Source organism: Vicugna pacos, chromosome 11, assembly GCF_048564905.1.
Source record: "Vicugna pacos chromosome 11, VicPac4, whole genome shotgun sequence".
Lineage (NCBI taxonomy): Eukaryota > Metazoa > Chordata > Mammalia > Artiodactyla > Camelidae > Vicugna > Vicugna pacos.
In genome coordinates this window covers 5,795,104-5,867,192 of record NC_132997.1, presented here as the reverse complement: position 1 = coordinate 5,867,192, position 72,089 = coordinate 5,795,104, and the positions used below count along the sequence as shown (strand labels likewise).

General features: G+C 42.1%; 1 protein-coding gene and 1 long non-coding RNA gene across 5 annotated transcripts in view; both read right to left on the bottom strand.

Moving 5' to 3' along the window:
* Positions 1-20,916: 20,916 nt before the first annotated feature.
* LOC140699566 (uncharacterized) lies at positions 20,917-61,115 on the bottom strand. 4 transcript variants are annotated; one of them, XM_072972220.1, is made up of 7 exons: positions 60,846-61,115; positions 58,174-58,454; positions 57,260-57,328; positions 22,557-22,616; positions 22,301-22,394; positions 21,901-22,021; positions 20,917-21,189 (listed from the first exon to the last, which is right to left on the bottom strand). In XM_072972220.1, the coding sequence occupies exons 1-6, from the start codon at positions 60,916-60,918 to the stop codon at positions 21,927-21,929; spliced, it is 672 nt and encodes a 223-aa protein (XP_072828321.1). In that variant the 5' UTR covers positions 60,919-61,115; the 3' UTR covers positions 20,917-21,189; positions 21,901-21,926. The 4 variants fall into 4 exon arrangements, 1 of the variants encoding a protein (XP_072828321.1); XR_012077754.1 differs by lacking the exons at positions 22,557-22,616; positions 57,260-57,328; positions 58,174-58,454; positions 60,846-61,115 and adding an exon at positions 57,569-57,630; XR_012077752.1 differs by lacking the exons at positions 22,557-22,616; positions 57,260-57,328; positions 58,174-58,454; positions 60,846-61,115 and adding an exon at positions 46,539-46,811.
* An 8,237-nt stretch (positions 61,116-69,352) lies between these two features.
* LOC140699614 (uncharacterized) overlaps positions 69,353-72,089 on the bottom strand; it is a 3,508-nt gene continuing 771 nt past the window's right edge. The window contains exons 2-3 of the long non-coding RNA XR_012077825.1: positions 70,901-71,009; positions 69,353-69,505 (exon numbers count right to left, since the gene is read on the bottom strand). This is a non-coding gene — a long non-coding RNA (uncharacterized lncRNA). The remainder of the gene's footprint in view (positions 69,506-70,900; positions 71,010-72,089) is intronic.

The following is a 72,089-nucleotide window of genomic DNA, read 5'->3' as shown; positions in this document are numbered from 1 at the left end:
CTTATAGTATCTTATGTTTATGAACAGTATGAAAATGAATGCAGGTATGTTCCTATTTAACTGAAGTGTTGTGCTGTACACAAGAAACTGACACAACATTATAAACTGACTAGACTTCAATGAAAATATTTTTAAATAGACTAAAACCAAAAGAAATGGAAAAGGATATTATCAAACAAAAAGAATAAAGTACTGATGCAGGCTACAATATGGATGAACCTTGAAATTTTATGTTAAAATAAGCCAGACACAAAAAGCCAAATAGTGCCCTTTAAGGTGAACTGTATCTAAGCGTTTACTGTAGTACTCCTGTAAATTTTCCGGAGATTTGAAATCTATCAATATCAAAATAAAATGCATTATGCATTAAAAACTTAAAACGCTTCCTCACAGGAGGGCTTTAATTATTAAATTCAGAAACGCATATAAAGCTCTTGGAACAACAATTTGCACGTCCACACACAGTCACTGCTGTCACTGCCACTCAGAGGGTGGTGCCAGCACTGATGAGAGCTGCCTCCACTGGCTCCCCTGCAGAAAGGAGTGAAGGCCTGAGCTCTGACAGGCAGGGTGAGCGTGAACCTGCGTCAGACACAGCCACGTACCAGACTCTGCGTTACCCAACTTTCTTACACAAACTGCAACATGTAATGTAAACACGCTAGAGGGATGTATCTTACAACACAGGGAATACAGACAATGTTTTACAGTAACTATAAATGGAGCATTTTTGTACACCTGAAACTAATATCATATTTTAAATCAGCTATATCTCTATAAAAAATTAAAAAATATTTTTAAAATGTTATCACTTTAATATTCAATTCGGTTTTTATGTAACTACTAAACAGCTTAGAATATATAAAAGCATTTAATTGTGCTGTTTGTTTACATATATATTTACATTCAGACTCTTGCTAAAAGAGAATTTAAACATTTTTTTAAACACAGCTTAACAACCATAACAACAAAAAGGCAAAATGGAGAGTGAAGAGAAAATGGACATTCAATACTTAAATGAAACCAGGGGGAGATAAACTCATAAAAATGGATTACATGAAGTCAGGGCAAGTGTTAAAGGCCGACTAGAAATTCAGCTGTAAGATTCTTGGCAGCTAAAGCAAAAAGATGATGGGGCGGGTGGTAGAGCGTGTGCTTAGCGTGCACGGGGTCCTGGGTTCAAGCCCCAGGGCCTCCACTAACAGATAAATACATCTAATTACCTGCTCCCCAAAAGAGCCCCAAAGAAAAGATAAAGAGAAATATCTTTCCCAAAAAACTCTGATATTAAATTTGGATTAAATACTTAAATAAAAGATAAAAAGAAAAATAAAAAAGATAAGTGACACTGTGAAGGAAAACCCCAGCTGGGCTAACAAGCTAAGTCACAAATCTAAGTGTGATAAGTGTCGGTTTACTGATCTAAGTTTTGCTGAGCTACCTGGTAAACCTGAAGTTTAGTGTCAGTTTACTGGGCTAATAAGCTAACACGTAAATCCAAGGACAACAATTGTCAGTAACGGGATCTGTTCCAAATTGATAAGCTTAAGTGTACTGATTCCTTGCTTTTTGTTGTTTGAGCCTTATTGGCTAATAACCCCATACTTGTAATTAACCCTATAAAACCTCATGTTCACGTCTTGGAGGTGCTCAGAGCTTTGGAAAAGAAGCCCCTCTGAGCGCGCCAGTGTAATAAATCTCAGTACTCCAACCCTCTGAGTGATTCTTGTTTCTTGGCTGGCCTGTTGTTTCCATAACAACACAAGGGATAATGCCCGTGAGATAAATCTGGGGAGGCTGCTGGCAGATCCCCATGTCTCATGTGAGAAAATCTGAAACATCCTTCTCACCACTCAGAGTCATCATAAGCCCACCCCACACTTCCCGCCCTTAAATGCAGAAGCACGGTTAGGGCCCAGCCTTTACTGTCTTTGTGTCATCACAGTGATACAGGATGGAAGGGGGAAGAGCACATCCATTCAAGGAAGGCCACAGCAATTGACATCAAAATGGTGAAGGATTCAACCCCCAAAAGGCCTTGAGGCTCAGGATGAAGAGATTTAACTTCTAGCAGATCTTGAGATTCAGTAAACACCCATTGTAATAGTAACGTGGTGAATAACATGCCCCAGGCACATGGCAGTCCCAATGATAGCCACAAAATGTCAAAGGGTGGGAAATGGCCAACTCCCTGGGAATCCCAGCCCCTTGCCCTAGGGCTGGTCCTTCTACTTATTAGCATATGAAACCACCAAGCCCAAGAAAACAAGCAACACAGCGCCACCTCGCGGTCACCACTCTCTCTCCCTCTTTGGAGAAGGCCCACACTCTGTCTGTGGAGTGTGTACCTACTTCTAATCTGTGCATCAAACCCCCACACCTCGTGACGTTTCTCTTGCATTTCAATGTATCTCTCTGAATATATATACCTTTACTCAACACTGGCTTGCTCTTGAATTCTTTACTGCATGAAGTCAAAGAACAAAATCTGTTGGGGCACATCCCAGGGGCTAAACGAAAGCGTGGGGCACAGCCCTTCTCATGCCCAACGCTTTTTATTCTTGTATCAACAGGACTGGGCTGTGAAGCGAGGTCTGAGTCCCCAGCTAAGGGACAGAACCAGCCTCCAGGGCTCCAATTTGCGGGCAGCCTCTCGCCAGCTTGGGCCTTGGGGTCTGCCAGGATCTCTGTGTTTCTCTGTTGTGCTGACTCCCCAGCCAGACAGCGTAATCCTAGGCCTGTCCCCACAAAACCCTTCTCTCCAAAATACAAGCACATCATGTCACAATCCTCTTGTTCAACCAGGAAATGTTCAGCCCACTTTTTTCTCCCCAATAAAGTACCCAGCTGTCCTCCCTCCCATCACATCACTTCTTTATTTGTGAGAACTCTGCACTCGCCACACCCCATCCTGAACACAGGTGTCTTGTTGGCTGTGACCGAGATGTTTCTTTCTCAAACAGCCTGCGTCCTTTCACTTTCCCCTTGTTACCTTAAAAAAGCCTTTCCTGAGTCACCCACCCCTCTGATTATGAACTCACATTGTGCTGAGGTTGCAGTCACTGTGCATACATCCCAGTTTTGGTTAGGTTTCCATCGCAAGATCTTCATTAAGGAGCTGCATCAAGAAGTTTAAAGAGGCTATTCTTACATCTGAGTGGAGGAGCCTGCAAAAAATTTAAATGGCTTTGAAGAGAGAGTTAACCAGGGACAGAGATGTCGCGGGTCCTAGTCAAAAGTGTCATGAGGAAAAATGTTCTCCCAAGGCTCAGAGTGGCTTCTGAACACGGAGTCGGCAGGGAGGAGGTGACAGGCAGTGAGTAGGGTGAATGATACAGGTTACGCTCCCCCAGCTGGGGAAGAATAGGTTTTTTCCAGTTTTCCATACAATTTCTTACTACCTTTTTCTATTATTGCCACATACCATTTCCAACGAATTAAGCATATCAATGTCAGTCATTTGGGCCACTTGGGAGAAGCTACACGATGCCATTCACAGGGCTGGGGCATGACAGCCACACCAGTCTAGATTGAAAGAACAGTTGGGGTATTTGCAAGGTAATCACGGGCATGCAGCAAACTCCCCAGGTTCAATGACCTCATCTCAAAGCTGGGGCAAATAAAACTACCAAGCAAAGTGCGTGATGATTATGGCCCACATCTGTTTACTAGGTAAGTGCCCGTGAAAGCTGGAGCTTAGTGGGGAATGAGTACGATCAATGAGATCCTGTCTACCTGGCCACACGCGCCCTGCCTTCCTGCCTTGGTGCAGCAGCAGAACTTGTTTAGCTGAGATGAACACCCCCAGAGCAGCCCCGACGGGAATGCTCCCAGCTCTGCACGGCGAGACGTGTTCCTTTCCTTCTCAGAGCTGATCACAATTTGCTGTCGTCTGTTTTTATGTTTATCCCTTTTGTAACTGTCTCTCCTCGGAGTTTTTGCTCAAGCAGCACAGGGCCAGATGTGTCTTGCGGCCTGCCTGATACCCTGGGCAGGGAAACAGCCGACTCCATATCTGGCTCTGGTGCTGAACAGAGAGGGGAGAAGGCCCAGGGGCCCATGCTGAACCGAGGCCACTAAACCCAAAATTATGGTCTGATTTTGGGCAAATTATACAGTCTTTTTACCATGAGATTCCTCATTTGTCCATGAAAATAACTTTCCATGGCACATAGAGTTACAAGGATTAAAGGAAATCACCAAATTCATAACCTAGCCAAGGGGCTACAAGTGCATCCTCAACAGACAAATGCTGCCTTTACGGCTCTGACACATGTTAAGCGGGGCGGCCCCACACAGTGAACGCTGCTAACTGCCAGTGCGTTAAGTGCTTCATGTGTGCTATAATACTCTTTAGATCTCACAACAATCCCAGAATGAAACGAATATTATCATGCCAATTTCACAGATTCACCAACAGGTTAATAGAATTTGAATTCCATTCCAAGGCCCTAGGTTGAAGAAATGGCGATTTAAACTGGAATCTGGGCCCAGGCCTTGGCTCCATCTCTCCAATCCACCTGACCACTTGCCTATGAATTCCACCTGTCCAATACACAAGTTTCAGCCAGCCAGCTCTTAAATGCAATTTGTGCCGTTTGTCAATGTTGGTTAATTACCATAAAATGTTCTCAGAATCCACTACAGTAAAGAAAGGTGGACTTAAGGATTTCTGCATTGCATTCTCCTGTAATGTGCAGAAACCCTTCCCTGCACCACCAAATCCAAGTGCATGCTTCCTCCATGTTTATGTTTGCACACGGCTTATTAAAGCAGAAGGTACCTGCAGTAATTCCATCTCGGTTGCTTTCCAAGGTTGCAGATTATCCATAATCAGTCTGTGAACGAAAATACTACAATGTGATTGAGAATACTGCAACCATGACAGTAAACAAAGAATACTGAAACCAAGTCATTAAAGGCTGCCACCACCCCCCAGCTAGGACAGGCCTGCAGCCCAGCTGCTACAGCAACTCACAATGGTGTCGTCTGAGCAGACTCAGAATAAGAAAGGACAGGCTACTGGCCCGAGATAGCTAGGTGCTTGTCTAAAAAATGAATTCAGTGAGTCCAAATATTTGCTTCCTCTCATACATACAAAAGTACTAAATTCTTGAACTTGAGATACCTGGCTTTCTTTAGATAACAAGCAATCTTTTATTGTTCCAACAACCTGGTCTTTGTTGTAAAGCTCCTATATATCCTAGCTCTTCCTCAACCTCTTGGGAGCAGTCCCTCATAGAGTTCTGTGTGGCTGTCCTCTCAGCTCGAGTCCTCCCGCCAAATAAAACATAACTCTTAACTTTTAGACTGCACATGTATTTCAGTCAACAGTTTTGGACACCATGAAGCACCACAGCAGATTTCTCTCCACCTGAACTCTCCGAGTAACCGGAGCCTTGGTACCAGCAGTGGCCCTTTGTGCCCATCCGCCTCCTCGGGGAGTCCAGATGAATTTGGGTGAGTCTCTCCTGGTTCTCGGATCTCACATATTGGTTGATGTTCCTAAGTTTTATCTGGTGGTGTATCCAGGTACGTGGCCCTCCAGTTGAAAGAAACTGAGGTGAATTACCCACCCAGTGGAGACATACTGGGTGGGGCCTGTTTGAAAGGTAATAGGAAATACCCACCTAGAGGATATGTCCAAAGTGGGGCTGGTGGAAACATATGAGGAAAATATTCACCCAGTGGAGACATCCCGAGTGAGTCCAAGTTGGAAGACACTGGGTTCAGGACTGAGTGGTTAGGTAAGATTCTGGTCTAATATTTTCCTCAATTTGGTTACCTCCATTGAATTTTTCAGGATAAAAGTAAAACTCTTATGAGGAAACTTTCAACTCCAAAATTTGGAACATCCTCCTGGCTGGTGACAGCTTTCTCGGGTGACAGAGAGTCTTCCAGGAGTGGTAGAGACAAAGACTTCATGCCACAAGGTTGTCCCTGTGGAAAATCTTACTAGCAAATTTATTTTGAGAACCCGACCTTACAATGGGGAATAGAACTTTCAAAAAAAATAAAGAACAGAAAAGAAAAGAAAAGAAAAATAAATGACAGATTGCCAGTCTCCAACTATTACCCCAGCCAGGCTTATGTACATACAAAACTTACAACATTAATTGGGAATAAGGAAAAAAAAAACTTACTCTGAAAATAACTAACCAGGCCTGATAAAAGCATTTTTTGGAATTCTGAACTTATAAAAACAAAATCCCCTTTAGGGGGAACTTGGATTTCTCTTCCTGTGTCCTTGAAATTTAAATGTTTTATCTTTGTGTGTTTTAAGTGTGTGTATGTATGTATATGTATGCTTAGTTTATTTTTTAAAGGAAACCTTGGACTCCGCCATACAAAAGTTTCAAGTATTGTGTACATATGGTGGCCACGCAAATAAATTGGGATTCTAAGCAATTCTTTGATTGTACCAATTTTCAGATATTTTGTCATCTTAAACTTTGTTGCATCAGCTTGGACCACAAAGGCTTTTAGCTTTTGGAGAGTAAACCTTTGAATTTCATTTAGGCAACACCCCGACTCTCATGTGGAAGGGCCTCTTCATCTTATTGGTTTAAAATCACTATATATATATATATATATATATATATATTTGTATATAATTTGATGGCCATATGATGGATTTTTTAATTTGGAAAAACTTTTTAATTGGTGAAAGTTTAAAGAGATCTCATTATAAACAGCTGTTTTATTGGTATCTATTAAAATCAAGTTTAAATGTAGAAAAATATATCTAATGGTTAACCTAAGAACTTAGTTAAAAAAATAAAACTGGTTTGAAAAGCTACATTTGTGTTTTTCCTTCCCGATAAATGTTTCTAGATATGCTAATAAAAATTTAGGATAATTAATGTTAATTAGGTTGAATAACTGGAAAAATGATTGTAAAAATGTCGAAAAAATAATAAGTGGCTTATCCCAAAAGGATAAATATTTTTATATGGTTATTTTGAATCAAATAAATAAAATGGACATTTTTGGATTTACAAACAAGGTTTTGATACTACACAACGTAAAGTTAAAAAAAAAAGGGCCAAATAGTTCGCCTACTCCCCCCCAAGATTAAAGTTCAAACAAGTCCATTTTATTTACCACAGTTTAAAATATATGTATATATAGACTGAAATACTTGATCAATAATTGGGATAACAGACCAATTAATGAAATTAAAAACTGAGAAGTGCCTAAGCTCTTTGGCTGAAACTTGGGCATCCTAGAGACTTCTATAAAATTATATACAATGCAAACACACAAAAAAAAGGTTTCTTGCACTCCTTCTAGAAATAAGAATTATTGATTAAACTTAATAAATATAAAAATTAAAGGTATAAGATTTAATAAAATTGAGATAAAAGTTTGTGAAATTGGTATATTTAAATGGTCTTTAAACAAAAATTTGCTTATGTTGTGGGATACATATGTTTCAGAGGAAAAACGCTTCCCCTTCTTGGTATTATAAGGCTGGGCACATATCTGTCCCTATGAAAATATTAATTGAACAAATTAAAATAAACCAATATAGTTACATAAGCCTTCCAATATAATGTAAAACTAAAAACTAATTTGAGTGGCTAATAAAAAAATACAGGTTTACCCTGGGTTTAACTTATAACACAAGGAAAAGAGACCTTACTAAATGCCTTATGCAAGTTTTGGAAGACATAATTAAGTAAACCTTAAAGTTTTAAAACATGGAATTCTTTGTTTACAGCTCTTCTCACTGATACAAAAATGCCAATTAAGGAGATAAAATACGGCCTGGGTGACAGAGCAGTTATCTGGGGACCTGGAAGTCAGTGTCTTTGTCTTGCAGATCAGAAATATAAATACAACAAACAGTGACCTAGAACTGAGCCTAAATAGCTCAACGAAATAAAACTTAAGGCCAAGAAATTTTTGGCATATTAGAACTCAGAACTCTGACGGGTCCTTCAGACTTTGTGAAGAAATTTTAACTATCTGTTTCATAAATAGTAAGCCTTAGTGATTTGAGCAAGCAAATTCAGCTTACTCCAACTATTATTATACCTATCTTATAAGTAAGTTTTAAAGTGAAGCTATGAGATCTCTAGCTTTTGTCTGATTATAAGCCTGTGTACACATTATAGAAGTGAGATATTTCTACTGCTAAAGAAAAAAAATTCAAAGTCAAAGAGCTCTGCTTAATTGACATAAAAATATAAGAGCTTAAACATTAAGTATTTTTAAAATAAAAACTGAACAAATTGACTTTCAGCATCATGTGAATTGGAAAATATTCAATATTAAGATAATATTTGATATTGTTTAGTTTAAGTATGTTCTAATTAATATAGACATCTTTAAAGTCATCAATATTATGTATAATACCTTTACTGTACCTAGGTTTAATGAAAGTCAAATAAGATCCTGTTATATCTGTTGCAGATTTGTCAAAAAAGAAATAAAAGTAATGTGCTGTGGTAAAATTTTAAGTAAATTAAATGCAAATGAGATGAGAGCTTTGGGTAAATATTTAAAATATATTTTTAAAATGTATGCTTAAGATAATCTCTAAATGTTTGGTATCTTTAAATTCTAGTGTTGTGCTAAATTAAGTTAAATTACAAGATTTTATTAAATAGCTATGCCATTTTCAGATAAAATAACATTGAAATACGAATTACTTAACATTTAACTTCCTCTTACAGTGAAACTAAAGGTGTATAGAAATATTAATATATGGTTGGTGCCACACGGAAATAGTCTCTATTAGTAAGGGAATGATCTCAGTATCCTAGGAAAGTAATATAAATATGTAAAGGAAGATATAAGAATGGAATTATATTTTGTTAATGAAAAATAGTGACTTTCTCCTGAACCTGGTTACTTCTGAATGGAAGAAAAATAAGGGACACACTAATATAAGTATAGAAAGCTGTGGAAGGCTTGTGGAAAAGGAACCCCGAGGAAAGAGTTTTGTACATGGTCAGAATTGGCTAAGTTTAGAAACAAATTGGGCAACGTAAATGAATCTTAGAAGTAAGCTGGTACAAGATTAGAATTGTTTTTCTCTCTGTTAAGAGGAAAAAATTTTCTTAAAATGTTAATCCACCTTCAGTAACAGATTGTAAAACTTCTTATACCACTTAGCTGATCTGTTCTGCCTTTACATTTGACGTATTTTCTTGTTAATGAATTAGTACTACTTTACAGTGATCTATATGTTTATCTGACCAAGTGTTCTGAAATCTTTCAAAAAGCTCCCCAAATATAAAATTCTAATTAATTAAATAAAAGTTAATTTAATTAATTAAAATTCTTTTAATCTCCAGTTAAGTTTGGGATGCTACAGAAGGCCCCTGAAATATCCCAAAGAGAGATTTTAAACTATAAATTTTCATTTGGCATTTTAAATAACATGGAATTGTCAAATGAATCATAAAACTTCTAAGGTTATATTGAATGAGCCAATATTATTAATATAGATATTGTAGAAATTATATGGACTCCCTAAAATTCTGGTATATCTGAAATGTTACCAGTGATAATTATGGGTATAGAGAACATGTTTCTTTATTGATTATAGTGTAATGGTGTTTAACCATGCTTTTAAATCTTTTGTCATTTATAGACAGTTAATTGTTTTCTTCTGATGGTTTTGCAAAATGCTTTCTCTTCAAGGAGATTTACTGATTTCTAATAAATTTCACACTATAGCAGTGAACTAAACTGGGTAAGACATTTTAAAGTTCTAATGAAAACTCTCATTAAAAGAATTAGTTACATGGGACTGATTAACCTGTTGAATATGGTTATAATTTTTGATATTGTTTGAAATACTAGTGGCTTTTAACCTGTTTCCCAGACATAAAGAATCTCTTCTCCTTAAGCTAGTTATGGTTCACAGCAATTTGATACATTATACCTATGTAATCACACTTGGAACAGTTATCTTTTCTCTCTATCTGATCCCTCAAGAGACTAAAAACACTTAGGTCCCCAGTGGCTTTATCAAACAAATTAGGGAGATCATCTCCTAACAGATATAGGAGTATAAAGGTATTTTAAGGATTTTAAAGAGAAAAGAATTTACCTAAATCTGTAAGGCAGAAACCCATGAAAAGCCTTGACGTGGCTTTCTTGGCCTTAGAAAACCTTAGCATTCTACCCTGAGACTCCGTATTAAAACTTCCAACACAGCCAATTTAAAAAAGCCTATATGATCAAATAATCAAGCTTAACTTGTAAAAAATTAATCTTGATTTGGCTATATTTGAGAAAACTGAGGGTAACTTAAGAGAGAAAAAAATTATATTTTAGTGGATATTAAATTCTAGTTTTGTTAATTGAGGTCCATACTTACTAAGACAGTTCCCAGATCATTCCTTGCTGTTATGTCACATTACTGTACAGTTTAATTGAATTACGAAAAGGATACTCTAGGTTTGTTCTGAAGCTCAGTAATCTATCCTTGTGTAAAGTTCCAATGCCTCATGACCTGCAGCCAGGGGATTATACATACTGCAACAGGCATGACTTAAAGAACTGCCTCCAACCTGAATGGAAGGACCCATTTTCAGGTACTCTTAGCTTGACCATACAAACCAAAGCTGAAGGAAACGGAGTCTCGGATTCATTTCCTATCAGAAACATCCCCTGCAGTGCACTGGCCTATCGAGCGCTGCTCACCTTAAAACAATGCCCAAATGGAGAAAAAGCTACCAGACCAGGATGAGAAGAAGACGCCATCTGAGCTAGACAGCTGACCCAAGACACCGGACCAGGACTGTATACCAATTACTTTGATAATTTCTCCAACCTTTGATTATGAACTACTCCACTTGTTAAGTTTATGATAAATTACCTGTCTAGTACTTCTGTGTTACCTTGGTGGGTTTCCCTACTCCAAGGCTCTAACTAGATAGCCCTCAGAAACGTTATTCTAAAAAGAAATTATAGTTCTGTTTAGGCCACCGTTGATCTTACAAGGTGGGAGATTTCACCTGGCCAATTAATACCTGCTCTGACCCTGACCATAAATATGAACTTTCTCATAGGATCAAACTCAGAAACACAAGCAAAATTTTAACCCAAAAATACAACTTCTCGACTATTAAATTCTTACTCGTGACTTTATTAACATTACTAGCTGTATTATTTATAACCTGTCTATTTTATAAAATTGTTGTCTGTTACATTTCCCAATGTGTAACTAGGCCCACAAGATTGATGATGGCTAAACATCTTGAAGAAACAGATAAAATTTATAACCCTGAATAAAATAAATATAATAGTGTGATTCTAGGTATGGAAATGAGCAAAGAAGGGTTAACACTTTCTGGATCATAATAGACTAGTAAGACAGGTGATCCAGATAACTGTTAGTTATCAACAGGGCCTGATAAAAAAAATTACACCTTGAATGGCAACTCAGAAGATTCTTCACCTGAACTAGGAATGAGCCATCCTAGCACCGTGGGACAAAATTGGTCATGAAATGTCTCTCAAAATATTGGTCGAATTTAGGACCAAACGGGAGCACTGTGAATGAAAATACTACAATGTGAATGAAAATACTGCATCCATGACAGTAAACAAAGAATGCTGAATCCAAGTCATCAGCGGCTGCTGCCAACCCCCAGCGAGTACATGCCTGCAGCCCGGCCTCTCAGCCACTCACAGTGGTGCCCTCTGAGCAGACTCAGAGTAAGAAAGGACAGGATACTGGCCCTAGATAGCCAGGTGCTTGCCAAAAGAATGAATTCAAAGACCCAGATGTTTGCTTCTCACCATACATAGAAAAGCAGTAAATACTTGAACTTGAGATATCTGGTTTTCTTTAGATAACAAGCAATATTTTATTGTTCCAATTACCTGGTCCTTGTTGTATGCTTCTATATATCCTAGCTCCTCCCCTACCTCTTGGGAGCAGTCCCTCAGAGTGATGTGAGAGGATGTCATCCCGGCTCGAGTCCTCCAGCCAAATAAAAAAAGCCCTTAACATTTAGGCTGAACGTTTATTTCAATGACGTTCCAGAATAGACACAACTCATCAGTTCTGTAATGGAACACACTGAATCAGGAACCAAAAGCGTGTTTTAGTCTGGAAAATCTCCAGGTTCCTATTTCTTCCTGTCATTATACAATCCCTCCAGAACTCATTAATTTGCTGTCTGCTCCTCTGGCAACCAAACTCATAGAAGACTCAACTCAGCAGAGCGCCCTGCTGGGGAGAACACCCCACAGAAGCACTGCAGGCTGCCTGCCCTCCTGCACGCTCTGCTCACCCTTGGTGTCCTCCGTGGAGACCAGGCCAACAGAGCTGTTCCTAACAGCTACAAAGTCGCACACGTTAAATAAATCATTTTATTTTATATGATATTTTACGTATATACACATCTCTGAAAACAGCTTTGCAGAAGCTCAAATCTTCAACATCAATCCCCAAAGGCAAATCCGGTCCCCAAGGGGAAACAAGACTTAAGACGACGCTAAGGCCTCCAAAGTCCTCTCAAGGACCGTCAACCAAACTGCCTGCAGGTCTGCAGCTGCAGGCGGTTACATGTCTGCTTTTAAGGCAACCCCTTCCTGCCCTCGGGAATTACATTGTCCCTCTATGCCCTCCCGTCTCAGGGTAAGGGCAGCCGTTGCAGTACCTTGCAGGGAAGCACTGACAGGACTGGACAAAGAGGATCAGAGCTAAGCTAATACTTCTGATGACACGACCTTGTCACTGTGTCACTTTACAGATGAATATATATAGAGAGAGATGTGGGGTGATATTGCTCAAAGTCACACAGCTAATAAGTGGCAAAGTCTATATCTCTGTTCTTCCCTTCGGCGTGACACCCCAGCTGGGACGCCCACAGGGTTCTCTCATGCCTGCCTGAACAATCCTCTCCTGTCACTCATAACCCACCACAGGGTCTGACCCTAGCCTGCCTTTTCAGCATCTATTCCCTCCAGTCTCTCAGGAACAAGGCCGTTTGGGCCACTGTATGACTTCCGGCTCCCGGAAACCTCATTGCTCAGGCTGGTCTTGCCTGTGCATCCGGCCCGCTGCTCAGAGGCTCTTCCTCCCCTGCAGGTGTAGGTTTCCAATCTCCGCAGGGACACCCCCTCAGGGGAGCCCTCTTCTCGCTCTCAGCATGGCAGGTGTCCCAGGCCACATCCCGAGCTGCCCCATTAGGACAGTGTGCGCCCAGATCTGTTAATCAGACCAGCAGCATCAGAGCCAGGGATTATGCCCGGGCCACCCTGCAAAACTACTGCCCGCCTCACAGCCCCCAGCCAGCAGGTCACCTGGAAGTCACAGCAAGTGCCCCACCCAATCCAGAAGCCTCTTCATTTGCCAGCATCGCTGATGACTGGTTTCCAAACTTTGGTCAGTTTCGCACAAAACAGCACCTTCAACTGTGAAGCAGAGGGTTTCGCTTCTGCTCCCCATCCTTACTGGTAATGCCAAGGAAAACAAAGAGGCCTTTTCTCAACACTTTTATAAAGACACCCTCCCACCCACAATACTCATATGCTCAAGAGCTTTGGATCCACGTGATTTTCTTTCTCTTATGATAAGCGGCTCAAAACACTGCGGGATTCCTTCTATTTAGATGGTATTTGTACTCAGTTTATGGGCTTTAATCTGTTTTTGTCTCTCTCTTCAATATCCCTAGCAGTTGCCACCTCTTAATCCCTTCAGCAGCCTCCCTCCCAACATCTACTCTAGGAAATCAGCTGTGATGAAGGGCCCTGGGGCAGTCACAGACGATGCAACTAAGGCAAAGAGAGGGTCCATAATTTGCCCGAGAAGATCAGCTTCAACCCCCAACAGTGTGTGTCACGTCCCTGTGTTTAACTCTTATGCTAAGCAAGATAACTTTTTGTAGATTATGGTTATAAACAGATGAGGTATAAAAATACATACAAGGACACATATCTACTCTAAGATGCTCACTAACTCCACTATTTTGTTTCTACTTATTTCTATTAAAAAATATTAAGAACCTCTGCAGTCAGTATAGCAAAATGTTACTGGGCTTTAAATCCAGAATATAGAGGTGTTAATTGTGTCATTACTCATACTTATTTGTATGTTCACAAGACAGAATTATTTGAAAGTCCCTCTCACCTCCCCCTATTCACTACTGGCTCTCACCTGAGCTCCCAGACCACACATCTAACAACCTTTCACTTTACCCACAGCTGAACTCATCAGTTTTCCACAGAACTCCCTCTGCAGCTTTCCCTCCTCAGAGCACAGAAGGACCATCATTTAACTCATTAATCCACCCAGAAACCTTGGCCTTACTCCATCCTGCATTCACAGACAGCCTTCATCCTTTCCTTTTTACCATCTAAACATGCCTTCAATATGTTCGCTTTTAAACACTGACCGTCCCACCGCTCAAGTGGAAGCCACCAACACTGCCCACCTGGACTCACGAGTCTCCTAAGTGGCCCCACAGCCGCTCTCCCCTACTTGAGACAAATGGGACTGTGCCACTCCCGCGCTTTTTGGACTCTTTTCAGACCCACTCTTCTTAGAAGAAACTCCAAGTTCTTCACCAGGTGAAAGTCTTTGCCATGAAATTGTCACCTCAGGGAGGGCAGGACCCGCCCTCTCCCCCGGCCCCGCCCTCTGGCAGAGCATCAGCTTGGGAGGACCTGCTGAGCTACACCAGCCTGTATTCTAAACCTGGTCTGAGTTCTTAGCAAACTGCTTCACTTATCCATACAAGTCCAAGGTAAATTAGAAAGATTTTAGATGTTGAGCTAGACTATTGATTTTGGGATTTTGCACTAGCAACCTGCAAGGACATGTTCTAAAAATTCTGTCTTCTTAAAACCACACCCAGGTTAAAGGAGTATTTGTGGAATGTCTTTGGAGGAAAAGGGACTGTACTTTTACAGGCTTTATGTTTTATAACATGAACAACCCGGACAGGGTCACAAATGGAACCGCCTCACAAGTGACAGAAGACAGGTGAGAGTCACAAAGCAACAGGTCGCAAAGATGATTCTCCAGCCCCCCCAAAATATTCCTGAAACAACCAAAAATTCTGAATTTTAAAAGTAAAAGAGTATCACATAGAGAAATGAAATAAATTATGCTCTTCATCAGGGTTTCAAGATCTCACTCCAGAGTTTTTAGCAGGCCATACTGAATCCTAGCACAGAAAAATCAAATGGACTTGTAGTGAGAAAGTTCCAGGAAAACTGCAATAATTCCTCCACTTGTGTAAAGACATACACTCACCTGCTGAAGGTGAATGTAGACCGCATTCTGGATAAATTCTGAAGCTTCCAGGCTCCGCTTCTGGATGCCAAGGACATGGACAGCTTGGAAGCATGCTTCTAACTCAGTCACCGGCATTTATACACTGCAGGGGAAACGGAGGCACCCAGTCAAGGGCAGAGATGTTCCTGTCGTGTCTCACAGTCCGTGCCTCGGGGATTCAGTGCCCTGCAGCAGCCCGGCCCCAGGCAAGGACCAGCAGCGTTTTCCACCCAAGCAGGAGGGGCACTGTGCTTGAGAAAGCCCTTCTCCGATGGGGGCAAGAGGGGCTGGTGGGGTTGAGTGAACCTATAAATGCCCACAGAAATATGCCTGCATTCATTCAAGTGATGCAAACAACTGTAGCAGGCTATTTAACAAAATTTCAACTGTCAGTGGAAATTTTGCCATTCCTTTCTGCTTGTCCACTGCACTCTGAGACAGGCTTAGGCTCTCTTACACCTGCAGCTCTGTGCAATAGTTGTGAAGTCATTTTACTTTACAGATACCACAGTTCTGCCCAGGGTGATATCCAGCCCAGAGAGGTGGCCCAGGCCAATTTAAAGCTATGTGGCTTGGGCGCGGGGACAATTACAGGAGCTGATTCCGGAGCCAGGCCCCTCCCCACCTCTGCTCCCCTCTCTCCCGAGGCCCCGCTGCCAAGCACTCAGGCTCCATGATCTTATGTCCTACTCTTCTACTCTACTCCAAACCCTTTTCCTTTTCTTTTTTTCCCTAATTATTCCCAGCTGGAGTGATTTTTCAATCTCAATATCTGAAAAAAAATTCCTGCAGCCGAAAAAGAGGTCTCCAGAGGTCAATGCCCATATGCTGGTTCCTGAAGAGAGCCCCTGGCTACGGGGACCCTCACCAACACTCACGGGGCATCAGAGATGTTGCAGGGTCGGCCACCCCCAACAAGAGTTTGCTGTCACCCCAATGCCTGCACAGCATCCCTGCTCACAAAATATAGTTGGTCCACTTATCGGTTATTAAGAAGCAAAAATACAAAATTGCTCATGTTTCTTACTAAAATTATCTATGAAGCTGGAAAGGGAATTGTAATAAAATATAACTGTTTTTACCCTATGTTAGTTCTGTTCCTTTGGGTTTAAACCTGTGCCCTGTTTCCTAGGCTCAGACTTGGTAGCTCTGCACCATTTGAAAAAGAAAGTTGCCTTTAGCCTGAAATCTACAGGAAAGCCTATTCTCCTGGCCCTGATCTTTAAAAATGTTAGCTCATCTGCACTTCTGTAGAGATGGCAAGTTGCATACTAGAGAATAGCCTTTGTTTTTTTAGAGGTTTTACAGGGGTACCATGATTTGATCCACATGGACAGCTGCAAGAACAGCGGATTCAAAGGACAAACAATTCATAAAGCAAGAAGTATGCAACAACCAACCACAACCCCGCCCCTTTTTAGTATAAAAGGAGACTGAATTCTTACTTGGGGAAGATAGTTCTCCAGGACATCAGTCTGCCGTCTTCTGGGTCTGCCAGCATTGCAAGTGAAGTCACTATTCCTTGCTCCAACACCTCATCTCCCGGTTTATTGGCGTATCATGCGGCTAGCAGAACGAGTTTGGACTCGGTAACAAAATGACTGCATTGGAGGTAGTATGTCTCCAATGTTTCCTTGTTTCCAATATGTAACATGCACATCATTTATGATCTAGTGCAAATAATTCATCAAAGACAACCACAAAAAGAAACTATACTCACCTAGCTATCAACACTGAAGTCACAACCTGTCAATTTTATATGCTGTTGAACAACACAATGGAAAAACCTAACATAGGGAGTTGATTCCACGGAAATAAAATTATTTCTACTCCTTCAATACTTTTTCTTTTCTTTTCTATTTTATTTCGTTTTGCTTATTGAAAGGAAAATAAAAGTCATGTCATTTTATTTCACGTATTTTTGTTATAGCTACATTCTTTAAATACTACAAAGAGATTTAAATTGCAAAAAATTTGTTCATATATTAGTATAAAGATATATACACAATCAATGGGGATTAGGAAAGGAATGGACATTTACTAAAAATCCACTGCAATCCTGTCTTTTACAAGCATATCCTGGAATATAAGCTGTATGATCCAGGGGCCCCACCCCCATTCTCACTGTTGTGTCCCTTAGTAATCAACTACTAAGGCACCAGCATAGAACCATGTGATCAGTATTTTAGGAATAAATTAGGGAATTAGCTCATTCAATTCTAAAACAAAAACCCTAAAATAAATACTGAACTTATTTACAGATAAAGAAAATTGGAACCAAAAAAGTAGTTATTTCCCCAAGGTCACAAAGCTAATAACTGATAAAGACAAGATTTGAACTCATCTGCCTGATTCTAAAAACTAAGGTGGATGGAAATCCCATTTGACTGGGGAGGGTCCAGCAGCACAGCCTATCACCCTATCTTTGTTCAGATCTAGCCTTAGACAGCCTGAGACAGCACCCCATTCCTATTGAACTTGAGGGCAAATGATAACAATAAGGATTTTATATCCAGTAGTTTGTTAGATCTCATTTATATAAAGTGTCACCAGGTCAGCAGAAAAACTCTGGAAAATATGAGTGGGTCCAGAGCTTTCTGCTGTTTAGTAACTCAGTCTCTCAGGACATAGTGACCTTCCCATGAGAGGCCTCATGGACATAAACTAAAGGCAGCTGAGCAATGAAAACTAACAAGAACCTGGAACTCAAGCAAGAAGGTTCCCTGCCATCCCCCACCCAGTTGCCTCTTCACCCGCGTGGACACGATGGCAGGAGACCCAGGTTCTTGTCCAAGGTACATCATCATGGATTCTCATCCATAAAAATTTATGACTCTATGCTGTCTTATGTCCATTAAAACTCAAATATGATAACACCAATATCTCAGCAGAATATCTATGTCTCCATTTCCTGTCTTCTAATAGGAGAATATTTTTATGGACAAAAAGCAGAAATCCAATTTAAAAAACCATGTACGAAGCCAGGTGAAATTCTGCTTAAGAGACTGCTCTCATGCTCAGTAAATGAAAACTCAGTAAAAGTGGTGCTTCTCCCTCAGCAAATGGGAGGTAGCCTGATGTGTGTGTGTGTGCACGTGTGTGTGTGTAAATCAAATACAATGAATTCTGGGATGTGTACAGTTTTTTTTAAGTCACTGTCATTTCATGGGAATGAGCCAACATTTAAGTAATTTGAATCTAGTTTTCTGAGAGAGTCTCAGGCTCTTGGTGGAGGAGGTGAAAGGGGAGAGTGAAGGAGAAAAGAGGTACATGAAGCAAAGAAGTAAGAATACTGCCAGGGAAAGGCAAGACGTTAGTTTTGTTCTTCCTTGCACCACATACAATTTAGGGACTCACTTTCCGCTGATGACTTATCGAGCATTGAGTTGCAGGAGAAGAGGGGACAGCTCATTGCTCACTGAGCTTGTGACTGTATGTGGCATCTTATAGACACAAATCATTTACCCTGATCAAACACTCTAGCAGCAGGCTGCAATTCTCCTGTTTTGAGAGACAACAAAGCAGGAGTTCAAACAGGTTGCATAACTTGACAAAAGTCAGAGGTCCAGTAAATTAAAGAGGATTAATTCAAACACAGATCTGAATGCAGAGTCTGATCTTCCCACTCCCAGGACTGGAAAATCCTTAACACAGGCTCCCCAGCTCCCCTGCATTGTTCCTGGCACCAAGCATTTCCCATGGCAATGGTCACCATTTCTCACAGACACAGCGCTCTGTGCAGCAAATGACCTTGATCAGACCTTGATCATCTACCTGCCACGCCCACCAGGCTTCACCATACAGGCAGGAAAGCTGGCTTTCAAGTGCATAAAAAGCCATTCCTTGTCTAACCTGGGCTCTTCTGTGGTTTCTCCAGCCTAAAGGCAGCCATGACACTGCTCACAGTTTGTACATGAGCCACATTACCTCTCTCCATCTGTCTCCCCACCTATACTACTTAGCTATGACCATTTTGAGAATCTTTGACACAAATTTTTAAAAACAAAAAAGAAAGGATTCTGGAACAACTACTTAATACTTACAATTTTAAATGACAAATTACAAAGTGAGTATTTACAAACCGAATCTTCCTTTCTAAATTTCAGTTTTAAGCGTTTAAAAATATAATAGCAAAAAATTTTCACTTACAAAATTGACAAAAACAGAAACAATAATCTGGAATAAGTTAAAAAATAATGCCCATGTTCTAAATGGAGAAACTTCAGGACTGTACTGAGGGGTAAAGTAAGAGGTGAGAATGTAGAAACATAAACAAATTGCATGGAGGAAAGCAGTTTTGTAAAGATGTAAGTTCTCATCAGAATAATTCAAAACTTACTAAAAAATCCCATGACAACTCCAATCTGATTTTTTTTAACTTGAACAAAATATTTTGGAATTCTTCAGGAATAATAAAATCATAATACTAGACAAGAAAATTTGGGATGGAAGAAAAGAATCAAAAAAAATTCAGACTGCCAATTATTAAATAAATTTTTACAATATGTAAGTTATGGTGCTGGAGTAAGAAAGACAGATTGACAGAAGGGAACCATGAGGTCAAAAAGAGACTCTAGTGTACATAAGTATTTTGTAAAGGTGGGATTTCAAATCAAAGAGAAAAGTATGACTTCAATAATTGTCCTGAGACAATCTGAGAATCACCTGGAAAGAATAAATACTATTCCTCTCATAAGGACCACAAGATAAATTACAGACAGTGATGTAAATATTAAAAAGTACTAATAACAGCAAATACAACACTTTGCTCTTATTAACTCAACTTACCCTTACATTAACAAGCACTATTATCATCTCCATCTTAGAGATTAAAAAAAAACCTACAGAGGAGATTTATTCCAGTATAAGAAATTATTTTTAAGAATAATGTCAAAGATAGAACCCATAAGGAATACATTTATTATCATAAGAATATTTTGAGACACTACCAAAATAAAAATCCTCCTAAACAAAATGAAAGGCAAGAAATGACAAGAAAAAGCTCTGTGATACATGTTGTTGAAGACAAGATGTTAATGTTCATAACATACAAAGAGCTTCACAAAGCAACAAGAAGCTCCCCCACTTAAATGTGTGCAAAGGATAAAAGGAATCATTCATTTTAAAAAAGTCAAATGGCTAATGAGTGAAAAATGCTCAATACCTCACTGGTCATCAAATGCAAACTAAAACAATGAAAAAGCACTTTTGCTCATCATATTGGCAAATATTTTTAAAAGATATTCTAGCTAGTGTCCATCTGTGGGAGAAGAAACCATGAGCGACATTTTCAGAGGACGACATGTCAATGGATATGTAAACTCTGAAAAACGTACGTACACACTGACTCAACACCACTTCTACAAATCGTTTCCTTTAGGAAAAAACAAATTTAGTCCAAAAAGATGTACCCATCAGGGCATTTACACAGCACTGTTTACAATGGTGGGAAGAAAAACTGAAGTGAAATCATATCCAGCAATAGAGAATTCGTTACATAAGTAATTGTGCATCTTTTCATTCCCCTATGGAAGGAATTTCTAGAGTCACTTGAAAGGAGTCTGTGATGAATGTAAATGTCACATCCAGGGACTAAATTTCCAGAAGCCTTAACTAAAGGAATACTCATAAAAGATCACAGGAATGTCTGTACAAGAAGGATGCCAGTCAAATATCCTTTCTGACAGTGGAAAATGGAGAAAACTTAACTGTCCACCATCAAGACAATGATGCGGTAAATCACAACGAGCTGCGAGCAATGAGGGAGCCGGCGTTTCGCCGTGGTCCAGGGCCTTGTCCACAGCATTCTCTCACCAAAGGTGTGCGTGGGAAAGAGACCACACCCGCAAATCAGGAGACCCCTCCACTCTATCTGAAAGGACCGGGTGAGTCTGGAGTGGGAGGACGTCTATGATATACACCTGAGTGATCAAAGCGAGCTGCAGAAAAACATATAGTATGGTCTCATTTTTAAATAAAGCTTATATACACACACGTATACATGGAATTCTCATATGTGTGTATATATGTATGTCATAGGCATAAAGGTCATGAAATATATATACCAAATTTTCAACAGCTTTTAATCTTCGGAAATAAGGGGAAGGGAGGTAGGGTCTTCCTGTACCACCACAGTTCTCTTTTCAGTATTTCAGTTAAGTATACTTGGAATTTAAAAGTTTATTTAAGTCCGAAGTAAAATGGACGATGCCTCCACAAGACAGAATGCTATACTGGTCATCAAAAATCATGCCAGAGGAGATAGAATATTATAGAAAAACATATAAAAAGCCGAATGGAAAATGGAGGTGTCCACACAGCAAACAGTCACAGAGTGCTCTCTGGTTTTTTATGACAGAGGTGATACACACTGACGAAAATATATGTTAACGTGTTAATTATTATCTTTGAATAGCGGGACAAGGATAGCCTCTTTTGCCCACTTTTTCAGACTTATTATTTTAAATGCACATTCTTTTTCATCTGAAAAAAAACATTTTTAGGTGTGTAGTACTACGCATTGGAGAATAATACAAGAATACTTAGAGAAACAAGTAACTAGGAGACAAGGCAGCAGCATCACACAATGTAGGACGGGCGATCCTGATTAACACCATGCAGTTACATAAGGACCCACAAATTGAGAGCACCTGCTGTAACAGGGCGTGATCCCCTTCTATTTGTCAGCAGTGTCTTCAGGCCTGAGGCAGTTCTGAGCACGGCCAGTGTCAGTGCTGGTGTCTGGATTGATGCTACTGGGGGTGAGGGCACCTGCAAGCCGAGAGGAAGAACAGAAATCATCCTCTGCCTTTTCTGTCTTGTTTCTTTGTTACTTTAAAAGAGAGGCATATATAAGATAAACTGTGTATCTACCCAAATGAAATTTCAGTAATGAAACCGTTTTTAAAGACTTCACAGCTTATATTCTGCCTATAACTGTCTTTTCAACAAAGCATCATATTTATTAAATGTTAATTAACTCAGTTAATTAACTCCCTGTTGAAACATTCTAGTAAAGAACATGAAATGCAGTATGTAAAAGAACCACACCTGCAGTGACTAGCTCAGCTGTCTTGACGGCAGTGCAGTCAACCCCCACCATCTTGTGGCCCTGAGCTCCTGATGCTGGTAAGACATCACGCTGCTGCCTCAGATGGAGAGAAATGGTGAAAGCATTTCTTGAACCCTACAGCACTGACAAAACATAACTGACAAATCCCAGGCTCCTTTGAGGCTCTCATTTTCTGTTTCTGGCCAACACCCGTCAATGAGCAGAACCACCCAATTCCCGAGCCATGGGACTCACGTGGGAAGGAGTTTTGGAGAAATTTCCAGGTATAGAATGTAACCAACTATACATAGAACTCTGAAAAAAGAAAAGATGCCATACTCTGATTTTGGAAGACACTCAAAATATTCTCCTGAGCCTTAGTAGCTGGAAAGGCTGAGCTTCTCCTAAGCCACTTATTTATTTCACAGCCAGTAAGCATCTCCCACAAACCCTGCTTCCCTGTGTCTGCTGGGAGCTTGAAGCACACTGCTGCTGTCGATCTTATAAGTCACAGGGCAGAGGCGTGTGTCTCACGCCTGCAACCCTCACACAGGCTCGCCTCCTAGCCTCACTGTCTGAACTTGGCTCCATTTTCTCACCTGTTTATTTAGTATCTGTTCTTCTGTAAGCTGCCTGAAATGCGTTTTGGAACATGTCAGAAGAATCAGTGGGTTGAGAAATGGACAGATTGAGAGGTGAGAGATGGGCAGACAGAGAGAGAGACTCCAAGAAAAGGGGAACAAATAAAATTTCCTATGCAAAACCCTCTTCTAATCAGGGAAGGAAACCACCACGGAAAAGTGTGAAGAGGCAGGTAGCTTAGGACTGTTTCCTGGATTCCATGAAAAGTCACACCAAGAGATGAGAGGGTAGAACTTTAAATAGTAAAAGAAAAAAAGTACGCATGCTTGAAAAATATATCTACAATATGTACTTTCTAAAGAATAGACTCAAATCAGCAAGGCCCAATAACACTATACTTGGGTATTTACAGAAGTGAGAATCCCATCTCCAAACCACAAGGCATCCCTTCGGAGCACTGACAGTCTACATGGGGCGGTCATAAAGCCGTCACTGCAAAAGCTATGCTACCCTGCACTTACGAGGAACGAGCAGCTGTGCTCGGGCTGCCCACGCGCGTCATTTACACCCCACAGCACCTCTACGGGGGGGGACGCCTAGCGAGCCCCGTCTCTGCAGGACAGAAAATCAGTTCTGGAGAGGCTAAGCCAACCTACCAGTTCTCCATCACACAGGACTTGTCACTCCAGAGCAGGAATCGAACTCGGTCCCACGAATGTAACCATGGTACTACCGTGCTTTGTGTGCTGTTTGTGTGTATAATACATTTGTTTCTATCATGAAAGGGTATTTAATAAATGATCGGTTGTCCTGTCTATCTCATTAGCTCACAATTAATCTTTATACTGTTGAATAGTACTCTTTTCCCGTGAAGAAATGAACGGAAAGAGTGGAGGTCAGAATGAGGTGGGGCTCCATTCTTTATCTGGGATCTCATCTCATCGAAGTCCCCAAACAGGGAGAAGGAGCAAATGTTCTCTTTATCTTTTAAAGAGAGGGCTCCAGTGATGGTGACTTATTCAATTCCAAAACCAAAGCTGGGGAAAGGGCACATGCAGCAATTAGAGCAGTATCAGCTGTAGGAAGGCGAAAAGAGCTCACGGGAGGGCTCAGGGGGCAGCCTCATTTAATTTCAATCGATAAAACAATAACACACTCTAAAAATATTAGCATACAATGGATTTGCTCTTTCTTGACATCTAGCAAGTTTCCACAGCCCACATGTAGCTTTATCGTGAACTAGTGAAAGGAAGAGTCCACAAACAGGGAAAATCAATGCCACAGGCAGGCTGAAACCCAGGCTGGAGTTTAGGAAGGGAAAGGGCATAGTTAAGAACTGAGGAAAGGCTGGGGGAAAAAATCATCACAATGACTCTCAAGCATCATCCAACAATCATATAATCATTCATTCAAGAGAGAGTTACTGAGGTCTTATTCTGTGCAAGATTGTACAGCGGGCGAAGCAAGAGCGCAGCATCCATGGTGGCAGCAAGTTGCGGGGCTCAAATACATTTCTGATCCCGGTAACTTGCACACTTGTCCTCAGTATAAAGGCAAAGATAAAAAAAGTAAAATAGTACTCTGTAAACTCAAAGCATTGTTGAAAAAAAAAGTTAAGAAGACCTAAATACAAGGACAGACACTCCACACACATTCCTCTATCAAAAGACAGTGCTCTTGGAATGGCAGTGCTCCCCAGAGCGATTCGTATATTCAACGTGGTCTCGATCACAATCCCAGCGGGCTCCTCTGCAGAAACTATCTGCTGCTACAATTCATTTGGAAATTCGAGGATCTCAGTAAACAAAACGTACTTGAAAAAGAACAATTTGAGAGGACTTGTAATTCTCAATTTCAAACCTTACAACTGTACCTCCAGGTGAGATTAGAGGCCATTGTGAAGTTATTACTGTGTTTATCCTTATTTACTAAATTCTCTACAATGAATATTACTGTTACAATAAGAAAAATAAAAAATAAGTTATCCTTTAAAACATGCACACCGATTCATTCATTGGGAAAAAATTATTTTATCAATAAAGAGATAAACAAATATCTAGTGAAAAAGGACAACTTAAAAACAAGAGTGCATTTGCATTTTTCATAAATTGAAAACTGAAAAGCACTAAGACGTCAAGTTTCTAGGGAGACCAATGCAACATATTAATAGTTATTTTCAGAAATCCTAATATAACAATGAAAACTCAGGAAAGGGAAAATCGTGACTGACAGCCAACTGCAAACACATGGAGAGCAAAGGCCTAGAAATCACAGTTCCTGCTACTAACACAATAGGAGAGGAAATTCCTCACTGAGGGGACAGTGGAATCCCATGCATAAGACAGGATACACATTACAAACTGCACTAGAATCGGGGGTGATTTTCTTAGAAGAATTCTAAAGTTACAAAATTGCTGAAAAACTATTCAAACACTGACAGAAAGATTAAAACACACAGTCATATATATTATATAGAAACATATGAAGTCTGCTCCCATGTTGCATAGAAATACAAACATATTTGTTCATTTATAGGCACTGATTACTTTATCCCAGGTAGAATATTTCAATTAAAACAAATAATCAATATTACACTCCTCTTGTCAAATCTACTTGATAAGTTACTCTGCTATGTAAACATAATGTGTCTAAGATAGATCTAAAATTAGTGAAAAACATCTTTTTATGGTTTCTTGAACTATTCTCAAAATTCAAAGCTTAATTTTAAAACAGATCTGAGAAGTAATTCTATACTACCTTTTCCCTCATGAAATAAACAGCAGTCTATTGTCAAAATTCTGTCCTTAAAATGATTCACGAGCACCGTATCCTCACAAAACTGCTGGACAGCAAGGCACTATCCAGACAATGTGACCCAACAAATGAAACACAAGGAAGACAGTGACCCTATTCTGGAGGGCTTATAGTCTGTGTCAACACTGGGGTTTTTATTTGATTGATTTGATTGGGTAGCAAAATAAAATCAGTCAAGTACTTTCTTCTTTGAGCATTCTATAAGTCATGACTCTGCTGTTAGTGTCATGAGCAGGAAAGACTTAAGCATGACTTGATTAGGTCAACTAGTAACAATCATCACTGGAGAGTGAGTAATAAAGAAGTTAACTGATAGCAATGCTTCTCCATATATGAGACCTAAAATAAATCTACACCGATATCCAAAAGTAAAATTAGGAGATGAGGTCCCCAATGAGAAAAAAATCTAACAAGAAATCAAAAAAGTAAAGACTTTTTCTTTAACGATTCCTGGAAAGAGTGGAGCATGGTGGTGAAGAGCTCAGATGCTAGGGGAAAATATGAGGGTCTGAATTCCCACAGCACTGGGTAGCTTTGACACTGATATGTCAGTGAAATTCTCTGCATCTCAGTCTCCGATGCATAGACTGGGGACAACAACAGTACCCATCTCCTAGAACGGTCTAAGAATTAAGTTATTTTAAATATACAAGTTTAAATAAAATACATCAGATATTTAATATTATCCCAAAAGCACAAGGAAAAATGAAAACAGAGATAAATTGGAGTTCATTAAAATTTAAAACTTTGCTTCAAAAGACACCATCCAGAAAGTGAAAAAACAACACTCAGGAGAAAATTTTTTCAAATCATTTATCTGATAAGGAATTTGTGTATCAAAAATAAAATTCCACAGCTCAACAATAAAAAGACAACTCAATTAAAAAATGAATAAAGGATCTGAAAATATATTTTCAAGGAAAATATACAAATGGCCAATAAGCACAATGAAACGATGTTGAATAACATTAGCTCTAAAGGAAATCAAGTCAAAACAACTAGGAGAAACCGCTTCACACTCACTACAATAGATTATAATCAAAAAAAGATTAACAAGCATTAATGAGGACACAGAGGAAGCGGAGCTCGCAGCCCTTGCTCGTGAGAACGTAACACAGCGTGGCCTCTTTGGAAAACATCCTGGCATGTCCTCAGAGAATTGAATATTTGGTTTCTGAATGATCCAGCAATTCTGCTTCCTGGGCACAGAAGTAAGAGAACTGAAAACAAATGTTCACATAAAAACTCCTACAGAAATTTTCACCATTACTTTTCTCCATTACTTTTCAGAGCCAAAAAACAGAAACAACCCAAATGTCTATCACGTGATGAATGGGTAAACAGAGGGGCCCAGCCATACAGTGGAATATTATTCAGCAATAGCAAAGCATAGAGTACTGACCCAGGGCCACAACGTGGACAAATATTGAAAACGTTACTCAGTGTGAAAGAAGTCAGTCAAAATAGATGGTTCCACTTACATGAAGTGACTTGATTTGCATGAAATGTTCAGCACACGCAAATCCACAGAGACAGAAGAGTGGCTCCCTGGGGCTTGGGGAGAATGGGGAAGTTGATAATGTCTGCTTATGCGTACTGGGTTTCCTGTTGGGGGGATGAAAATGTTCTAAGATTGACTGGGATGCACATTTCTGGGCATAGAGTAAAATCCGCTGTACATTTTAATGGGTGATTTGTATTAAAACTATTAAGAACAAAAGCACCTTGGGCTAGTACCTTCCATAGTAAATGCAAATTGTTAACATTTATTACAGGAAGAAGAAACTGCCCTCAGCATGAAAACAGGAGATCAGCAAATATTAGTTAACCGAAATTGGACAAGAGCATTTCACTTGAAACTGTTACTGAGTGTACACGAAATATTCAGTCATGACAAGGAAAATCAGTTTGACATCACGAAGAAGCATTCTGCTTCAAATGCAATTCAAGGATTCGGCAAGCCCAGCTGCTACAAATGACCAGAGGAGAAACCTGGTTCTTAAAACAAGCACCAGAGCCAACAAGGAAATGGTGGTGAGGAAAGCAGGCGGCCTAAAATCTGGAACAGTGTGCTACAAATAATTTCTCCACTGAAAATTCAAAAATAAAATGAAAGTGATGTAATGCTGTGTTGAACTCACGTGAATGGCCTTCCTGCAGTGCTTGACAGTTCTGTAACCCCGAATGACTCAGGAGAATCAGCATGGCTCCTGGGATTCCCCAAGTAACTGCCCACAAGCATGCTGACCACCATCATATCTGCCAGGGTTGAATTGCAGAGAAGAGACCAACCTCTGAAAGGCACAGGGAATGTTGACAAGGGAATAAAAGGCTGCAGTCAATCCTGGGACAGAGGCCCTTTGAGCAGAGGCCAAAAGGCTGCAGGTGAACTGGAGTGGCCCTGGGGCAGGAAGGGACCACAGGGGAGCATATCTCAATTATCTACTCTCTCTCCCTCGGGTAGGAGGGATAAAGCCTGCATCCTTCTCACCTGGAACTGTGGGTTCTGGCTGGCGGAAGTCTTACCGACAAGGAATGAATTACTCAAGACTGTGGAAAAAGGAAAGATAGCGAGAGGGATTAGGGAGCCAACTCCACGAGTCTCTCAAATGCTCCCATATTTATTGTGTATAATCAAAGGAAAAAGTCATTAACAGTTGTGAGATAGTAGGCAGGAACTTGGGGAAAGAAGGGATGAGACAGAGATTGTAGACTCCACCATGAGTACTAAGGCTTAGTTTACCTTTAGGGAAGTCATGGGGTGAGGGGAACAAGATACATTTTTTAGACATGTTTATTACAAAGCAGACCACCAGACCAGCCTGGTCCCTGTTTTGGGGATAATAGACTATCTAACACCACACAGGCCCGGCGTTTATAGCTGAGGGCCTGGGTCATTGCTGTGCAATAAGCAGAGTGCTATCTATACCCTCAAATATGTAAGCAAGGCATTGTCTCTCCTTTTTATGGCAAGGAGACAGAAGTGAGGATGCACAGGTGCTTGCTTTAAAGCAGTTACTAAGCACATTTTTTCTTCTTAAAGTTGACAGTCGGCTGGGATGTGTTACAATTTGTTAACCCAATCATGGGCTCCCACATGGAACCATTATGGAGGACATCCTAGGATGACAAATCCTGGCTCTGGGTCTTTTCCTGCCAGCTTCAGCCACTCCAGCAGGGTCTAGACACATCCCTGAATAACGATCCCACAGAACCACCTAAACTCTTAACTCCTGGTGCTTGAAAATTAATTTTAGCTCTACACAACTTTCCGTAGAAAAGTTTCAGAAATAAAAGATATTGTATTCTTTTTATATCTCATCATAAGACTGATTTTTCTGATTGCTCTAAGCTGCTTCTACATGGAAAAGCACCTAATTCTGCAGGTGAATTCAGTACTTTCCTTTGGGCATAACTAGACAGTCTGGGCTGTCTGACTTCTATTAGTCAAATACCGATACACTTAATTGATTTCTTTGCTCATCAATTTCAGCCTGGAGGTGAGGGTCTGTCACTATTTTCCTCAGCCCACCCTCTACTCTTTTCTCATCAACATCTCAGGCCTCCTGAAAACAAAACAAAGCATTTGTTTCCCTTCATCTACACTTTCCACAAAGGCAACAGGAATCATCATGCCTAGAGAATGAATTCAACACAAATGTTACAACAAAAATCTATAAACCTGAAGCAACTCCATCTCCGAATCATGATACACAATGACATGAGAGTAAGTGTGTCAGGTACAAAGCACGCGTGAGTCTGAACACCTCATTTCTATTCTTCAAAGGAAGGAAGGTTTTCATATTTTTTCTTATCATTCTTTGTCATTGTTTCTGATTAAGCCAAAACATTTTTTATGAAATAATTAAGCACTGCAATAACAGATTTTCGCTGTATCAATTACAGAAGGAATTCAGAGGGGATAGGAAAACCCACCTCTGTAAAATATGCAAAATTCCTTCCCCTGTTAAGAACACGAATACAAAATTCAACAGAGAATTCGAATTCTTGTGGAGAGGACAAAAGCCACAGAATCAAAGCAAAGTCATTATTATGACTCAATCCAAAATTCACTGGACAAACATGCTCAATGCATTCAAATGATTTTTAAGGCACACTGCAAACCATTCACTTAATTATCTACAGGCTAGAGGAAGAATTTCCCTCTATAACAGACAACATAAATCAATAGGTTGCCCCACCAAACAAGGAACAAACATCAGGTTTTTAGCAGTTCTGATAAATCAGCAAGTTTTAATGATCAAAATCCAGAAATTTTAAACATTCATTCACACCAGAATGAATCAAGCACTTAAAAAAAAAATAACCCAGAGAAACTAAACACATTGATCACGTACCTGGATCAATGAGAAATTCTTGTACAGCTGGAAAAAAAGAACAGGCTATAGCCTTTTACTTGAAAAATAAAGCTACTTTTAAAGATAACTGCTAAAACACATTTCATCATTCATGTTGCCTTGAAAAATCTGAGGAACTTGTCTCTGATCAGAAAAGCAATTCTGAGTATTAGTATTTTACAATTCAGTGCCAGTTTGCTTTAGAAGAAAAAAGAAAAGCTACTGTTTCTCATCTTGCACAAAGTTTAAAGAACCTCCCTGCCTCTATCTCCTCTCATTTTCTAAGCTCATGCTCCCCAACCCTTCTGAAACAATTATGAGAACCTCTTATTCCCACCAATATGCCAAATCACAAAATTTATTTGTGTAAATATATACTTACACCTTGAACTGGAGGAGAAATGTTTCAGAAGGCTATATGGAACTTATTGCTACATTCCTGAAATCACACACATACGCGTTCACAGAGACACAGACATATACAAACTGAATTACTGGGCACTTCACAAGCTAAGGACTTACAACTTCTAGAAGATAACTTTGTAGTTAGTTTAAAATACAAAACGGTCAGCTTTTGAAAGCCTTGAACATTGCAAAATCATCCAAATATCAATGAGATCCAATTAGCCTTCTCTGTAGAATGTAATTCCCCATGATGGCAAAGCAGACCCTAAGAAGTAGTGGATCCAAGACTCGTGTTTTTCACTAGCTATGACCGTTTTAAAACACGTTAAAAGATTTAGAAAGGTATGTCCCTACGACATTTATTCGTATTGAGATGGCATATGTATTCAATTGTCTATGCAGAAAATAGGACCCATGATAGTGTTTAAGAAATATTTTGTGTATTGAAATATTTATTTTAAAGTGCAGACAAGGAGGGTGGGTATTACTCCGCTGTAGAGCACCTGTTGAGCATGCACATGTTCCTGGCTTCAATCCCCAGTACCTTCATGAAAATATATAAATACAAGTGTTTATTTAAAAATAAGAATAAATTCATATAAAAAAATAAATGCAGACTAAAAACCACTGCAATCTAGGAGCCACAATTATAATAAAAAACAAGTGTTTCTATCAAATATTGACTATACGCCAATCACAGAGACAACCACAAATCACACCTGACAACCATCACGTGTGATTCTCAGCAACCCTACTAAGTAGACACGCATGAGAAACCCGGCTCTGCGGATGAGGAGACGGAGCTCGGAGGAGCCGGGGACGCTTACCGTCCTGCTCCCCGTGACACCGCATCAGCCCAGGGAAAGCGCTGACAGAGCTGCACTGAGGGGACACCCAGCTGCATGGAACCTTGGGGGATTGGGGAGTCCTAGAAAATACTCTAAAGTGTTCAGTGAAAAACCAGCTCAAATATATTACACTGTGCTCCATCCTCTAAACACGGAACATGACTGAGACCTTTTTGATGCCTCCGTGTCCTTTCTGCCATCATCATTTACGTGCCCTCTCAGCGCGACCAGTCATGAACTGGATCCCATACGAAGTGCACCCCATATGCAGAGCTTTTAAAGCTGTTTTATGAAGTTTGTAAGACTCCGTCTATTCCTCACAAAGGCGGTCATCCAGCACTAGTCACCGGTGCGGATGTACCACCTGAAATCACACCTTTCTGCATTTTAAAATCCCTTCATGTAATACAGAGTTTTAAACAGCAAAGAAGCAGCTCAACCACAGACAGTGGACAGCTTTTCACCATACGGACTTGAACAGCCCATCGGACTACCTGGAAGCCCTTTTCTTCTATTAAACCCACTTCCAGGTACTTCATCTGATTGGTGGACTCGGCCTCTGACTGACCTACTCAGAGAGATCCCATCCTCACATCCAGGGGTGGGAGAGGACCCTGCTGCTGGGAGAAATCAGTGAGGAAGGTGGACATCATCCAGCCATATCTGCACGGGTAGAAATGCCACATGCTCAGAAATTATACCGTCAGCACCCCTGGGCTCCCATGGACTGGTTTCACATTAACCAAACTTATGACACACTGATGCAAGAAAACCAGAAATTCAATTTATTAATGTAACAGGAGATGTGAAACTACAAAAGAGATTGAAATATCAGAGTTCAACCATGAGTACAGATTCTCCTCCATGGCCCAATCTCGGGCAGGCAGTCACATGGCAAGCTTGGACAGAAGCAGAGCAGGAAGAGTTTCTAGATTAACTCAATGGACTAAATTTCTGTTATAAGAACAGATCTACTGCCTGGAAAACAATTAACGCCAATCACGGGGCACAGTTCATGGGCAGTGGCTGAGACACGACTGTGAGCCCCTGTATAACTCCCCTTTCCCTGTCCTTTCTGGTCTAACTGATGCAGAGGTACAGAGATCCAGGGATGCAGATACCTCTAAACTCCCAAAGCTCATCCCTGGGAGCCTGGAAACCAGATAGCCAGGGTTTAAACCCCAGCTCTGCCACTTACTAGCTCTGTTACCTTGGCCAAATTACTTACCCTCTGTGTGCCTCAATTTCCACACTTAAACCTGGGATAACAATCAAATCTTTCTTACTCACTTGTTGTGAAGATTGAAGGATTCATTTCTGTAAAACTCTCAGAAAAGAATGTAGCATATTTTTGGTGCCCAACAAATGTCAATTTAATAAGAAAGTGATTTACAAGTCTCCCATCTAATCATCTTCTGTGTTTCATGGCTAGTCTGAGTCCCAAAGGAAATCCTTATTTCCCCTCTTATAAACTCTTGAGGAGCACCCTTCTCTTTCAAGCCACCACCTGTTTAAACTGAGGGAGGGGATCCCTCCTCCCCACTCCTCTGGTCCATGGGAGACTGCTTCTCCCTTCACACCCCTGACCACTGGCCCACGGCTATCCCTCCTCACACTAACAGATTGAGGTGTGAGTCCGGGGAGACAAGCAGGGCATATGAAACCTTTCCTTTCCCTCCAGTGTTGGCCACCATTAGGAAGCAGCTGGGATGCTCAGCTCCATGGCAAGACACTCCTGTGCATTATGGGCCAGATCCTCTCAAGGGAATGCTCGCTGTGGCCCAGAGTTACCTGGGACTGCGTGAGTCTCTAATTCTGGGACATAGTGTCATGACACTCACTCTCCCACAGCCCTGAGTTTCATGGAGAACGTAGCTTCATCAGTAATAAAGGAGACATTTATCGCCTGCCTGTTCTTCTTGGTCATCTCTCAGTTGGCTGCTGGACACAACATGTGTATAAGTATTGGGTCCCCTTAAGCCCCAACATATATGAAGTAACAAAAAATTCTGTGGCTTAACATTGGTTCAGGGCGACTGTGTAACGGTCCTGACTCTGCTGATGCTAAATTATGTGTTTAGGGACTATGGAACTTCCTCAAATATCTTTCATCATAAAACCAGCTTTCCTTATTTTCCTGTTTCTCAGTAATTGCCAAAGACTCTCAAATGATGGCTTCACACCAAACAGCAGTTAAGTTTATGAGCCCTCTTGACATACACACTGTGCTAAACACTTTACATAATTTCTTATTCTCACAATTCTACAAAGCAGAAATGAGTGTCCCCATCTCACAGACGAGGGAAAAACTCCGAACGAACTGACTCAGGATCACTTAGCTCAGTGGCAGCGCGTGCACGCAAACCCAAGTCAAAACACTACACCCCTTCGTATATGTACCAAATCTCCTACCACCCATTGACACACAGCGGTGGGGATAATACTTAGGGAACTCAGTACACTTTTCAGCTTTAAGGTGCTCCAGAGGCCTCTTCTAGCTCTTTTATAAAATCCCGGCTCACTGGTTTCTAACACTGCAAGAGAAGTCCGATGTTCGGAGCGCCAGCCAGGGCGGAGCGCCGGCGCAGAGCACGCAGCCGCACAGAGCAGCGGAGCTACCGGCGGCGCAGGCAGGGGGAGAGCGGCCCCCCGCCTGTCGGGCAGGAACACAACCCCTGACCGAGGTGCTGGGAGGGGGCACGACCCGCCATCATGCCTGTCCAGTCTGCAACATCTGACTGCGGCATCCAGAGGGGCAGTTACCCGCCCGCCCGCAGCAAAAGAGAGCTGCATCTGACCCCGTGTTAGGAGGAGGCGCGATCTGCTTGCCGACAAGTGCTGGGAGCAGCACAGAAGAGGGCGCCAACGGAGGGCCTATGAAATATGAAAACAAGCTGAGCTTCCAAAACAGGACGAAGACAGAAGGACTTCACATTAAAAGCACACAGACTCCAGGAGAACAACGACAACAACCCTTTTTGTTTGTTTGTTTTGTTTTGTTTTTTGTTTTTTGGTTTTGGTTTTTGTTTTGTTTTGTTTTTAATCTGTTTTTACCTGTTCTATTTTGAATTACTCTCTTAATTTTTACTTCTTAATTCATTTCTATTTCTCTTGGATTTTGATGTCCTGTTATTGATTAGACACAGGCTTCAAACACATATATTCATCTCCCCACCCCCCTTTTTTATTTTTTAAAGGTTTTAAAAGGACGTCTCCACCCGATTAATACTCTACTTCAACCCGCTCTTCTATTATTCATTATACAATGTTTTCAAGCCCTCTTTCTCCCTTCTTTTAAAAATCTTTCTCTCTCTCTCTTATTTTTTTCTCTTTTTTCTCTTTATTTTCTTTTTTCTTTTTTTTTCTTTTTTTTCTAAGTTCTATTCCTAAATAGGCATTAGATAGATAAAATTCTTAAGATCCAAAATAGAGAATTGATGCTCCATAAACCACAATGCCAGAGAGGTATGAGCAAGATGAAGAAGCAGAGAAAACTTTCCCAATTAAAAGAACAAGAGGAATCCCCTGAAAGAAAGCTCAATGAAATAGACTTCAATAGCCAACTAGATCAAAATTTCAAAAAAGGAGTGGTCAAATTGCTGAAGGAATTAAAAGAGATAGTGCTTAGAGAAATAAAATATGTCAAAAATGAAATTGAAGCTATAAAGAAGAGCCAAGCAAAATGGGAAAACTCATTGACAGAGATGAGGAATGATCTAACAGCTGTGCAAAGCTGACTAGTTAATGCAGAGGAACGAATTAGTGATCTAGAAGACAGGGCAACAGAAAGCACCCATTCAGAAGAACTACAAGATAAGCAAATAAAAAATAATGATAATAGCATAAGGGACCTATGGGATAATATAAAGCATCCCAATCTTCGCATAATAGGGGTCCCAGAAGGGGAAGAAGGATCAAAGGGGATTGAAAAGGTTTTTGAAGAAATCATTACTGAAAACTTCCCAAACTTAAAGAAGGAATCAGATATACAAGTACAGGAAGCTCAGAGGGTCCCAAACAGGAAGAACCCAAATAGACCCACACCAAGACATATCATAATCAAGATGGCCAGAGTCAAGGATAAAGAAATGATTATAAAGGCAGCAAGAGCAAAGCAAAGAGTGAATTACAAGGGAACCCCCATAAGGCTCTCAGCTGATTTCTCTACACAAACACTACAGGCCAGAAGGGAGTGGCAAGATATATTCAAAGCCCTGAATGAAAAAAAGATGCAGCCTATGATACTTTATCCAGCAAGGCCACCCTTTAGGATAGAAGGAGAAATAAAGAGTTTCACAGACAAAAAAAAAAAAAAGCTGCAGGAGTTTAGCAACACTAAACCCATGCTAAAAGAAATATTGAAATGGCTATTCTAAATTGAAAAGCAGCAGGATGCTACAGAAATGAGAAACGTACAGCTGGAAAGGTGATAACCCATGAATTACAAATAAAGAAAACACGAAATTATAAAAGAAGACATACAAATCACTGAGAGTGGGAGAGGGAGGCAGGGAAATATAGAATCTTTTTTTCTTTCTTTTTTAAATTTTTTTAACAGAAGGATGGGTTTGAGATCATGTTATTATCAGTTTAATAAAAACGGGTATAGGTTAATAGATTTACAAAAAAGGGTAATCACAAGTCAAAAATTTACAAGGGAGTCACAAAAATTAAATAAAATCCATGATAATAGAAAGGAAAATTACCAAACCACAAAAGGAAGAAGAAAGGAACAAAGAGGATATATCAATTCAACTGCAAAGATAAGTTCAAAATGGCAATAAACACACATCTATCATTAATTACTGTAAATGTTAATGGACTAAATGCTCCAGTCAAAAGACATAGAGTGGCAGAGTGGATAATAAAGCAAGAACCTTCAATATGCTGCATACAAGAGACCCACTTTAGGGAGGACACATATAGATTGAGAGTGAAAGGATGGAAAAGGATATTCCATGCAAATGGAAAAGCCAAAAAAGCAGGTGTTGCAGTACTGATTTCAGACAAAATAGACTTTAAAACAAAGGCCATAAAGAAAGATAAAGAGGGACATTTTATAATGATTAAAGGAGTGATACAAGATGAAGACATTACACTCGTTAATATATATGCACCCAATATAGGAGCACCTAAGTACATACAAGAATTACTAACAGAGATAAAGGGGGATATTGATGGGGATACAATCATAGTTGGAGATTTTAACACTGCATTAACATCACTAGACAGATCTTCCAGACAGAAAATAAACAAGGCAACAGAGAAATTAAATACTACAATAGAAAAACTAGATTTGGTGGATATTTTCAGAGCTTTACACCCCCCAAAAATAGAATATACATTCTTTTCAAGTGCACATGGAACATTTTCCAGGATCAATCATGTACTTGGGCACAAAAGAAACCTCAACAATATTAAGAAGTTAGAAATTATCTCAAGCATCTTTACTGACCACAATGCCATGAAACTGGAAATCAACAACAGAGAAACAAAAGAGAAAAAAAGAATAGCATGGACATTAAACAATATGTTATTGAAAAAACAATGGATCAATGAGGAAATCAAAGCTGAAATTAAAAAATACCTTGAGAAAAATGATAATGAAAGCACAACCACTCAAAACCTATGGGACAGCAAAGGCAGTGCTAAGAGGGAAGCTTATAGCAATACAGGCCTTCCTCAAAAAAGAACAATCTCAAATAAACAAGTTAACCCAACACCTGAATGAATTAGAAAAAGAACGAAAAGCCCCAAAAAGCAGCAGAAGGAAGGAAATAATAAAGATCAGAGAGGAATTAAATACAATAGAGATTAACAAGACCATAGGAAAAATCAACAGAATCAAAAGCTGTTTTTTTGGAAAAGTAAATAAAGTCCACAAACCTCTGGCTAAACTCACAAAGAAGAAAAAAGAGAGAGCACAAATTAGCAAAATAAGAAAGGAAAATGGAGAAATTACAACAAACAAAATAGAAATATAGAATATCATATGAAAATATTATGAAAAAGTATATGGAACCAAACTGGATAACCTAGAGGAGATGGACAAATTTCTGGAAACATACTGTCCACCAAAACTGAATCAAGAAGAAACTGAACACTTGAACAATCTGATCACTAGAAAGGAAATAGAAATAGCAATTAAAAACCTCCCTACAAATAAAAGTCCAGGACCGGATGGCTTCACCAGGGAATTCTACCAAACATAAAAGAAGAACTCACACCAGCCCTTCTCAAACTCTTCCAGATGATTGAAAAGGAGGGAATTCTCCCAAACTCATTCTATGAAGCCACCATCACCCTGATACCAAAACCAGGCAAAGACACTACAAAAAAAAAGAGAATTATAGGCCAATATCACTGACGAACATAAACGCCAAAATCCTCACCAAAATTTTAGCAAATAGACTTCAACTACACATAAAAAAGATTATACATCATGACCAAGTGAGGTTCATCGCAGGGACACAAGGCTGGTTCAACATACACAAATCAATCAATGTAATACATCACATCAACAAGAGAAAGGACAAAAACCACATGATCATCTCAATCGATGCAGAAAAAGCATTTTATAAAATTCAACATCCATTTATGATAAAAACTCTCGCCAAAGTGGGTATAGAGGGAACATATCTCAACATAATAAAAGCTATATATGACAAACCTACAGCCAGCATAGTACTCAACGGTGAAAATCTCAAAAGCTTCCCACTAAAATCTGGACAAGACAAGGATGCCCACTATCACCACTCCTATTCAAAATAGTCCTGGAAGTCCTAGCCACAGCAGTCAGGCAAGAGAAAGAAATAAAAGGGATCCAAATTGGAAAAGAAGAGTTAAAAGTGTCACTATATGCTGATGACATGTTACTATATATAGAAAACCCTAAAAGGTCCACACAAAAGTTTCTAGAGCTGATTGAAGAATTCAGCAAGGTAGCAGGTTACACAATTAACGTTCAAAAATCAGTTGCATTTCTTTACACTAACGATAAATCAACTGAAAAAGAAAGTAAAGAAACACTCCCCTTTAAAATAGCACCCAAAGTAATAAAATATCTGGGAATAAATCTAACCAAGGAGGTGAAAGAATTATACACAGAAAACTATAAACCACTGATGAAGGAAATTAAAGAAGAATTTAAAAAATGGAAAGATATTCCATGCTCCTGGATTGGAAGAATCAATATTGTTAAAATGGTCACACGGCCCAAGGCAATCTACAGATTTAATGCAATCCCTATCCAATTACCCAGGACATATTTCACAGAACTAGAACAAATCATAATAAAATTTATATGGAACCATCAAAGACCTAGAATTGCCAAAGAATTACTGAAGAGAAAGAAAGAGGCTGAAGGAATAACTCTCCCAGACTTCAGACAATACTATAGAGCTACAGTCATCAAGACAGCATGGTATTGGTACCAAAACAGACATATAGACCAATGGAACAGAATAGAGAGCCCAGAAATGAACCCACAAACTTTTGATCAACACATCTCCACAAAGGAGGCAAGAATATACAATGGAATAAAGACAGTCTCTTCAGCAAATGGTGTTGGGAAACCTGGACAGCAGCATGTAAAACAATGAAGCTAGAACACTCCCTTACACCATATACAAAAATCAACTCAAAATGGATTAAAGACTTTAACATAAGAAAAGATACAATGAACCTCCTAGAGGAATACATAGGCAAAACATTATCTGACATACATTTCAAAAATTTTCTCCTAGAAGAAATAAAAGCAAGAATAAACAAATGGGACCTAATGAAACTTACAAGCTTCTGCAGAGCAAAGGAAACCAGAAGTAAAGGAAGAAGAAAACCTATGGAATGGGAGAAAATTTTTGCAAATGTAACCGACAAAGGCTTGATCTCCAGAATATATAAGCAGCTCATACATCTCAATAAGAAAAAAATAAACAACCCAATCCAAAAATGGGCAGAAGACCTAAACAAGCAATTCTCCAAGGAAGACATACAAATGATCAAAAAGCACATGAAAAAATGCTCAATATCACTAATTATCAGAGAAATGCAAATCAAAACTACAATGAGGTATCACCTCACACCAGGCAGAATGGCCGTCATTCAAAAATCCACAAATGACAAATGCTGGAGAGGCTGTGGAGAAAGGGGAACCCTCCTGCACTGCTGGTGGGAATGCAGTTTGGTGCAGCCACTGTGGAAAACAGTGTGGAGATTCCTCAAAAGACTAGGAATAGACTTACCATATGGCCCAGGAATCCCACTCTTGGGCTTGAATCCAGAAGGAAATCTACTTCAGGATGACACCTGCACTCCAATGTTCATAGCAGCACTATTTACAATAGCCAAAACATGGAAACAGCCTAAATGTCCATCAACAGGTGACTGGATAAAGAAGATGTGGTATGTTTATACAATGGAATACTACTCAGCCATAAAAACCGACAACATAACACCATTTGCAGCAACATAGATGCTCTTTGAGAATGTCATTCTAAGTGAAGTAAGCCAGAAAGAGAAAGAAAAATACCATATGAGATCGCTATTGTGTGGAATCTAAAAAACCAAAACAAACAAACAAACAAAAACAAAGCATAAATACAGGACAGAAATAGACTCATGGACAGAGAATACAGACTTGTGGTTACCGGGGAGGGGGTAGAGGGTGGGAAGGGATAGACTGGTATTTCAAAGTTGTAGAATAGATAAACAAGATTACACTGTATAGCACAGGGAAATATACACAAAATGTTATGATAAATCACAGAGAAAAAAATGTGACAATGAGTGTGTATATGTCCATGAATGACTGAAAAATTGTGCTGAACACTGGAATTTGACACAACACTGTAAAATGATTATGAATCAATAAAAAATGTAAAAAAAGAAAAAGAAAAGTCCGATGTTGCCACTGTTTGCACAGGAAGTCTGAAATGTTCACAGCGAGATCACAGAATAAAACTAAGTCATAAGCAGAATAATATTTCCAGGTAGTCAGACATAATGGACAATTTGCTACCCTGAAGCACTAAGCAAAGGAATAAAAAAAAAATAACGTTGTTTAAGACTTCCTTTACAAACAGGAAAGTTAAGACTGTAAGAAAGTGCAACAGCGCCACCTATGGCTTAAAAGGCCTTCCAGGTTGCCTGGAAAGATGCAACACAAAAATTGTCTGTGGATCAGAAACAAGAATCAGATAACTAAATGCTTTTGTAGCACATACTGCACTTCGCTTCAGGAAAGGGAGGGGTATTCAGTACTTAATCAGATATTGCTAATACTCCTGAATATATACAAAAGACACAGGCTCATGGAAACTCATCTTTGAAGTGGAAAGAATCCAGTCCAGCCACTTCATTTTACAGGAGGGGAGACTGAGATCTGGGATCTATCCTCCTGGCCATCAGCAGCAAAGCTCTCCTAGTCCTCATGTCTTGCACTGTAGCAAAAACCAACAGACCTGTACTAGCCCTATATTCATAAATGTCATGTCTGTATTTTTTCCAACAGTAGGTAATCTAAGTATCTTGCAAAATACTTCTCAAAGAGCCAGGAAGTCATAGAAGTGTACTGAAATACAAAAACATTTATTTACATATTAAAACAGCATGAGCTTTTTTCTATTAAAAAAGCTGACATGTCAAATCAATGTTTTGATATTTTAAAACCTATTAAGAGTGCAGAAAAGTAAATCAAAATTTTCTTTAATCACAAAAGAGAGAAGCTTATTCCCTGAAAATGATCAATGTGGATTTTTCTAAACTTAATGCTTCTGGTCAGATTCCTACGAATTTAAATGTCTGAGTGTATAGTTACACGGCAGCATGTACACTGAGTTGTAACAATACACATTCTGTGTAAATAATCTTCAAGGTCGTCTGCTTAAGTCAATTTAACTAGTCCCTGTCTCAATAGAATGATACAGATTTCATTAAAACTTCATACTGCACGCACACACACACACAAAACCCTGAATCCTTGTTACTTTAAGCCATATTCATATATATCCATATTGAATATGCATCAGAAACAAGCCACCCTCTTTAGTATTCACAGTTGATCCTTCTAAACTATCTGTCATTGTGACAGCACATTTTTACTAAGCAGCTCTTGGATGCATTGTATACAAGGCATCTACCTCTCACAGTCAGACACGGTAAACGGCATCACTCAAATTTCACAAATGAGGAAATATACTTAAGCCATGGAAACAACGTACATATTTATCATCAGTAAAGAAAAGAGTAAAGATTTTACTTTCAATATTCACTGACAAACTTTTCCTCCATACTAAGACTACATACATAAAATAAATTCAGTCACTGTAAATTATTCTGTCAAAAAGCACCACTAGAGAAAAACAAGCAACATCAATAGCAATGATTGGACTTTCAAAGCCCACTCCTATTTTGCACTATAATCATTTTTAATGTTTTGTTTTTAGTGCTTACATAGCACTAAAATAAAGAAAACATAAACTATTTAAGTCATTACCTGAGAATGCAACATTTGTGAAAATGTACAATTTTAATTTATGCCACTCTGTCTCACATTCTCAATGGTGTCTCTCCTCTGAAGGCCTCATCAGGCTGAGATCGCCAAAATCGGTCATTTATGGACTCACAGGTGTTCTGGAAACCACTCAACAGGAGGCTGATCAGAGGAGAAATTGAGAATGCATCCTGTGCAGCCTGGGTTCCAGCACCGAGCTAGGCACCGCCAGCTGCGTTTGATTTGGGACAAGCTGCCCACCTCTCAATCCCTCAGCTACAAAAAGGCGACATTTATACCTATCGTCAAATACCTGCTTTGAAGTAAAACATGAGAAAAACAGTTTAGCCTTTGGTAGGTGTCCACTCACAGCAAGCTTGGTCATTATGATGATGAGGATTACTTTTAATAAGTTAAGCGAGACCAAAAATTAGAAATCACCATAAAGGAGAAACATTTTAACTCAATAAGCATTTCCTTTTGAATGGATTGAAGAAAGTTCTAATGATTTTTTTAATAAACCAAATTTTGTCCATTAATTTTAGATTTACAGGTTTATAGACAAGTCTCCAAAAAAAGAATTAGAGGCCTCTAACCTCTGCATACTAAGAAAGTAAAGTTTAAAAAAATTATGGGAGAGCGTATACCTCAGTTGAGATAGTATGTGCTCAGCACGCGTGAGGCCCTCAGTTCAGTCCCCAGTAACTCCATTTAAAAACTTTTTTTTTTTTAAAAAGGAGAATTAAAGGGAAAAGATGGAGGACTACGGAATTTTTTTAGAGAATCCACTCAGATTTAAGATGGGGAAAAAATATCCATTTATCACAGGAAATCTTGAGAACTATGTAAACCGGATCTGAGTTGTCTAGTCTTTAACATTATTCATGAATTCATATTACCAAGTCTTAAAACTACCTGATAACCCACAGTGGTGATAGTGATCATAAAACCTGCCAATGCGGATCGAACTCCGGCTAGGGCTGCTCTGTTCTGACATCTCTGTCCCTGAGGCCTCACCAGGCTGACAGCACTAAATTTTGTCATTCATGAGCATCTCGTGTAAGTCTTCCATTTGTGCTTCTCAGTCTCCTCTCACCAGCTCCTCTGAGGGAAGCACTGTTATAAACTTCCCCACCCGCAGATAAGGCCACTGAGGCACAGAAACTAAACCTGCTCCAGGTCGCATCGGCATTAAAGGACGTCTGTATTTCTGCTGTTTTGCGATTGACAAAGGAATTTGAGATATCAATACAAGATAGACTGTTAAATAATCAAGTCTGTCAGGTCTTCACCTCAAAGAGCAGATACTATAAATTCCTGATGTAGGAAGAGTCTGCCGCCACAAAATGACTCAGCTAGAAATTAATATCCAAGATGAAGCAGCGGATACACATAAATATTCATGACTGTCAACTTCACTCACGGGTCTTGGCCCTTCACTGCCTGAACTGGGGTGAAATCCCCACCCGTGTCTGGGAGGGAAGAGCGGCTCTTCCAGGTCTCACCCAGGCTTCACGGGCTGTTTCTCCCTACAGACTGTCCTAAACGATTAAAAAGCTCTCAAGATTTTTACACCAGGCAAAACTGAAAGACATTTCTGCATATGGAGCACTTTCTCAGGCTTAAACCATTTTTGCCTACACTCAGCAAGGGGGAAAAAAGAAACATGACTCTGCAAAGTCTCTTAGCCTTACCACTCACAGGAGTTGAATGATCTCAGCACAAGATGACCCTTCACATTACAGGATGAGAACAAAATAAAGCCGCCCCAACAACAGGCACTCCCAGAGACAGCGCTCAGTAGCCTTCTGCATACTCACGGTTGTGCAGCCCTCACCACCATCTATTTCCAGAACACTTCATCACCCCAATAGAACACCCCTGTCACTAGCAGTCACTCCACAACCCTCCTCCACCCAGCCCCTTGCAACCATCATCTGCTCTCTGCCACTGCATGAGCCTATTCTGGGCATTTCAGATCACTGAAATCAACAATATGCGGCCGTTTGTGTCTGGTTCCTTTCAATTAACGTGCTGTTATCAAGGCTTTCCCATGTTGAAGTGGTATCAGCATGTCTCTTTCCTTTGAAAATGTTAAACTTTATTAGAAGGTGGTAAATACTATCAAAAATAGTAGAGAGGGGTATAAGGGATGGGGTTTCAAAGGGAAAAGGCCGGGTTGAGCAGTCAGGGTGGACTTCCCAGAGCAGATGGATTTTTCATATTCCCCTTTATTTATTTTTTCTTTTTTATTCACTCTTATGTCTGAATAATGTTCCGCTAAATGGAGATACTACATTTTGTTCATCCATTCAGCAGCTATATATGGACGAGGTCCAGAAGAATGAGTGTAAGTGGTGGCTAGCAAGGCCGGCATTTAAGCAAAGGGCAAGATGTGCTTTCAAAAAAAAAAAAAAGTGAACAATCAGAGGCACAAGGAAATTCAGCGCATTTCTGAGAAAGTGCATGGTTGCTTCAGTAGGACTGCCGTGCAGGGCTGTGGGGGAGAGTGACAGGAGACACAGTGAGGGAGTCACCTGAGAATATTCCCCACTGCAAGCAGCTCAGCCAATTCTCCTCCCTCATCCTGTATTTTAGAGACATTTTTGCTAGCTTTTCTCTTATTTCAAGTAAAAGTACTTCAGTTACACATCTGATCATCTGCATCAGACCACATTAGCTCCAAGCCACAGAAAATCATTCACTGACCGGAGCAGCTCCAAGACATAACATTGATGGACCAGGGAGTCCTGCAGCATCGCATCCTGCAGGCACAAACCACACATGTTCCCTGGTGATGTCCAGAAAGTAAAAGGCATGGAAATATCTCACTGCTGCTGCACGACATCTGCCCCCAAATTGCCCCCAAGTCATGCTGGCACAGCACTACTCAACCCTCGCACTACCCAAAAAAAAAAAAAAAAAAGAGAGAGAGAAAAGGAAAGAAAAGGAAAGAAAAGAAAAGAAAAGAAAAGAAAAGAAAAGAAAAGAAAAGAAAAGAAAAGAAAAAGAAAAGAATAAAGCTAAGAAAGCAAATTTAGGTTCTTCCATTGAAAACCAGCAACCATCACTGCCAGTATCTGAGCTGGAATGATCCTGACTTCAAAAACCACTGTGCAGTTACTATTCAAACGTGACAGACATATATGTATTTCACGTAGATGATATTACAGTGGGATTTTTCTTTTCGAAATTTCCAGTTGCAACATTAGCACAAGAAAGTTTATGTTTCAGTTTTTAAAAAAATCAATTATTTTCCACTTTCTTAATTTTGAACCTATTATTATTTTATAAAGGGAGCTATGCTGCAGATTATAAACCAAATATCTGGCTTCTGCAAAAAAGACCTATATGACTTCACTATTTCAGAGCAAGCTTTAATGATGCTTTCAAAAGTGGGGTCTAGGGCGCTCACTAACAGCTCTTTAAATACTGACAAAGATGTGCTATTATGTAATGCAAAGGGTCTACCTACACATCAACTCAGAAACCAAAGAAACTACACGAAAGCCTTAGTTTATCATTTTAAAATATTCCTATTATTTTGAATATTAAATTTCTTAAAAGATAAGATTTTTTTTGAGAAAGACATCAGTTGTATTAAATTTCCTCTCACCAAGAAAGCAATCTTTATCAAGAATTAATACCCCTATGGAAATCCAAAAGACGGGACGTTTCTAGCTAAGTTAACCTACAGATCTCAACACAAGACTAAATCCTATCAAATCTCACTTGAACGAGCTCAGCAAAGTCCTGGGCTACTCTGGAACTTAGCTCTTCTTTTCCATATGTTGGCAGAGCTAAGATCATCACACAAGGCAGGGAAGGAGAGAAGAGGTAAGTCCACCTGGCGGCCTCCATCTGTTTACTTCCAGCCACAAGGTGTCGCTAGAGCGACCCCGCTAACAAGCCCTCCCCATAAGGAAATCCGGCATCCACCCTGCCCCTGCGGTCCCCAAGCAGCCCCGATGCCCCTCTCCCACTGGTGGCCTCCGAGCCTGTGAATGGTCTTCTAATGACCCTCCCAGTTGGTGACACCCTCCCCCTCTTCCCTGCTACACACACACACACACAGCCAAGGCAGCCTTCCCAAAGCACAAATTTGATTACATCTCCCCCTTCAGAGGCTCCCTGGTAGAGTTCTAGCCCCACCCCCGACCCTGCTTGCCTATCCTCACCTCAGTACCAGGTCCCCAGTGACCTCAGGGGCCCTGTGACTGCTGCTTCCCACTAGCCTCCAGGCTCATTTTAACTGTTTGTCAAGGAAGCCTTCCTTCCCTCCAACCTCCGCACTTTGGATTAGGTGCCCTGCTGTGTTAATAGAACATTTTAATCTAAGTCAACTTCTGACACTGCTAAGCTCTCAAGAAGCAAGTACATTTTGCTTACTACTGTGGGTCCACCCCCTCTCCCCTAGGCACTCAGAATTGCGTGTGTTATGAATAAAAGAATGAAGGGGTGGGACTCAAAAGGACAGGCAGAGCTGCTCTCCTAAGGGTCACTTCCTGCTGACACCATTCACTGCCTCCTCTGTGTCAGTTCTAGTAAAAACCAAGCTCCTCCAAAGCCCTCCACCCCTAGGCCCTCTCCAGTGTCCTTCAAAGCAGGGTCACCCACCACCCTGGACCACACAGGGCAGTCTCCCCGAGTCCCCACCCCACAAGCCTCCAGGCCTCTACCCGGGCTTCTCCTGCCTCCTGAGTCACCCTCTTGATTCCTTCTCATGGCTGACTCTTACTCTGTCCTCAGAACTGAATGTAGAGCCAATTTCTTCCAGGAAGTCCTCCCTGATGATGTCCTTTAGCTCTTGGCTGGGCTCCGTCTACAGCAGCACTTCTTGGCGACCAACTGGTATTTGTCCACCTGTTCCTTTGAGACCATGAACTCTTGGAGGCCACGTGGGAAAAAGGAGTGAGGTGACAAGAGGGGTGGGAAGAGCAAACAGCAAAATCACAGCTCAAGTCCCAAATTCAAGGATTCTGTCTCAGATAAAAAGAATAAAATGTTTCATAGGTGTGTCATTTGGCTATGATTTTTGTGGCTCATGGAAAACAAGAGCTTGGTGTTCAAGCCTAAAATCCAAGTTACATGCAAAGAAATGTATATATTCATATCCAAAGGAAACCAGAGCTGCTCAACAACACTTTGCAGTTAAAATCCAAAGGAACTTTGATAAAGGCAATCTCCCTCTCTCTATTTTTATTTATTTTCTTTTGGTATCATATAGTTTTAGAAGTATTTGTATAACTAAGTGATGGCTGCAGCCTATGATTCTGCACTGGAGTGTTTGGGGCTAAGGAAGCCCAGATTACATGCACTGTGTAAATGCAATCACACCAACACAATGACAGGCGCCCTAGTGGCAGAGCTGAAGTTCCAAAGCAGAGAATCTTATGTTGGAAGACATCTCTCAGTAGAAAGTAAGAAATGCAATGTTCTGTACTCAATTTCATTCGCTTTATGGGCCATTAACAGATAGTATATCTTGTCTAATGAAACCCGAAAATATATTGTCATCTTCGATTTTCTCCATCTGACTGTTTTATGTTTAATTTGGATATCAAACCCTCACTCCATACGGAAAGCTCAGGCCTACGCTGCAGCACAGTTACATCCCGTGGAAGAAAGCGGATCAAGGGAGAACTGGAGAGTTTCCCTTCAGAAGCTGCTAAGTGTGGTTTTGCACCTGTACATCATTTACAACCACACCATCGTCAAAAGAGTAAGACCTTACATCTGTGGAGCAAAAAGCACTGCGGTGCTTCCGAACCATCAAAGAACACTGAGCTTTGTGCAACAGTCCTGAGGCACTTAAAGCGTACTTTCTCTGAAAGGCTCCGAAACTGACTCACTTCACCATTTCAGGTACAACGGGGAGGTACCGGAATTAGTAGAGAGAACATGCCCTTGAAGTCTGACAAGGCCCTGCTTGAATCCTGCTACAGCATTTACTAGCCGCTAAATGGACCAATTCCTTAACCCCTCTGAGAAGGCTTCCCAATCTTCAAAACAGGGCTGCCACCGCCCATTTGGGAGGCATGGATGTGAATGCAACACGCAAGTAGGGCGGCCGACTGGTACGTGACACGGGGCCTGGCTAGTTTCCCTCAGCTGCCCTTCTCCCCCTTTAAACTTGCACTTTTCCCCCTGGTACGGGTGAAGCCCCCGGAACAGACTGCCCGATTCTTCTGTGTATCCCTGGATACATACCTTACCCTTAGGAGGCCAGAAAAACAACTGCCTCCTCCCCAGTCACTATCAATATTCTTAAGAGTCTGGGTATTTTTAACTCTATTTTTCAGGGAGACTATTCCAGAATTGTTCAACCACCTTTCTCCAGGTTGGCTCCTCTCCCAGCGCCCGTCCCTTCTCACTTCAAATCTTCTGTCTGATTGCCTTTTGTTCGTGGGAAAGAGAGTCCGCTAGGGTGCGGACTCCCGAGGCCTCCCTCCCTTCCTCACAGGAGAGTGTGACTACATTCTCCCAACTCCCCACTGCGACTCCAGCTTCTGAGGAGTTTCCCCTTGTGGACCCTGCAGCCTCTGGATCGTCCCAAGATGTGCACACGTGGCCAAAACCCTCCCTTCAGATTTCTTCCTGGGTGGCCCTGCCCACCCCCCAGAACCTTAAGGATAAATGCCATTGCTCTGAAAATCACAAACGCCGCTGACTGACACACCAAAGCTGCATGGTCTGGGCTTTCCTCCAAACCAGGCACAGCCCTGCCCCCACCAGCCAAAGTCTGCACCTCTTGAGATGAGCTGATCCACTTGCACGGCTGTGAACACCAGCTAAGAATGACGAATCCTAACGTGTATCTCTAGTCCGGCTCCTTCACCTGAGCCCCAGGCTCATAGACCCGAGTGCCTCTTGGAAGTCCTAACTTGGATGACAAATGGCATCTTAAAAATGCCTTATGTCAAAAAAAAAAAAAAGCCTTATGACCACCATTTACTCTAGACTTCGATTCCTGGCAGGTACCTCCCAGGCTCCCCATTTTAGTAACAGCCCCATCACCCACCTAGGTTTTTGAGGTCACATTCAATTTCCACTGTTCCCTCCACCTGGCCCTGCCCTGGAATCAGTCTTGTCATTTCTGTCGCTAAGCCAGTCTCAAGTCTGGTTCTGCAGGGAGCACGGATGGAAACCGTTAAGCTCACAGCAAGGTGCACTGAGTCACAGTCCTCCGATGGGAGTTCCCTGGAGGGATAGGCATCTCCTGCTGCCGGTCACCTCAGAAGGCACTGGATTCTCACAAAGAAGGACCAGGAGAAGGGACTCAAGGATCTCCCGTGGTCTGAGCTTTGAAGGGCCCGAGGTTTGGGGGAGCTCCTAGTTAGCTGACACTCATGTCAGTGAGTAGATGAGGATGGTAGGAACCCAGGCAAGTCTGTTCTCGCTCCAACCCCTTTTCTCTCGGGAGCCACGGGAAAGGCCTGTTTCCAGGGCACAGACCAGACATCACAGATCCCAGCCTGCATTTGCCAACCCAGACAGCCTTGACTCCTACTTGCGACTCTTACTTTTGTTCTGTCCCCCGCCCCAGAATGTGATGGACTCTTTCAGAAAGTCTGGACTGTCTCAAGCGAGACCAAGTCAGTGAAGGATGAAGTGTCCACATTTGGACCAGAGCATGAAAGGAGAAACAAGGCCTCATGTCCAGCATGACGGTGGTGGCCAAACCCTTCCCCTGGGTGAGATGAAACAGGGTCGGGGTGAGAATGCAAGGTCCCTTCACGGCTGACAGGGGTGTTGGAGACTCACTACCGCAAAATAACGACATGGCCGTCAGTGGTGGACATCAGCTGCAACAGACACAGAGTCAGCTATTAACTGCCAAAAAGGGGTAAAAGTAAAGGCCGGTGCAGGGAGGCCTGCACGGCTGCTGAGGCAAACCACAGACCCGGCTCTGAATACCCACTGGCTGAAGAAGAGAGGAAGCTACGGTCCCCTTTAGCGGTCCCTGTGTCCACCAGATCCAAGTGAACCAGCTCCTTAGGACAAGGCAATGTTTTCCTGATACTTAGAAAAACCAGCCTCATAAAGGGAACAAAAGAGTGGCATGGTTTTAGACCCGCTCCTGCCCCTCTATGAATGCAAAATAAAGTAAATGGCTCTGGGAAGGTGAATGCAAAAATAAAACCAGAAAAACAAAAAACTGGTGACTGCTTCCTCCAACAGAGTCCACTGCAGCTGCTCACCCCCGAGCCGGCCACTTCCTCACCAGTGACCGCCGGCCAGGAAGCACAGTCACGCACGTCACACAGCGACAGCCAGGAACCGTGTGCCGAGCACGTTTGTGTAAAAGCCAGAATCAAGCAAGGTGCTGCAGATTTTGACTTTCCAAGTTTAAATACTCCATGAAAAAAATCCCTCAGCAGCCGCCTAAATCAATTCGCATCTCTCTTCTTCAAAACAAATAAACAAAATTAGTAAGAGAGCATTTGTTACCAAATATAAGGAGGAACAAACAGGTTCCTCAAAGCAAGGACTTTAACAGGTATCAAACTCCAGTGGGTGATGTGCTAACAGAGCAAAAATTCCAAAAAACTAGAAAATAAGAAGATGACTAGGATAATATATGAATCATGGCAACTGTTAAGTTTTTGCTTTTTAAAGCGATGGAGACAGCACAGAGGGCGATCTGGCTATTCCAATGCAGGGTGTGCACAGCCCACATTTTCAGACCCAACAACATGCTCACAGGGTGGTATAAGAGAAAAAGGAAAATAGAAAAAGGAAAAGAGGAAAAGCGAAAATAAGAAACACACAAGAACAAAAATAACTGACAGCATTTGCAAGAAATTACGTGAGTGTGATGAGGACAGGGACGCGGGGACGGTGAGACCCACCCTCACCTCCTGATCCAGGGAAGGCAGGGGCCTGAGGGGAGCGGTGCTGCCGGGGGACCCCAACGTGGTCAGCGCCCCAAACCAAAACTTCACCTAGTTGCGTGTAGACAGCTTTTGGGCTACAAAATGTGTTCACACTTCAAGCTGGACAATGTTACTCACTCCCACCAAGAGGAACAGGGGAGAATTAGGTTCTGCTCCTGAACCAAAGCATTGTTTAAAAAATTAATGACTGTGGAATAGTAAAAGCAACTATGGAGTAAAAGTGACTGGAGGAGAACGTGCTTGACCCGAGCTCACTGGCCGCGTTATCTCACTGACGTTCAGATGCTGGCTGAGCCCTTGTGGTACCAAAACAGACAGACCCACAAGGAGGGAGGTTTAATGCGCTGCTGTATTTTGATGCCTGGAGCCATGCCTGGTACACGAGGTTCTGGGTAAACAATGGTGACAGTGTCAACCACTATGGGCTAAGCACACATCCAGCTACTCCACCAAATCCCAAGGGCAGACTTCAAAAGGCAAAAACAATCTGGCATTCTCTGGTGGGTCTGCAGACTCAAAGCCAAGCAGTTGCTGAGCAAAAATGTCACCAGTGCCTCCTTTGACGAAAGAGGAGGCACTGGCCTGGGGGCTGGTGCAGGGCTCCGGGCTTCCACTGCTCACCCACCAGTCTGTCCAGGGCGAGAAGGTGGTCCCTGCTTACATTGCACCGATGCGCCTACCTTGAATGACGCCTTGGGACTCAACAGGAGGTGACAGGTCAGGTGAACGGAGCCAGCCTTGGTGTAGCACGGTTCTGGCAGCTATGCCCTCAGCAGTGCCCAGTTTCCTAAACCTGACACCTCATCTCCAAGGAGCAGAAGGGTAGTGTGGGCATGTAGATCACAGGACCATGTGAGGACAAGTACAGATCATGGCCACGACATGCCTCTCCCCTTCCTTAAGCCATAGAGGAATGTCCGGGGAGGAAGTGAAAATTAATCCAGAGCCCGCCAGGCACCATACGCAGGTGGGACACGGATCCCCTTTGTCTGTCATTCACAGGACTGGTGTGGATTTTCTTTTTATCAATTCTCTGGCATCTTCTCCTCCATCTTACCAACAACAAGAAAGGAGAATCTGACCTTAGAATCAGACAATCACAGAGCCCCTCCTGCACAGCGGGCCCGGCAGCACGTGTCATGTCCTCCGACCGTCACCTGTGGGACCGCCATGAACGCTCTCGAGACTCAAGGCCCGAGACCGCAGGCCGGGGGGGACACAGCTCCCCTCAATCTCCCCAGTAAAGGGGGACCACCTCTCGGCAAAGACATCTCACCCTCTTCTGCCCGAGGGACAGCTTGAAAGATACACAGGGAAACATAGTAGAGGGTGAGGGGGTAGGCAGCCCAGAAGAGCTCGTCTGCCCTTCCAAGGCAGAGTGGGGCCTTTGCCATAATCACAGGGACAAAGTGAGGACGAATTTTTCCCTGCTTTGTTCCATTCTCCGTGACACGCCTTTCCCTGCATAAGGAGCTCATTCGGATGCCCCTGGCTGTGTTTCTGATGTCCTAAATTGGCATGGTGGCTGTCAGGCAGGGGAGGGGGCCTGAGCCGTGCTGGTGCTGGGCCTGGGAGGCAGGAGACACCGGCTCCACCCCGAGCTCAACCAGCACCTCGTTCTGCGTCTCGGGAATCAGAGTCTCATCTATAAGCGAAGGGATGAAACTGTCCCAGGACAGGCTGTCCAACAGGAATGAAATGAGAGTCATGTAAATAATGTTTCCCAGTTGCCACGTTTAAAATGTAAAAAAAAAAAAAAACAAGTAACTGATTTTAAGAACAGACCTTACTTATTCTACTGTATGTAAAATACTATCATTTTGACATGTAATCAATATAGAAAGTAACAAGATAGTTTATATTCTTTTTACTAGACAAGTTTCAGCGTCTGATGTGCATTTGACCTACAGCACATCTCAGCTCAGACCAGCCTCCTCCCCAGCACTCCTAACATCAGTGGCTGTGGCTACTCTATTGGACAGCAACTCCAGGGGTCCCACCAAGTTTCCTGGCTGAAAAGGGGGAGTAAGTGTCCACACTAACCCTAAAAGTATCTCTCTGAAACAAAAGCAGATTTACTTTTAAATGTCTGAAAACCGGCGGGCTGCACCTCCTTCCCGCCTTGGCTACAAGACAGCCCTCCTCCTTGCTGATCCCATTCTGGATGTAGGGAAGCAATCTTTCACACAGCCAGGGTGGCCCGGCCTTCAGGTTGACTTGCCTGCTGTCTGTGTCCAGTCCCACGATGTCCTCCTACTCAAATAGGATGTAGAGGAGGGGGGCCTTCTCCCCAGAATTTTCGGGGGCCCCATCCAGCCACTTGGACTTGGGCAAGATGAAGAGTGACTCAGTGAAGTCGTCGATCCTCTTCTCCACCAGCCTGCAGTCCTCGTAGATTGAAGGCCACGTCGGTGCGCGGCTGCTCGGCCACCTCCCCATACAGCACAAAGACAAAGAGCTGAGAGTCATAGCGCGTGGTGCCATACAGCTCCTCTGTGCATGGAGCTTCTAGAAGGTCTTGGCCAAGAGGCAGTTGGTAATGGTGACAAGGCCCACGACATTGCGGTGGGTCTGGGAGTCACTCCATCCATTCTCGGGCACATAGTGATACCTATAGTAGATACAGAGTGCCCACTGGGAGCCGCACGGGCTGATTTGGCTCACCAAGGAGATTCCATTATAGATGCAAAAGAAATTCTCTAAGATGATCCCCACGGGTTGGACGACAACGGGGAGAGTCTGGTGGTCCTCAGCACACTGCACGTAGTCAGGGGCGCTCATGTTGCAGTCCCTGCCGAGAAGGGAGGGTAAATCGATGTACATACTGTGCTGTGGGCTGCGGGCCTCACTGGGTTGCAGCGACCTGGTGTGCACCAGCCAGAAGGCAAGGGAAGTCCAAGCAAATCGTGGATAAGTTTGTCCTCAGCGTCTGCACATGGCTACTGAAGCTCAGATCACATTGCCCAGCTTTTGGTCTAGGCTTCCATCCCCTGCAGAAAAGGGTCATTTCTTGTTTTCTGTTTCCAACCACCTAGGCAGGCCCTGATGCAGTCGGTGCTCAAAACTGCTGAATAAAGGAATGAATAAAGGAACTGCTTCCCCACCCCTCAGCAGGATATAATGCAAAGAACCATAGTAGGATCAAAATATCTGGATTTCAACTCCAATTTATTTGAACTCCTAAGGTGCAGAATAATGGGTAAGAAAACTTGCTTTGGGGAGGAGGGTACAGTTCAGTGGTAGAGCATGTGCTTAGCATGTTCAAGGACCTAGGCTCAATCCTCAGTACCTCATTTTAGAACAATGAAACAAATAAATAAACTTAATTAACCCCCTCAAAAAATATTTTCTCAATTCAAAATTCAAAAAAAAAACCCACCTTGCAATTGACACAACATTGTAAACTTGACTATAATTCAATTAAAAAAAAAACTCCTTGCCTTACAAGAATATATCTGGATTATGGAATTATGCAGATGTAAAATGCCTAGGGTACCACCTGCATAAGAAGAAGGAACTGTACAAGTGTACTATCCCTCATTTATGAGCTATTTTTCCTTTGGGGAGGTTATAACCTCTCAGAGATATTTTTCTCATATTAAAAAAAAAAAGAAAATATTACCTGATTCTCCATACTGCTGAAGAATCAGATAACCCTATGAAAGCATCTGAACCACAGAGTTTATTCAATAAATGTTTGTTGAATGAATGAATAAACAAGCAAAATGAATGCTGCTCCCTGCCACAGACCATCATAACGGTATTGCTTGGAAATGCCAAGCCCACATTCCACCCAAATCTACACTAACCACGTGGTTGACCTGGGCAGACCTGTGTGCTTCTCTAAACACCAGTTTATTCATAAATAGAAATGAGGGCAATAACACAAACCTAAAAGGATTAGTGAGTCACGAATGAATAGTACCCCAACTTTGCAAGATGGAACCATTAAAGAAAATTGGGCAAAGAGTCCATAGGCCCTCTCCATATTATCTCTTACAACTACATGGGAATCTACATTACATCTAAAAATAAAAAGTCTAATATTTTAAAGAGGCTATTGTGTTTAAATGAGCTCACTGTCTCAAATAAGGAACACACAGTACAATTAAGACAATGCGCAGCCCATGAGATGCACTCAGTAAATATTCCCACTGAACCCACTGGTCCCTCCAACTTCAGAGCATGAGGATGTGTCCTTGTGGCCAGAGGCCACTGCACCTGAAGCTAACAAAGCTAATGGTCCCCACTTTCAAAAGCCCTTGCCACCAACCTAGGTCTAATTTTGTATTTGTAATTTTTTTTTCTTTTTATTAAATAGAAATCCCCAATTGCATAGCCTTCAGGTCACCAAAACCTGGCCACAGAGATCATGATGGCAGCCCTTCTTGGTGAAACAATAAAATGAAGAGCCATTTCCACAAGACCTCTGTGTAAATCTACTAGGGAACTTCATCCTGGACTGAGAGGAAGAGGACTGGGGAGGAGGGGGAAATCTGAGGCACACAGACCCGTGGGCCACCTGTCCCACAATGGACATTACACTCAACCCTCACCCTCCAGGAACTTCAAAATACACACAGAGTGCTGTGGACAATATATATGTATTTTTAAAGAAATTCCGACTCTCTAGCAGGTCTTGTATCTACAGAGACACAAATGGCTTATGTGTATAATGTTTCACAAAAGCCTTAAAATATTACCACCCCAACTTGACACATTAAGAAACTAGGGATAGAGGTTTATCACATTGTGCAAGATTAGAGAGATGCCACATCAGACACCGTATTTAAACCCAAGCCTTTGCTCCAGTGCTCACACAAGAAAGTGTGACTTACTGCCCCTTTCCTGCCCTCTCCCTGCAATCAATCTCTGAAGAGTCTTTTCTGTGCCACGTGGAATCACAATCACATCAATTTACCACAAAGAGCTATGTGACTCCTTGGAGGACGTGTCAAAATCTAAAGGGTTGGGATGGGAGGAGAGATTTGCACTTTCTGTTTCTCAAAGGAAACATGGCTTTAAAAGAAACTGAAAAGCACTTATCTAGTCTAAGCCCTCATTGTGCAGAGAAAGAAATGGAGGCTCAGAAGAGATGAGGAAAGGGACTTATTAACAAATATTGCCTAAGTGCAGCACCAAGCCAGCCCTGGGCCCTTCTGGGGGAGTACCTGGAAGGCCCAGGAGAATGACTGTTAGAAAAAGGAAAGAGAAGAAGCATACAAGGCCCTGTCTCTATACCACCATACCATGAAGTTCCACCAAATTATCCAGTATGGGTGCAGCCAAAATTTAGGTGGGCTAAACAGGTTATAGAAACCTGGAAGTCTCAACCATGGTGGAAATTCCAACTTTTACTGTTTTCTTCCAAGTTCAAGCATCAGTTCAGTGGGCGCTCCATACGAGGGACTACACAAGGCCTGGAGTCCTCCCAAATACAGATCTCTATTATCACGTGTGCACACCACACACAGGCCCACCAGAAGAAAAACGCCCACACATAAGATGGAATTACTGAAACAGAAAAGAGCCAACCAGCATATATTGCTAGCAAAAACGGTGCTGCTAGAAATAGACTCATGGACATAGAAAGCAAACTGTTGTTAGCAGGCAGGAAAGGGAGGATTAACAGATACACATTAATAAATATAAAATAAATGACAAGGACCTACTATATAGCACAGGGTACTATTTTCAATTACTTGTAATGAGTTGTACTAAAAACAATCTGAAAAACATTTATAAACATATGCATAAGCTTATAACTGAATCTCTGCTGTACATCTGAAGCTAACATGGTAAATTGACTACACTTCAATAAAAAATAATTTTATATAATAAGTAAAAATAAAAGCAACGCCATAAAAAAAAGTAAAAGAACACGGTAATCCCCTTAGCTGTAGGTGGTGGAGAACTCTGCAAGCACCAAGTCCACTCGAACACTCCAGCACTGGCGGTCACTCATTCTAACCATCAGAGAATCACTTGGCTTCTACGAGGTTACTTTTCTCTTCAGTGAAAGGCTACAGTTGCATCTAATGATGTATTGAGCCTCATCATTCACAAACCCAAGAATTAATGAGGATTTCCCATAGGCATGGCTCTGGATAGATGAAAAGATAGGGTCCCAGATATATTCATGTGTAGAAGTTTATGCCATAAAGACATTAATTCTTCCTGCTTTGATAGACAGATTCATTGCAATTCTGATTAGAATTCCTCCTAGATATTTCATGGAATGTAACAAGTTAATTTATGGTCAGGAACAGCCAAGAAACTTCTTTAGAACCACCACTGGGAAGGGGTGGATAGGTCATGCATTTCAACTGGTCTTTCTGATGTGATGAAAACGTTCTGGAATAATAATGGTTGCACAAATGTGAATATGCTAAAAGCTGCTGAATTGTAACATTTAAGTGGGTGGATTCATGGTGTGTGAACAATATCACAATAAAGCTGTTATATGAAAAAATCCTTCTTGCCAATTATTTTTCCCTCTATACTACTAGTCTGTCCCACAATTTAAGAAAAGCAAAGAAAAACAAAACAAAACAAAACAAACCAGATTTTGCCAGGAGCTCTTTAGTAGTGCAGTGTCACTGGGTCTCCAACGCCTCGGGTTGTGCTGTTCCTGTTAACACACAATAGCTGGGCTGGACTAGTTAGGGACTATAAGTATCTTTTTAAGATCAACGGTCTCACGTTTCACCCTGGGAGAGTGAAGGATGGAGGATGAGACAGCCTCATGCCTTCAGCTCATTTTTAACTGAACAAAGCCCTGCTTTCACCACTGTAATTCCTCTCAGTATAAAAACACGTTACATCAACAAGCACCGCCATCATAACACCTGAAAGAGTTCAAGGTACTTACCTGGGGCAGAAATACTGATCAAGGAGACAGAAGCTCCCTCAGCACTGCTGCTCCATTTTCCCGACTCCACCAGGAGAAGCTGGGCATTACAGCCGCGGGCTCTCAGCCCAGGGAGCAGCGCCCACGCCACTAATCTTGACCTCAGGGATCGGGAAAGGGAGAGGAAGGCAGCCCCGGGGTCGCGGGGCAGGGAGAGCGGGGTGGGGGACGCGGGCTGCAGCCCCGCTCGGAGGCCAGCCCCAGCCCCAGCCCAAGCCGCCCGCCCCGTCTGGGTGTGCAGACCCCGCCCGCCCGGGACACAGCCCGCCCAGTGGTGGGGACGGGTCGGCGGCCAAGGAGAGGAAGCCCGGGAGGAGAGGACTCGAGGGAGGGAGAGGGGAAGGGGACGCCAGCCGCGGACTGAGGGGAGCCCGGCTGGGTCAAGAGGCGGCAGGGGCACACCTGGCCCTGGGCAGCTGTGGCCGGTGCGCCAGGGCAGGTGGCGCGGGCAGAGGGGCCTGGCCCGAGCAATCCAGCTGAACACACGCTGACTGGCGCCCTGGGGGGCTGTGACACGCCGACAGCCCTCCCGCAGCCGCCTCACCCCTTTCCCGATATCCCCTCACCTTGCACTTCCACAGCCAGAGGCCCCGGCCCCAGGCAGGAGCCAAAGGCCTACAGGGCGACAGAGCTGAGAAGCCATTGGGGCCGATCCCCGGCTCGGAGCTGGAGCTTCCAAACCGCGGTCCAGCTGGCAGCGACTGCGCATGCGCAGGAGGGCCATCGATCTGCTCTGGGTCCTGAGAGAGAAGGGGAACCGAGGGAGGGAGAAGAGGGGAGGAGGAGGGGAGGAGGGGAAAAGTGGAGGGAGACACATGGACAGGAGGAGCAGAGAGAAGGCAGTTATCTGGAATTGGGAGGGGAGTAGCAGAGATGGGGAGAAAGCGTTTTACCTCTTGGGGCATCCCGAAGGAGGCAGCAGTCCTGCCTATACACCCTTCTCTAACCCGTCATTGCCCACAGCTCATATTTTACGTCCCTGGCCCAGCCCTCCAGCTAAGGTCTCTGCAGAAACCCTACGGGTATCACACCCGTTGCCCCCACAAGGAGCTAGGTTTACTGTTGCTCTGGGAACCAAGCACCCGCAGGTGTTGTTTCTCAGAACTACCTTGGGAAGAGTACATATTCCCCTTTTACACACTGGGAAACAGGCAGGCACGATCTCTGCCTTAGCTCCACTGTCCCAAGTGTTGGGCTGGCAGGGAGCGGGAGGTAAAATGTCAGAGCCCCAGAAGGAGCAGACTGCCTGAGTGTTGGTGTATAGTCCCCATCCCTCCTGGGTAAACCACACCCCAACCTCTGGGAATAATCAAGGGCTCACCTCAGGTCCCTGTGTGTGGGAGAGCTGCCCTCAGTCCCAGTACCCAGCTTGCTAGGTAGGTAGAAGTGTTATTGAGTCCAAATTCATTCTCCTCAGTGCAGGACAGGCCAGTAAGTTGGGAGACCAAGTGTTGGGGCATGGAATAGCAAGTTTCTGTAGACCTAGATGGCAAACTAATGTCCTAGAAAACCATCTCCCCAAGTCAGAATCAGGCTGCTTTCCTATGTGCTTGGTTTTTGCAAACTTCTTGGTGTAGGAATTCCTTCTGGTTAGAATCCTTTGTTCTTGCAGCTATCTCCCTGGGTCAGATCCCTGTAAACCTCCAACAAAACAAACGTTATTTTCTATTCTGCAACTTGTTATCTTTATATGATTGGAAAAGTGTTAAATACCCTTAAAGGTCAGAGCCTTCCGAATAGGCTCTCCTGTATATTTTAGGCTCTAGGCAACATTGTTTTACAAGCAAGATGAAGCCTAGGAGACAGAGCACAGGGTTAAAGTCAAAGGAACAGATCTAATATGGAGTCAGATTTCTTCTTTTCTATTACTGTGGCAGAAGCCACTTGAGGATTTAAGTCCCTTTAAGTTAAAAATAAGTAAAACTTTAAAGGAATTTACATACATTGGTGGGAACGTGCATAGCATATCTGGAAAAGCACACAAAGGATTGTAAACATTGGCATCTCCAGGGAGGCGTGTAGGAACAGAGGATGAGGGAAAAGTTCTTTCACTTGAGTATTTTTTGCTCTGTTTGAATTTTTTTATCCATATGCATATATTTCTTTTTCAGTTAAAATAAATGTGTAATGGAGCAAAGGAGTAACTAGCTCAGCAAATACAGCAGCCATAGACTCACTGAGTCATCACTTTTGATTTAAGCCAGGAAGCATTGTTTGTCTCTCTCCTATGTGTCCAGTGTTGTCTTAAAACTTCTTTTATATATTTTTTTATAAAATAATAACATGCTATCCCTCACCCCTGCCCAGGGCTGGTGGAAAACCAACTGAGTCTTTATTGAGTTGTTTTCCAAGGAGTAGAGATGAGTTATAAACAGAACACAACTTCAGGGCAAAACAGGCGGAGTGGTTTTCCAGCAGGCCAATAGCGATGACCGGTTTTCAATAGAGGTGCACAGAGGCTGAGAGAGAAAGCCTCCAGGACCCTACAGAAAGCTGCCCAAAGTGCCTTCCCCATGGCACTACTGAAATAGGAAAGAAGAAATCTGACTCCATATTAGATCTGTTCCTTTGACTTTAACCCTGTGCCCTGTGTCCTAGGCTTAGTCTTGTTGTTTCTGCACCTTTTGTGAAACAATGTAGCCTAGATCCTGAAATATACAGGAGACCCTATTCTCAAGGCTCTGACTTTGAAGGATATTAACACTTTTCCATTCGTATAAAGATAACAAGATACAGAATAGAAAATAACATTTGCTTGTTGGAGGTTTACACGGATCTGACCCAGGTGAAGAGCTGCAAGAACAAAGGATTCTAACAACAAAGAATTCATACACCAAGTTTGCAACAACCAAGCATTCCCGCTTCCCCTTTTTAATATAAGAGCCTGAATTCAGATTTGGGATGATGGTTCTCCAGGACATTGGTCTACCATCTTCTCCGCTGGCTTTACAAATTTAAGCCGCTCTTTCTTGCCCCAAATCCTTGTCTCCTGATGTGTTGGCCTGTAATACACGAGTAGAACAAGCCTGGACTCGGAAACACAAACATACATTGAAAGTACGCATTTGGTATATTAAATGACATGCTTCCACTCGTATTCCTGAGGTTTTCTTCTCTTGACCACTCCTACTATATTTTTGAAAAACCTGTCATGTGGACACATTTCCATCTCTAGCCACTACCCTTCCAGGTAAGAACTGATGCCAAGAAGGTAATGAAAGTTGCTAGAAGGTATTACCTCGCCAAAAAAGAGCAGAAGTGGGTTCTGGCTGATGTTCAGGAGCAGGCCGGGGCACCTGACAAGATGTCATAAGTACGGATAGACATCTGGGCACCAAAGGAGAAGCTTCTAAACTTCCATGAGGGACTTGTTGGATAGGAAGGAACAGTCCCAGACTATAGTTCTGATCCCACCACGAGCTTCCTGGGCAAGGCTGGGCAAGTTATTTAAATTCTCTAGACCCGTGCTGTCCAACACGGGAGCCACCAGCCACATGCAGGATTATGATGTTATTCTGTAGCCAGACAGAATTATAAATAAACACTTTATTGCAAAGGGGCAGCAGGTATAATATTTAAAAACATTATTGGTTATCTTGCCCTAACAAGTTATTTTTGTATGTCTAGCTTTCTGTGGTTTGTAATGCCTGCAACTAATGATTCCCTTACAGTGAGGTATTTTGAAATTATAAGTTACTGGACACAGTACACTCATATCACAGTTGAAAAAACTGATCCCAATAAGCAAGGTGATCTGACTTATTAGTTATGAGCAGGGGCTCTGGGGCCAGCCTGCATAAGTATTAATTCTCACTCTCCCTCCAGGGAGTTCTGTGTGAATCTTGGACAAATTATTGTTATTGTTGTTGTTGTTGTCGTTGTCGTTGTTATTATTTGTGCCTCTTTTTCCTTACCTTTTAAATAGCGAGGAATATGTTGACTCTATCCCCTACAGTGTTGGCAGGATTAAATGAGTAAACGTCTGTGCTGCCCACTTCCCTGGGTTTCAGCATTCTCCAGGCAATCAGTGCCAAACGCAGTGGCATTCTCCACTGTCTTCGTCAGTCTGGGATTCTGTAACAAATTACCGTGGGTCGGGTGGCTTAAACAACCAGCATATTCCTTACGGTTTGGAGGCTGAGGCTTTCAAGGTCAATGTATCTGGGAGAGGATTGCCAGCTCGAAGATGGCTGTCTTCCCACTGTCTTCATGGCCCAGAGAGGAGAGAGAAGCAAGCACTTTGGGGCCCTGTATAAGAACACTAATACCATTCATGAGGGCTCTACTCTCATGACCTCATTTTATCCTACTAATCACCTCCCAAAGGCCCCGCCTCCCTGTACCATCACCCTGGGAGATGAGGTATCGACAGATGGATTTTGAGGGGATGCATTCAATCCACACATCGGCTAACTCTCCCAAACATGCAGTCATCAAACCTGTAGCTAATTTCAAAATAATGTTTATATCTCTCTATCCATTTCCATTCCTACATCTACTAACACTGAAGCCCTGTTACATTTTATTTCTTATTTTCCTTGTAGAGGTTTAATTGATTCCTCTAACTCCAAGGCTTCGCTCGCTCCAGTCTGCTTGACAGCCCTGCCAGGTAGGTCTTCCTTAAATCACCTTCCCACTTCACCTGGTTGTTTTTTAGGTGTAAATGTCAGAATTCTCTCCACACCCGATCCTACACCTTTAATCCCTTACACTACCGCTCACTATGTTATTTTCCTATTACCACTGTAACAAATTCCCATAAGCTTAATAGCTTAAACTAGCACAGAATTTTCAGCTTATGGCTGTGTAGGTCAGAGATCCAACACAGTTCTCATTGGGCTAAATTCAAGGTACCAGCAGGGTTCCTTCCTTCTAGAGGGTCTAGAAGAGAATGTTTCCTTTTTTTTCCCCCCAGTTTACAGAGGTCACCCACCTTCCATAGCTTGTGCCCCTCAACTTCCTCCATTTTCATGGTCAGCAGCCTTTCTGAACATTGCTCCATCGCTACACCTCCCTCTGATTTTAAACTCAGCTGGGAAATATCCTCCATTTTAAGGACACCTGTGATTACATTGGGCCCACCTGGACAATCCGGGCTACTCACCCTATTGTCTCATCTCAGGATCCCCTTGTCCCATCCCACTCAGTCAGTATGTATGTGGCTGTGACATTCACCTTGTGTAACATTTTCTCTCATGAGCAATTTATGGTTCAAGGCACTTATAAGTGCCTTTTTGATTTTCTTCCTTATCCTTTCTACATTCAGTATGTCTGGTGAGATTATATGAATCCTTTTTATTTGTGCCCCTGCACTAATCTTTAATAATGTATCATGGGTTTAAAAGGCTAACTAATAGACAATTTAGGAGACAGAAATCCTCTAAGATTTTTATCCTAAAATATCTGTCAACCCTTTTGCCATGTACAGTAACATGTCACAGGTGGCTACCCTGTGGCCGGGGAGGGACATGATTCTGCCATCACACTCCTCTCATTCTCACCAATGTGCTGATCAACTAACCAAGGACCTATGCTCTCAACTTCACTCACTTCCTCCTCCTTTCCATTGACTATCCTGTTCCCACCGCTTCCTTCATTCACCACATCAGGATTTCATGACCACATTCTTCTCTAAATGAAATGGGTATCTTGCATCTAATGTCTGACAGCTGTTCTTATTCTATATGCACACACTGTCCTACTCATAATCCCGTCCATCTCTTTATTTTCCTAGAATCATCCAGAAGAATCAGTTCCATGATGATGATGACGATAGTGACAATGATGACAGGGGCCTCTCAAGGATTCTGATAAAGAGGGAATCGATAAAGGGAGGGAATCATTGCAAAATTGCCCCAGAAACAGGCTTAAAGGTAAATAACTCTTATAGTGTTTAAGGAAATTGACTAATATTTAACTATTTTTAAGACTTTATATCACTGAATTTAAAATTTTAACGGGAATTTTCATTCACCACTAACCAAGATTCAACTCTAGGACCAAAATCTAAGGATTTCTGTCTTCTAAAAAATTGCCCACTAGCCTTTTAAACACGTGATCCTTTTAAAAAGTTTAGTGCTGGGCTGACAATAAGCAGGATTCATATAATCTCACGAGACACAATGAATGTGGAAAGTCTAAGAAATAAAAACAAAAAGCCATTCATAACGTCTTGAACTTTACGTTGCTCATAGGAGAAAATGTTTGCCAATGTGAGTGTCACATCAACATGATGACTGAGTGGGATGGGGAAGCTGATCTTCCTCATCAGACATTTATGCTGATTTGTTAGATGCCAAAACAGTTTCCTCATTGAAATTGCTTCTAACAAATATGGAAGAATTTAGGTTCTACCAAAAGCAGGCTAAACATTTTCCCCTGCTTTCAGGTCTCTGGACTGAATGTCCCCACAAGAAGGACATGATTATGTTTCGTAGGGAAGTCTTCCTGAGAAGCAACAGGCTTTCCTAGGGCAGAACTGCAGGGCCCCCCATGGAGGGCTGGAGGAGGGCTAGAGGGGACACTGGAAAAACAGCAGGAGTGAGTTCAGATACTGCTGCTCAGGTCGCCAAAGTCAGCATTGCTATCTCTAAGGATATGACATTCTCCCAAATGTTCCATGAGTGAAGGAGCCTGTGAACACTAAGCAGGTTGTTAAGACACAGCAGCACATAACTTGCGTGACAACACAATTAGAGTATGATTTGATATTTGGAAAATAATTAGCCCATTGTTCTTTGAAACTGCAGCAGTAGCAATAGAAATAAAAAAGACTGAGCCGTCTTGGAGACAACAATCAATAAACAATTCTAAATCTGCAGAATTCCTTGACAATATTCAAGCAATGAGCTAGATGTGTGCTGCAGATACCTCTTACTGCAGGGCTCACTCCTGCAAAGCATAGAACTAGTTTCTCAGCACACAGAGGGAACCAAGTCAAGATTCCTAATCTTTTGAGATTTACTATATGGCTGGAAAGATCAGACAAGTACATATAGCCAAATATGATTAAATGTAATCAAATATTATCAAATGTGATTTGAGCACAGACAAAAGTGAAATTCCTTTCACCTGGGATGTAGAGAGACTTCTTCAGAAAATGTGGCTTTGGAGACGGCCAAAGACATGGGTGGAATTTTGGCAGAACAGGATGTAAGGAATTTAAAAACTTATTCTAAAATTCATATAAAAATTCAAAGGATCCAAATATCCAAAACAACTTTGAACAAGAAAAACAAAGTTGGAAGACTTGCACTATCTGATTTTCAGACTTTATTTTATAAAGCTACAGTAATCAGAAATTATGGTGTTGGTGTAAAACAGGAAAATAGAATAATGGAACACAATAGAATGTTCAGAACTAAACCAACACTTATACAGACAATTGATTCTCAAAAAGGATGCTGTGGAGAAAGGGTCTTTTCAACATGTAGTGCTGGAACAATTAGATAGTGATACACAAAAAAAAATGAACTTTGATCCACACCTCACAAAATATACAAAGTTTACCTCAAAATGGATCATAGATCTTAATAGGAAATCTAAAACTATAAAACAGCTAGGAGAACAAGCATAGGCTTAAGCTTTACGGCCTTGGGTTTGGCAAATATTTCTTTGCTATGACACCAAAAGTATCATCTATTTTAAAAAGAAACTGATAGAGTGAACTTTGTCAACATGAAGACTCTTCAAAGCTCTTCTAAACACTGCTAAGCAAATGAAAAGACAAGCCATAGACAGAAGCTATTTGCAGATCATAAATCTGATAAAGGTCTCTCTTTGTATCTGATCCAGAATAAAGAGGTCTCAAAATTCAATAATAATTCAAACACCTGAATGAATGAATGAGGCCAGAAAACACACTTCAGTAAAGATATCCAGATGGATAATAAGCATATGAAAAGATGCTGATTAAAGATGTCATTAGTCATTAGAGAAATACTTTTAAAAGCCACAGTAAGATACTAGTTCACATACATACTAGAAAGAATACGATTAGAAAGACTGACCTTACAAGGTGCTGGCAAGGAAGTAGAGCAACCAGAACTGATACACACCACGAGGAATTTACAATAGTACAACCATTTTAGAAAAGTCTTTAACAGATTCTTTTAAAAAGGTAAACACCTATGTATCATATAACCCAGACATTCCTCATCTGGTGCTTTAGAAAGGAAACTCATATGTCCATACAAAGACTTGTAACCAAATATTCACTGCTATTTTATTTATAACAGCTCAAGTTGTAAATAACCCATGCATCCATCAAGAAGTAAATGCAGAAAGAAATGATGGTCTATACAAACACTGCTCACATTAAACACTTCAGTAATAACTCAGCACTAAACAATACTCTACTATAAGACAAATAAGCTATTAATACAGCAACACAGATGATTCTCAAAATAATTACACTGAATGAAAGAAGTCAGACAACATAGAGTAGATAATGCATGAATCCATTCATATAAGGATCTTGAAAATGCAAACCAATATGTTGTGATAGAAAGCAGATCAATGGTTCCCAGGGGAAGAGACGGGGAGGGAGGGAGGGACAACAAAAAGCAGGAGAGAAGCTTTGTGGGTGATGGGTATGTTCACTGTCTTGAGTGTGGTCATGGTTTCTTGGGGATATTCTTATGTCAAAACGTATTAAGCTGTACACTTTAAACGTGTGAAAACTATTTTGCCAAGTATACCTCAAAGCTGTTTTAAGAAAAAAGGCACTTTAGTCCTGATCCACCTCAGCGCCTGATTGGAGTGACATGATCAGTCCCTCACACTGTCTGCCTAACGGGAAGGTAGAAAAGCTCTCACGGAAGATAACATGGATTTTTCATTTGCAATGTCTGCCATGTAATAAAGAATTTCTAGACATGCAACACGTCCAGACTATATGACAGATAACATGAGAATAAGGAGCATTAGACAAAGGATGCAAACCCCCAGGTGATGTAGGCATCAGAGCTACCAATAAAGGCTATAAAATACTTTTAATATATTCAAGAAAATAAGGAAATGATGGGAGAATAGATAACAGGGTAGAGACTTTCACCAGAGAAATATACTGGAATGTATTTTTAAGAAAAATCAAACAGATACTCTAGAACTGAAGCTTTCAGCTCTGGAAACAGGTAAACAGAGCTAATCAGGATCTCTTTTAAGTAAAACTTTCAGTAATTCCGGGTAAAATATAACAACAATGTAATACAGAGCTAACTATGGAGAGAGAAGTTCCCTGATGACAAAACAAAGAGGACACTTAAAGCCCAGAGTGGTCATCTTGTGAGCTGATGCCACCGCACCCTGGAGGGAAGGGGTTTTCATCTGCACATAAATAGGGATACAATGTCCATTTAGGAAAAAGGGTCCATACCAGATGTAGAAGACTCTTCCTCTATATCTATATAGTCAGAGACAGGGATGTAAAGTGGCAGCAGAGGTCACAGTGACACAGGGCCCTGGGCCAAGGAGTGTGAGCACCTCTGCAAGCTGGGAAAGGTAGGAAGACGAATCCCTCCCAAGAGCCTCGGTGTGGAACTTAGCCTTGGCCACTCGTTGGTTTAAGCAACTGACATTGACCTTGCACTTCTGCACCCTAGAACAGTGGGAAGATGAATGTGTATTGCTTTAAGCCACTGAGTCTATGGTCCTTTGTTACAACAGCAATAGGAAAGGAACTCAGGAACCAATATGAACTTGAACCACAGGCTGCCTGCTGTGCTGGCTGGAAGTCCTTTGTCTCTGATCCTGGGGGAGTGTCCTGTCCTCTGGCAGCATCCACAAACTACCTCACGCTAACTTGGCAGTTTGCAGAGGGTTAAATCTTAACCCTGCACAGTTCTTGATATTTAGTTAATAAAAATGATGGTGTCATCATGGGTATTTTTCCATCTTTTAAATACCCTTCAGTCTTCTAATAAAGCTACTTCTAATTAAGAGACTGTGTAAATAGTTTTCAATCTTCATAATAAATAACTGGTTTTATCTGGTTACTTAAATTATGAATAATAATGTTCACATTTGTAAAAGTTATTAAAATCAACATTGTTTAATGAAAATATCATTTCTTTTTGCATGAACATGTATTAACTACAAGAAATGTTCCATGCTTTGTTCTACGATTTACTGTTAGAGCCTTAAAGAATAATATTTTCCTCAAAAGATATTACGACAAAGGGATTTCTTTTGGTGGAACATTTCCGGCATCAAATCTGGTGCATGTCTCAGGCCACTGGCAACACAGAGATGATAGAAATTAGGAGGCATTATAAACACAGAATCATTTTTAAAGGAATTAAAAAAACTGGATGTGTGTAAACAAAGAATCAGAGGATATTCTGGTGAAACAAATGTATTTTTCAGCTTAAGCAAGACACGGAGTGAATAAATCTGAAATGAAAAAAACACCCAGAGATTAGCAGCGAGTCATGCATGCAGTGTGAATGATCAAAACCAAGTTGTTTCCAAACCAGTGTGCAGGCTTGACGCCTTCATGAATCAAATCTGTGTGGCAACAGGCCATCTCGAATACATGTTGATGAGGTATTTATAAGCCCTTCACCATCCCAAATCAAAGCCCATGCACGAGCCACAAGACCATCACCTACACATTTGGAAAACACACAACATGGTGAATAGCACTTTTCTTGTTCAGTAGCCAGTGGCCGCGAACTGTGAGCAGACAGAGATACAGGGACACAGAGGCACCTCCCCTCACTCAGCTGATAAACTTCCGTGCATTCCTGGGGACAGGATTGTCATAAAATGCACCATGGATTGATCCTCCTCCTAGGAAAGGAACCGTAGGGCTGTCATTAGGTTTGAGCAGGGGTGGGTGGAGGATCTCGGAAGAGTTGTTTCAGAACAACCAATAGAATTCTTGGCCACCGTGACCACAAAAGACAAGTCCCCTGCCATCCCGGTAGGCACTTGGGCTCCTGACAAAAGCTGGGATCAGTAAAGGGTTGAGTAGAAGGCACAGGCCTGAGGGATGCCCCAGCAATAGGCAGGAGGTAGGGCCTGGTTTATACTGCTCTAGGTGTATCCCAGCCTCATCTGAATACGAAATCAGAAATTTGCAAAACAGCAGAGTTGGGGTGGATCATCCACTCCAGACTCCTCACCTTACAGTTAAAAGGGTGGCAACCCTGACAGGCAAAGCAACGTGCTAAAGGCAGAGCGTGGAAGTGGCAGCGCCAGATGAAACGCAGCGTGAAACCCCCGTTCAAGGCCGCTGACTCTGACGACGGGGCCAAGGTTTCCAACGAGGAGAATAAGACAGTGTAAATACTTTGTTCCCCCTAAAACCCCAAATGTTTTTTAAAGGCACAAAAACTCACCTTAACTAGCTCTCTTCTGAGGGGGCTCTCTTCTGCTTCTTCGTCTTTCTGTCTCCATTTCCCTCTCTCAGACACAAACACATTCAGTTTTGTGAAAGGGGGCTTCCTGCCATACAAAGACAGACTTCGCATCTTCAGAAAGATACCTGACAAAGCACGTTTCTCAATTCAAGTCTTTGTGTGAGTTCTGGGCAACTGGCTTATTTTCTAGAACAATCGGTAGTTACAAAATCAGGAAATCATTTTCCACAAAGGAAGAGTTCTGGTCCGTGTTGATAAAGTTGGGGATGTCACATTTCATGAGTCTGTTCGGCTCCTCCTCTGGCCACCTGCTGCTTCTGATGGCTTCCTGGAGCGGAATATCACTGTAAAGGGCTATGGTGTGTGCTATACCAGCTTTGGCCTTGTCCAAGTGGTCCACTCCATTGATGTAGCAGTGAAAGAGGGACCTAGATTCGTGATTGCACTGCCAGAGAACACCTTGGGCAGCAGCCATCTTCCAAAGTCTGACACAAAGCTGTTCAGTCTGAATCTCTTCTCGGGAGACTCTGCATTGCTATAAAGAAAACCAAAATAAAATATCGTTCACACTTTAGCTCGGTGACCTGAAGAATCAGTTTTTGCCATCTACTGAGAGCAAATCCCTGCACAGAGCATACTGACATGCACTGGAAGTGAAAGACATCACTTCTGAACACATACAATTAAACCCAAGGCAAAAGTCTAAAGTGAGGGCCCTTGGACCAACCTGAAAAGACATCGTTCCCTGAGAATCCTCAATATTGGTGTCTCGCACACCAGTGTTTCTCCGTGGGACACTCAGATCTCTTCATCAGGATTCGTTAAAGTGCTTCTTAAAATGCAGAATTCTGGGGTGCACACCCTCAGAGTCTCCAGAGGTAGCGACTGGTAGTCTGTATTTTCATAGCCACCAGGATCACTAAACATGCTCAGGTTTAGCACCGCGGTCTACATCGGGTCACCTGAGCATCGACAATTCTGTCTCAAGGGGTGGGGGGTGCCATGTGTGTCAGGGTGCTGTCCTACCCACGTGTCTCCCCTGATTCTCAGAACTGACAGTGCTGCCCCATTGGGCACGAAATACCACCATTTCACAATGCATACGCAGGGCGCCCGACTGACAGATACAATCAGTGATAGGACAGGGGACAAAACTCAGCTTCCTGATACCTACTTTCACTTACTGTGGGACGAGTGATCAATTCAAGGGTAATAAATCAGTGAATGAGTGAATAACATGACTCTCGTTAGTCCCACGAGTGCCTGGAAGAGCAAGCCTGGGCACACTGAGAACCATAACAGCCTATCTACTTAAATGTCATCCTCCACAGATCTATGTAAAGGTTACTTCCATCCAGGCAGTGACTCCAGAAGGGCAAGAATCATGTATGAACACACTCTCAAATCCAGAACAGAACCTGACAACAATTAGGCTCTGGAGTCTGTGTTTAGCGAGTGTGGAATCTCAGTGATTCCAGCTCTTACACATTGTCTTCCCATCCCACCCCTCACGATATGGCCCCTATGACCAGTTCTCCCAGGGCTGGGGCCACGGAACCCATTTATAGGACTGGAAGAATCTGATCATATAAACCATCCCCCAGATTATCATCAAGAGTCACCTGCATTTCAGGGATCAGTAATCCCAGAAGCTTTGCAGTTCAGGCAGCTGAGGGATTTTTATATCAGCTCTGTCTTCTACTGTGACTGCCTGGGTGACATCAGACAAGGAATTCTGAAAAGCCTGAACTTTTCCTTTCAGGAATAATCTAATTAACAAATCTCGTTGACCACTCAAGAAATGTGATGTGAAGATCAATGATTTACACAGGAGTACAACATTCACTAGGTCGTGGACTTAGAATCAGAGAAAAATCATTTGAGAAAGATTGACAGAATGTAGCTTTAATGCGAATTTAAGTAGTCTTACCTTTCAGTAAATCATCTTCCCCTACTTATCACTTCACCCAAGTTTAAAAATGTTTGAGAACAGGGATGAGTGTGCCAGCAATCTGAGACCCAATAACCTAAAATGTCACCTAGGAAAAAGAGGGGAGTAACATATTTTTAAAAAGCATGGTGAGGATGGCGGGGCCATCACCAACCCCAGACTAAGAAGCTCTGAGTAATAGCTTTCCTGCCTGCCTGGGACATCAGCTGATATGAAAATCCACCCAGAAAACTCACTGTCCAGCAGCTCTTCCGTAACACAGGATACACTTTCTCAGAATTAAGAATTGCGTCCAGTAACCACTTCGCTGAAGAATAAAGACAAAGGAGAACAAGAGATTTCTGCCCCTCCCAAGGGAGAGCCCAGACCTCGGGCTGCATGCACTGCGCCCACCTCCCTGGAGAAGAATAAACTGGACAAGGGCGTTCTGCGAAACTGGGGCAGCAAATGTTGAGATGGGAACAAATTGATCAGCTGGCCAGGGACAGCCCCCTCCGTCGCTGCCTTGGCGGCTGCCTCAGCGCTCTCAGCCCATCCTGCCCACCTCTGGTGGCTAAGCTGTCAGGGAAACTGCTTTGCGACCTGGAGCAAGAGAGGCTGCCCTCAGGCCAAGCTGCGGAAAAGATGGGAGCTAAACCCCCTGCTCCCAAGCGGCAGGCTTCATACCCCCGCCAACACCCCGCGGCCCCCGCACCCTACTGCAACCCCGGGGAAATATGACCCGAAGAAGTGTGACCTGGGAACGAGGGGCAGCAGAGGCCGCCCCCACGTCAGGCCTCCAGAGAGATTGGTGCTTATCCTCCAGCTCTCCAGTGGCGGCCCCCTGTCCTCTCCACCTCCTGATCTCACTGCGCCCACCTCCCAGGAGCAATCAGACCGGGTGTGGGGTGTCAGGCGAATCTTGCGCCGGAGAGGACGTCCCCAGGCCAGGTCAGGGGAGAGGAGAAGAAGTGGCCCCATTAGGCGGGGCAGCCGGCCTTCGCAACTGCTTCTGCCCCTCGACCGCATCGGGCCCGTCTCCCAGGAGCAAGCTGACCTGGAGACGGGCATCCGGCTTCTTGGGCAGCAGAGGACGCCCCCAGGATTGGTCGTCGGGAAGAGGAGAGCAAATTGTCAGGCTCCGCGCTGCAGGTCTTCTACTTCCGCCATCGCCACCCCCGCACCTTAA

Bases quoted from the DNA above. Each gene is read 5' to 3' on its own strand.
- LOC140699566 (XM_072972220.1), bottom strand. From the start codon at position 60,918: ATGACATCTTGTCAGGTGCCCCGGCCTGCTCCTGAACATCAGCCAGAA. The intron at 58,455-60,845 runs GTAATACCTTCT...TCCCAATTCCAG, and splicing joins TTCTGCTCTTTTTTGGCGAG to ATAACTGCCTTCTCTCTGCT. The intron at 22,022-22,300 runs GTGTGGTTCTTT...CTCGGCTTGCAG, and splicing joins AGCTGAGCTAGTCACTGCAG to GTGCCCTCACCCCCAGTAGC.